The sequence below is a fragment of the Panthera uncia genome, chromosome C2 (assembly GCF_023721935.1).
Source record: "Panthera uncia isolate 11264 chromosome C2, Puncia_PCG_1.0, whole genome shotgun sequence".
NCBI classification, from domain to species: Eukaryota; Metazoa; Chordata; class Mammalia; order Carnivora; family Felidae; genus Panthera; species Panthera uncia.
This window is the reverse complement of record NC_064810.1, coordinates 8,968,288-9,040,047: the sequence shown is the minus strand read 5'-3', so window position 1 is coordinate 9,040,047 and position 71,760 is coordinate 8,968,288. Positions and strand designations below refer to the sequence as shown.

General features: G+C 44.3%; 2 protein-coding genes and 2 pseudogenes across 6 annotated transcripts; 2 read left to right on the top strand and 2 right to left on the bottom strand.

Moving 5' to 3' along the window:
* Nucleotides 1-21,465: 21,465 nt before the first annotated feature.
* On the bottom strand, nt 21,466-52,496 carry SETD4 (SET domain containing 4). Of its 4 annotated transcripts, none has more exons than XM_049627906.1 (11): nt 49,225-49,954; nt 47,196-47,291; nt 43,548-43,585; nt 41,136-41,224; nt 39,153-39,582; nt 36,941-37,115; nt 35,228-35,309; nt 34,259-34,339; nt 31,665-31,788; nt 30,911-31,041; nt 21,466-22,603 (listed from the first exon to the last, which is right to left on the bottom strand). In XM_049627906.1, the coding sequence occupies exons 1-11, from the start codon at nt 49,295-49,297 to the stop codon at nt 22,525-22,527; spliced, it is 1,398 nt and encodes a 465-aa protein (XP_049483863.1). In that variant the 5' UTR covers nt 49,298-49,954; the 3' UTR covers nt 21,466-22,524. The 4 variants fall into 4 exon arrangements, with proteins under 4 accessions (XP_049483863.1, XP_049483860.1, XP_049483859.1 ...); XM_049627903.1 differs by lacking the exon at nt 21,466-22,603 and adding an exon at nt 52,005-52,496 and having other exon boundaries at nt 30,782-31,041; nt 49,225-49,393; XM_049627902.1 differs by lacking the exon at nt 21,466-22,603 and having other exon boundaries at nt 30,782-31,041; nt 49,225-49,949.
* Nucleotides 24,741-25,196, bottom strand: LOC125922054 (60S ribosomal protein L35a-like; annotated as a pseudogene).
* Nucleotides 52,497-57,050: 4,554 nt separating the features above from the next.
* LOC125920757 (carbonyl reductase [NADPH] 1) lies at nt 57,051-60,643 on the top strand. 2 transcript variants are annotated; one of them, XM_049627907.1, is made up of 3 exons: nt 57,051-57,460; nt 58,030-58,137; nt 58,618-59,959. In XM_049627907.1, exons 1-3 carry the CDS (start codon nt 57,172-57,174, stop codon nt 59,103-59,105), a joined length of 885 nt encoding a protein of 294 aa, XP_049483864.1. In that variant the 5' UTR covers nt 57,051-57,171; the 3' UTR covers nt 59,106-59,959. The 2 variants fall into 2 exon arrangements, with proteins under 2 accessions (XP_049483864.1, XP_049483865.1); XM_049627908.1 differs by lacking the exon at nt 58,618-59,959 and adding an exon at nt 59,970-60,643 and having other exon boundaries at nt 57,072-57,460.
* Nucleotides 60,644-60,863: 220 nt separating this feature from the next.
* On the top strand, nt 60,864-70,049 carry LOC125921493 (carbonyl reductase [NADPH] 1-like; annotated as a pseudogene).
* Nucleotides 70,050-71,760: the final 1,711 nt, after the last annotated feature.

Here is a 71,760-nt window from a genome sequence, read left to right as displayed (position 1 = left end):
TCCTTGGAGCATTTTGTCTAAAATAACTTGTAAATTCTTTTTCTGCCACTTTCAGATATATGACATCTTTTTTAAAGCTTCTTGCCAGTTTTATAGTCCAGGGATGTCTTTCTCAAGGACCCGGGAGCCATTGTTTCAAAACGTAATCATCAAAGGAGATAGCAGCCTTATCTCCCAGTCTCTGGGGGAGGGCAGGAGCCCCATATGATGGCCTAATCACAGAGAAAACATTTGCGGACTCAGTAAATAAGCCAATGTGCTCTACACATCGCACCCATCAACCTCCTGCTAACATCCTCCACCAGCTCATCCCAGCCCTTAAAAACCCTCCTGCCCTTTCTTTCAGTAAATCTGACTTCAGACTCCAGTTCCTCTCCCCTTTTGTAACAGCCTTGAATAAGGCCATCCTTGACTGCTTAACTTTGTTTACTGCAATTTTTGCTTTGACAAGAGTTTATCATTCCAATAACTCTGCTCTTCATGGAGAAGCGGGAAAGCTCCTTTCCTCTTGGTTTCAACGAGGTACTTACTTCACAGCTAACAAAGGATCCCTAATTTCTTCATGGTAAAGTGCCTACGAGACATGGACTGTTAATTGCAGGCAAGCTGTTTGAGAAGTCCATGTACATGTGTTAATAAGGAGCTCTAAAGATATTCATTGTTATCATCATTCATTCAACAAACATTTACTCAGCATTGACCAGCAACTGTGCTTTGGTCCTGGGTACACACTGGGAAGCACGCAGACCCGGTCTCAGCCTGTAAGACACTTCAGTCCAGCATCAGTGTTACAAGGAAAGCATTCGTGGGTTTTTGTTTTGTTTTGTTTTGTTTTTTTCTCTTTTGCCTTTCTCTTTGCTCTGACCTTTGCAGACACCCTTCTGTCTGGGGGGAGAAAGAGGATTACAGAAGGCATGCAAAGAGACAGACCAATGCAAATCAGCACCTTCATACATTCAAAGTGACGTTCTAACATAATATTGATTTCTTATTTGATGCATTTGTTTTAAAAAGAAAATTAAAATAATGAAGAATAACTTTATTTTTTAAAAAAAAAAGTGATGTTTTTGTAGCAAGAGATGGCCCTTCAGCCTGGGGCTGTTGTCTTGAGAAAAGGTGTCCAGCTTTCTTATTTCCCCAGTAGCATATCAAGAGCCAGGCTTAGAGGACTAAGCCACGGGGTCTTTATACTGGAGGCCTGGACAGGACCTGCCCTGTTTGGGCCCTGGGTGAACTGTGGTGAGGAGAAGGGAGCCCAGAGGCATGAGGCAAGTGGAATAAGTGCCTTATTCCACTCTGGCTGCTATAAAAAACAATGCCATAGATTGGATGGCTTAGACAACAAACTTCTTTCTTTTAAGCTCAGGAGGCTCAGAGGTCTGAGATCAGGGAGGCAGCATCGTCGGGTTCTGGTAAGAACTCTCTTCCTGCTGTGTAGACATCTCTCTTCTTGGTGTGTCCTCACATAGCAGAGGGAGGCCAGGAGCTCTGGTCTCTTCCTCTTCTTACCAGAGCACTAAGCCAGGGGCGCCTGGGTGGCTCATTCGTTTAAGTGTGTGACTCTTGATCTCAACTCAGGTCTTTTTTTTTTTTTTTAATTTACCTCCAAGTTAGTTAGCATATAGTGCAATAAAGATTTCAGGAGTAGAATCCAATGATTCATCCCTTACATATAAAACCCAGTGCTCATCCCAACAAGTGCCCTGCTTAATGCTTCTTACCCATTTGGCCCATCCCTCCACCCACAATCCCTCCAGCAACCCTCAGATTGTTCTCTATATTTAAGAGTCTCTTATGTTTTGTCCCCCTCCATGTTTTTATATTATTTTTGCTTCCCTTCCCTTATGTTTATCTGTTTTGGATCTGAATTCCACATATGAGTAAAGTCATATGATATTTGTCTTTCTCTGACTAATTTTGCTTAGCATAATACCCTCTAGTTCCATCTGATAGGGAAAAATCTGTTATAAGATGGCCAACAGGACCGATAGGGAAATTCCAGTCGCCGACCCAAGACTTCCCTTCCGGGTTCTTCTTCCTACCCCACTTGCCGCGCGTTCCAAATTTCTACTAATGCAGAATGTGGAAGTAACAGACTATAAATTGTTTCCTCTGCTTATGCTCAGGACTCAGACCTCTGGATAGTGATCTCCTCTGAGCCCGCCAATGTGGTGAAATAAATCTCCTGCCTTCCAAGATCTCCGAGTGCTGCTTGGTTCTTCCGCTGGGTGATCCAGACCAGGTTCCGTAACACATCCATGTAGTTGCAAATGGCAAGATTTCATTCTTTTTGATTGCTGAGTAATACTCCATTATATATATACCACATCTTCTTTATCCATTTATTTGTTGATGGACATTTGGGGATCTCAGCTCAGGTCTTGGTCTCAGGGTCATGAGTTCAAGCCCCACATTGGGCTCCATGCTGGGTATAAAACCTACCTAAAAACAAAACAAAACAAAGCACTAATCCCATTTGGGGGGCTATACTTTCATGACTTCATCTAAACCTAACCACTTCTCAAAGGTCCCAAAACCATCACACTGGGGGTTAAGTTTTCAACATATGAATGGGGGCTGGTGGGAGACAGAAACATGCAGTCTGTAACTACAAGCCAACAGGTAAACTATTTTTCAAGTGAGGACATCCAGGACAGAGTTGTGGCCAGACTACATGTGGCTACGAAGGAACCAGCTTACAGGCTGCCCCCCCGTCTCAGTTCAGGGCCTGGACACATCCTGCAAAATCTGACAGCACACAAAAGCACGGTCATTCCAAAGGATGCCTTGAAGAGCAGTCATCCTGGGCCGCCCGGATTCCTGGCTTGGAGCCAGGTAGGGAATGAGGCTCAGACGTCTGCAGGTAGCAACAGTCAGCAAGGGAGAGCTAGCTGATGTGTCCCAGAGGTACTGCCCGGGACAGGCTGCAAGTTCACCAGCTACAGACAGAAGAACCAGCACATGGAGGAGAGAACTATAAACACAAAACCCCGCACTTCCACCCAAAGCCATTTTAGGAAGGGAAACAAGGGAGACTCCCGGACCATGTTGCTCTTTAGGCAATTGCCTAAAGAAGCTTTTTAAATTCAGTTGAGGCTTTTTAAATTAAATTGGATGAGACAAAATTTAAACTGGAGGGGACTGAAAGCCAGATCTTACCCAGTAACCTGTGGGGTGGGCTGGGGGGAAATTGGATCACACAGCCACAATGAAGGCTTTACATTTTCTCTGCAGTATCAGTTAAATTGATGACCCTGCACAATAGGCAGCCTTGGTCACTTGCAGAGGTACATTTCATCCTCATGACAGCTGGCACTCTGCTTGTCCTCACTTACAGATGAAGAGGAGGGGGCACAGGATGGATGACAAAAACTTTCCACGGTCCCAGAACTGGTAAGTGGTCTATCAGGACCCAAATTCAGGTGAGGCTCAGTCTAGAACCCACACTTGTAGCCCGTACCCTATACACCCCTAATCAGAAGACAGTTAAGCAGAAGGCCTGGGTAATCAGGATGCCCATTCAAGCAAAAAGAAGGTACCATATAAAGCTTTCATATCAAAACATCAAGCAAAAATGCCCTAGCAGCAAGCAAAGCTCCATGACTCCTAAGGGTCTTATACCCAGTGACACAATCTGCCCCCAGAACTAAAAAACAAAACAAAAAAAAAAAAAAAAAAGAAAAGAAAAAGCATAGCAGCAGCAGCAGCAATAATTAAAGATGAGATGAGAGCAATGAAGAGAAATGGAAGTTGGAAGAGATTCCCCGTGACAGCTTTATTTTTTAGGGAAAGAAAGACAAGAGACTGATTTTTCTTCCCACGACTCTGGATCAAACTGAGGTTTGATTAAAGAAATGACCTTGAACCAGAGCAGAGAATAATAAAAGATAATTTCCAGTAAGTATGCTAGCTCAAATTAATGACTTACTCTTTATTTTTAAACTGAATTCAGTAGAGATTTACATGCATTAGGTTACGATGATTAACATTTGAAATTTGACCTTGAAATAATCTTTACATTGTAAATTCTTAATGATCAAAACAATGTTCTCAGTGATTAAAACATATTAGTGATTAATTATTAAAGGAGAATAATTGCAAATACACATTCCTAAAATCTCAAGGCTTTTAAACCATTTGTACAAATGACTGGACATTTTTTAAATTTGCCAAGAAAAAAAAAACCTCCATCTGATTCGCATTGTCTTTTTTCTTTCTTTTTTTTCTTTTCTTTTCTTTTTTTTTTTGATTCACATTCTGAATCCAACAACAAGAGAAAAGGTACTTCTTGCAAACTAGAAATGCACACAACTGTGATCGCATCAAAGCCAAAGAGAGTAAAGAAAATTGTTCTGTATAAATCTGTAACATTAAGAAATAATCCCAAGAACTTCCTAAGGAAGGTTAATAAAAGACCAGTAGTTTTGATCATCATTTATCTTTTAAAAAACACTTTGAGGGGCACCTGGGTGGCTCAATCAGTTGAGTGTCTGACTTCGGCTCAGGTCACGATCTCACGGTTCATGGGTTCAAGCCCCAAGTCAGGCTCTTTGCTGGCAGCTCAGAGCCTGGAGCCTGCTTCAGATTCTGTGTCTCTCTCTTTCTCTGCCCCTCCCCTGCTCGTGCTCTATCTCTCTCAAAAATAAATTTCAAAAAACATTTTAAAATTCTTAAAAAATACTTTGTACTCAGTTTAATAACATACAGTCATGATCTTAATGCTATGTCTAATAACTATGACTGATGCCCAAGCTGATAACTGGACAAGTGAGCTACCTAGCAAATTAGATTTGCCCAGGGGCACCTGGGTGGCTCTGTTGGTTAAGCATCTGAATTTGGCTGAATTTGGCTCTCACGGGTTCATGAGTTCTTGTCCCATATCAGGCTCTCTGCTCTCAGCATAGAACCACTTCGGATCCTCTGTCCTCCTCTCTCCCTGCCCCTCTCCCCACCTTGCTCACTCTCTGTCTCTCTCAAAATAAATAAATAAACTGAAAAAAAAAAAAAAAAAACTAGATTTGCCTGAACAGTTTTTCCTGAGTAAGAAGGTTTCAAGAAATAACTGTATCTCACACCATAGGGAAATAATACTCAACCAGATTTTGGCCCCATGTATTTTAAGCCATCTTTCCTGATGCCATGGCTCTTCTTAACTAGGATGCTCTTAGGGTGCCTGAGTGGCTCAGTTGCTTAAGTGTCCGACTTCAGCTTAGGTCACGATCTCATGGTTCATGAGTTCAAGCCCCACGTAGGCCTCTGGGCTGACAGCTCAGAGCCTGGACCCCCCTTCAGATTCTGTCTCCCTCTGTCTGACCCTCCACTGCTTGCACTCTGTCTCTTGCATTGTCTCAAAAATAAATAAACATTTAAAAAAAATTTTTTTAAACATTAGGATGCTCTTGCGTGGAGATTTCCTCTTGACAAAAGGAGCCCCAGAGTGGGTACAAGCCAGGGCTGACTATGGCTGTCCCAGGGCCAGGATGAGGGCCTCTCAGGAACCCCTGCCTCCCAACAGCCGACCACACCTGGCCAACTCTTTGGGGGAAGATCCAAAAGCATTCCCTACACTCTCCCCAAATCTGTCCCTTGGCTTTGGGGTCCCATAAGTAGTGACGACCTTTAATAGAAAAAGAAAAAGGAAGAAAGGGAAATTTTCTGGGGCATTGACCTACATAATTTTCTCAGTGGTCAAACATTACTTTTCACAATCTATTCTATGTTGATCATTTACCTATTTTTTCCAACATAAAGGAGTGATATTTGAAATGTTACCTATAGTAACTTTCTATTGCTGTGTAAAAAATTACCACAAACTTAGTGGCTTAAAGTAACACAATTTTATTATTTCACAGTTTCTGTAGGCTAGGACTGGCACATTTTAACTGGGTCCTTTGCTCTGGGTTTAGACTAAATGTTTGTGCCCCCCCCCCCGACAAATTCAGATGCTGAAGCCCTAATCATTTATGTTCCAGGAACTTTGGGAAGTAATTAGCCTTAGATGAAGTCATGAGGGTGAGCCCCATGATGAGAAGAGTGTCTTATGAGAAAATGAAGAGACCAGATCACTCAATCTCCGCTATGTGAGCACACAGCAAGAACACAGCCATCTGCAGAGCAGGAAGAGGGCCCTCACCAGACGCAGAATCTGCCAGCATGCTGACCTTGGACTTCCAAGATCTCAGACAGTGAAAAATACATGTCCGTTGCTTAAGCTGCTCAGTCTATGGTATTTTTGTTATAGCAGCCAGAGCAGACTAAGACAGTCTCACAAGGCTGAAATCAACTTGGAAGCCAGGTACATCTTCACTTGCGGGCTCAGTGAGGGAAAGAACCGCTTCCAAGCAGCTTCAAGTTATGGGCAGAACTTGTTTCCTTGGGTCTATGTGACTGAGGTCACCATTTTCTTGTTAGCTGTCAGCTGGGGACCACTCTCAGCTACTAGAGGGTGCTCTCAAGCCCTTGCCACACGGCCCTCCCCAGAGGCCCCCTCACACTTCAAATCAATCTCTTCAGAAGGCACTCAGTCACTTTTAAGGGCTCATCTGATTAGGTCAGGCCCACTTTCAAAATCAACTGATTTGGAACCTTAATTATATCTGAGAAACTTCTTCATTTATGTCACATAACATAACCTAATCATTGTGCTCACAGTACCATCCACACTTGAGGAAGGAGAATTGCATAGGGTGTATATACCAGGAGTCCGAAATGGGGGGCCATCTCAGAATTCTATTGGCCTGGTTTCTCCGGGGAACACTGACTAACATACACAGTTATTCTGTGAGTTATATTTCAGGCTCCACTGGAGGTCTCTCCAAACCCAACGGGCCCTTTATTTTACACACTTTCATGCAAGAGGCAAAAATGGTAACCCCTTAAGGATTTTTTAATGTTCCTGACAGCCTAAAGGATCCCAGCAAAGTTTTATTCCATGTAACCTTGAGTCTGTACTTGGTTTGCTTTCCACAGAATCCAATGACTCTCTGGTCCCTTTGGTGCTTTTTTTCTGCAGGTGCAATTTGTGTTCTCTTAGCCTGATGATATAGGAAGTGGGAGACAATAAAGAAAACAGGGAGTGCTCTTGTTGAAGGGGGTACCGTAATCAGTATCAGATATTGTCAGCTGCATATAATTGAAAACCTAACAAAAAGGAGCTTAAAAAAAAATAAAGACAGTGTTACTTCACATAACAGAGATGTAGGTGGGGTGAGAGGGAGAGAAAGAGAGAGAATAGAGAAGGGAAAGAAGAAAGAGAAGAGAGAGACTCCAGGGTTGATTCAGTTGCTCATCAAGCACGTTCCCTCTTTCTTTCCTTCTTCTACTCCTTCTTTCCTACTTTCTACTTTCTACTGACATCCTGGGGGTATTGCCTTGGGATGACTGCCTTCCTAGTCGCAAAGAGGCTGCCATAGCCCCAGGCATCACACAGAGATGACATCAACAACATCTAGAAGCACAAAGGTACTATTCCTTCTCAGTTGCCTCTTTTTACATTACAAAAGAGAGCATGAGGAGACCTACGTTATGCTACAAAATACAATGAAAAACACCAATACTTCACAAACTCTTCCAAAGAAAAGTGGAGGAAACACTTCCAAACTTTTTTCATGGGGTGAGATTACCTAATCACCCTAATACCAAGACAAAGATATTATAAGAAAACTTAGACCAATATCCTCTATGAAGATAGACAGAAAAATCATCAACAACATATTAAGAAACCCAATCCAGCAACATTTAAAAAGGATTATGACCAAATGGGATTTATCCCAAGAATGCAAAGCTGGCTGATATGAAAATCACTTTATAAGGGGAAAACAGCCTTAGACAATTGGTAAACAAATAGATATGGCTGTGTTACAATAACACTTTATTTACACACTTCTGGGTATACACCCAAAGAAATTGAAAGCTGCAACTCAAACAGATATTTGTACATACATGTTCAGAGCAGCATTATTCACAATAGGCAAGAGATAGAAACATCCCACATGTCCATCAACTGATGAACCGATAACAAAATATGTTATATACATACAGGGGAATATTACTCAGCCACAAAAAAGAAGGAAATCCTGTCACATGCTACAAACTGCATAAACCTTAAGGACATTATGCTAACTGTAATAAGCAAGTCACAAAAGGACAAATACTACATGAGCCCACCCCTAGGAGGTAGCTAAAGGAGTCAAGCTCTTAGAAACAAAAAGTAGAATTGTAGTTCCCAGGGGGAGAGGGGAGAAGGAAAAGGGGAGGTGTCATTCAATGGGTATAGAGTTTCGGTTTCACAAGAGGAAAGAGTTCTACAGATCTGTTGTACGATGACGTGAATACTGAACTGCACATCTGAAAATGGTTAAGATGATTAAGTTTTATGTTATGTGTTTTTCTCACAATAAAAAAAAAAAGCAGTGATGCAAGTTGAATAAGTTCTGGAGACCTAATGTACAATGCTGTGGCTATAGTTAACAATATTATATTGTGCATCCAAAATTTGCTAAGAGGGCAGATCTTAAGTGTCCTCGCCACAAAGGGAAAAAAAGACATGGTAAATATGTGAGGTGATGGATATGTTAATTAGCTCAACTGTGGTGATTATTTCATAATGCACAGATGTGACAAAGCATCCAGTTGTACACCTTAAACATATGCAACGCTTAAGTCTCAATTAAACCTCAACAAAGAAGAGAAGGAGCAATGAAATGCCGATTCACACCACATCACGGATGAACCTCAGAAACATGACGCCAAGTTAAATAAACCAGACACAAAAGGACACACAGTGTATGACTGCACTGCTATGAAATATCTCAAATAGGCAAATTATAGAGACAAAAGGTACATTAGACACTACCAGGGGCAGGGGTGGGAGGGGAGTTACTGTTTCACGGATACAGAGCTTCCGTTTGGGGTGATGAAGTTTTGGAAACAGGCCGTGGTGATGGTTGCACAGCACTATACTCAATGCCACTAAATTGTACACTTAAAAATGGTTACAAGGACACGTGGGTGGCCCAGTGGGTTCAGCATCCAATTCTCGGTCTCAGCTCAGGTCATGATCTCACGGTTGGTGGGTTCGAGCTCCACATTGGGTTCTGTGCTGACACCACAGAGCCTGCTTGGCATTCTCTGTCTCCCTCTCCCTCTGCCCCTCAACCCCGCCTCTTAAATAAATAAATACACATTAAAAAAAATGATTAACTGGGGCGCCTGGGTGGCTCAGTCGGTTAAGCGTCCGACTTCAGCTCAGGTCACGAACCACAATTTTTTTAAGTTTGTATTTAGGAAAAAAACAAACTTCAGTTCCAAAAATAGGGACTGGCAGTTCGCTGGCCCCTGATCTAGAGTCTCTATAACACTGAGGGGACTGTTGATATATCTTTTTGCTCCAGAACTACCCCCCAGTGTAGGAGATATAAGGTGATACGTACTTGCCATGAACTCTGACGTCCTGTGTCCTTTCCTTACGAGGACGCACGTATACACGTCTGGAACGTGGAGGAAGGTGTCCTTCTATTAGGTTATGTGGCTTTAAAAAGCCTCCACACCCTGTCGCGGAGGCTGTACTGTGTCCCTGGAAGAGAAAACACAGAGGGACTGTCTGGGCAGAGTGCTCAGACCAGCTGTTCAGGACACCCGGGCACGGCTCACCCCAGCACTGTCACGCACGCACTTGTGCTCACGACCTCAGTTGGATCTGCCGGTTCGAATTTGCTGGCTCGATGACACCCTGCTTGGGAAAGCATGTCGCTTACAAACGGGACCAAGTGAGGGGGGCATTGTATGTTTGGCGGATGACTGCCGCCGTCCTTAGGCGTATTTTCAACCAGAAGCAGAAACAGCCTGGTAGGAGCAGACATGAAACGCGAGGCCTGAAGTCATAATTCAACGTAGAACAACATGCGGGCCAGCGCAGGTTTATTAGACAGCTAATAAAAATAAATCATGGATGTGTTTTTAAAATGACTCCCCATGTGTTGTGGTTATTTCTCAGGCATACTGTAAATTACCTGTGAAGTGCTACTTCCTACAGGGATTTTTTTTTTCTCTCTCTCTCTCTCAAATACAAAGGGGTTATAAGGCTAAAGAATGCAGACATGCATCACGTCTGCAGAAATCATAAAAAAAGATCAAATGTAATATTTTCTTTCAACATGGATGACTGCTTTGAGATTTTCCATTCAAGCAGCCTTGAACACAGCGTCCAGCGTTTGCCAATTACTCCTGACAAATACCATTTGGGCCTGAGTGATGTTGTAAGTGAAATAAAACAGTGGGAGGGAAAGACCAGAACATGATAAAAGGCATTTTTTTTTTTTTTGGTCTGCTGAGAACTTACTGTAAGTTATACATTCACGAGGGAAGGCCTGGCTTCCTGCCAGTGATAGACCCCATGTGATTTTGAGTTCTAAGGTGACTTTTGTTTGACAGTAAGAGGAAGGGAAGACAAAACTCAGTTTCCATGTCCCTTAAAAGGGAGTCGGCTCTGTTTTCCTCCTACACAAAGGAAAAACTGTATATAAACAAAAGAAGGGACACCAGGCGCTGTTCCTCATCATTCCACACAAATATAAGCTCATGTGTGAGAATAATGCCGTGAAATCAGCTGTCGGCACGTCGCCTGGCACCATCTGCGAGCTGGAGCATGTCAGGACCCATCGCAGGTAACCAAAGCCACGAGACAGGAAAGGCACAGCCGGGGTCCAGAGTGCGGTCGTCTGTCCCCCCCGCCACACACACACACCAGGAACCCCCGGATGGCCCACTTCCTCATTCTTTGAGATTCCAACCAAACTCAGCCCTACTCTTGATCACAGTGCTGCAGAGAATCGGGGAGCGGCCCACAGAAGTGACCGGAAAGAAGCTGCGTGGGGATGAAGCCCATGTGGCGTCAAGCGGACCAGGGCCGTGTGCAACGCAGTCTGCCCTCTTGGGCAAGGAAGGGACTTTGCCTCGTGACCCACTGAGCTGGGCTTTCTTCATCCTTCAGACAGAGAATACGGCATGGCAAAGATAGAATCAGTCCATGCATGGCACCCATCTGGTCCCGCGCTGGCCCCTAGAAGCTAGGCAGACCCCGGAAATAGGTAAACCAGGTAAACACACGGCCAGGCTAAAAGTCCCCGGACTCTCCCGGTCAAGGCCCACCGGTGTTACCCGTGTTAATGCCTCCGCAGTGGCTTGGTGATTTCGTAACAACACTGCTGCATTAGTATCTACTTTTTCCCTGTGAATGTGAACCTCAGAAACGTAACAACACTGCTGCATTAGTATCTACTTTTTCCCTGTGAATGTGAACCTCAGAAACGTGTGTCAGGGAGACTGGGGTTCCATGGCCAACTGCCCAGCAGCTCCCCAGCATGGGGGGCAGGTGAGAAACTGGCAGCCTCTGTCGGGCTACTCACCTGGCACTGCGGGGGCAACTGCGAACAACCATGCCCCACAGTAAAAGGGGCAAAACCATGATCATTGCTGCAATAAGCTGGCCTTGTGAGTCCTTGTGAGTCCTGCCCGAAGAGTCCGCAGCCCCGCCCCACTCTCTGTAGATGAGCCAGCTCCCAGGGCACCTCGCATCAAGGACCAGCATCCCCCATCTGTGCTAAACGGGTTGCTGATGGTCAGACTGGCCCAGGAGACTGGGAAGGCTCGACCAGACACAATCCCCGGGGCTAGCCGTACTCCTGAGTTACCGCTTTCCTAACTTTTGCAGACACACGCATCCTGTTACAGTGCAGACTCTGATGTGGAAGGTCCAGGGTGGGGCCTGAGACTCTGCATTTCCTTCTTCTTTCTTTCTTTCTTTCTTTCTTTCAATAGAATTTGTTGTCAAGTTAACTAGCATACAGCATATACATTGTGCTCTTGGCTTCAGGAATAGATTCCCATGACTCATCGCTCACATACAACACCCAGTGCTCATCCCAACAAGTGCCCTCCTCAATGCCCACCACCCACTTTTCTCTCCCCCTCCACCCCTCCCCCATCAGCCCTCAGTTTGTTGAGACTATGCATTTCTAACAAACCCCCAATACTGGTGGTCTGCGTATCAGCCTTTGAGGAGCAGGGTTCTAGGTGACCCCAATAAAAGATGCTGACAGCACTTAGCTTCCTGAGGGATGGTTTCTGGTGGCAGTGGCCTCCGCTATAGACCCCTGCCACTAGCAAAACATAAAAGAAAGAGGGTGGGCTCTAACAGTTGTCCACTGCCAGGACTCGGGCCTACTGGTACCAGAGACGCTGCCTTCTGAATAAAGAAACAGGAGATTTCATCTTTCACCCAATCTCTGCTGACGTTTGTGTCCACGTGAGCCATGATTCCCAACCTCGGCTGTGCTGCGGCTACCTGCTTGGAGTCTTGACCCACAACGGTCAGAAAGAGCTGGTTACCCCAACGTGAGTACTCTGGACCAAGATCTCTTTCCCAGACGGACAGCTGCCACCAGCAAGGCGACTCCAATCAGATAAAACGGTCATCTGCAGCTTTCTCTTGTCTCTCAATTAAGGGGGGAAAAAATCCAATATGGTAGTAAGGGGCCTTGTCCAGGCCTTGCCAGCACACTTTAGATGAAATGCCAAGGAGAAAACAAGCATCCAGTCAGGGCAAATCCAGAATGTGTATCAATAGTGAGAGGTGTAAAAGGAGAAGGGCAGTCAAAAGGAAAGAGGTGTGATAGGACCTCCCTGATCTGCAAGGTGAGTTAGTCTTGATCTAAGGACAGATGAATGCAGAAAGTCAGGCGGACCAAAGAAGTCATTTCAGGTGAGGCTGCCTGCGTGGCCACTCTGGGATGCTGTGCTAGGTCACTCAGTTCACATCGCCCGCGGTCTGATCCGGAAGCTGTCAGCCGCCTGTGGACAGGGAAACCCAAGGACATGCTGGTGTTTCCACTCTACCTTGAAGCTCTGTCTTCAGATCAAACGCACGCCTCTAACAACAGATGGGCCAGCTCTCCCATCAGTCAGAAGAAACAGCTCCTCTCTAGCTCTCCACAAAATTAGCCCCATTTTCTAATTCCAGAAACATCTGGCAGAAGTGGAGTCACAGGAATACACCCTTTTGTGTGGGTGGTCAGTTTAAACTCCTTAAAAGCTCCCTGTCCTCTGTTTGCCTGTGTGTCAGTCAGGACCTGAGTCTACCTGCTGTCGATGATGTTAGAAATGAAAACCTGCTATCTGCTGTGAGAAACTGTTTCTTTCTCAAAAGAAAGTGCTAAATATCAGCATTTATTTATGGCTTGTCTGAACGCAGGGACAGGGCAGTTTCTGCGTCTTATCAGACCCCTCCCCCATCCCAGCCCCTTCCTCTGAGCACAACACACCTGGCTAGGCCCCCTATCTGGCAGCTGTCACCTTGAACTAATGTTTATCTGCCTGTGTTTCTCACCCAAGGAGATCCAACACCCCACAGAGCATAGGAACCTCTGCATTTCATCCCAGTAGCAACACAGAGTTGTTTTTGCCTTGTCTGGATCCTACTAACATCTGAAAGAAAAAAAAAAAAAAAAGATACTCTGTTGCCTCAATTCGACAGAGCCTCCGTGACTGGGAGTCAGCATCCCCAGCCTGGCGGTCTTCTGGTGCCACCTAGTGTACGAAAATGGAAGTGTCTCAAGCTCAGAGCAAAGTCCCACAAAGATTCACAGATCCAGTGTGTATTTTTCAGGCTTCAGTCCAAACACTTGGGACTCTTACAGGTGTGACTTCTTTTTAAAAAGTGTTTCAAGAAAATAACTAAAATGCTCTGAACACCTGTTGTGATCTGGCCACTCACACTTAAGCACACTCACTGAACCAAATGTTAAAGCATTTGAGCTTTGGATGAATCTGCTCTCAATATGGATTGGCACCATTTAAAAGGTTATTTCAGCAGCATAAATGTGTGTAGTCATATAGCAATGGGCACTCTGTCTCCTGCCTCCCAAACTATTGTCATTGGAGGCATTAAAGCAATACCAGAGTATTCCAGCTAGGACAAGTTAAAGCAGCTTGTTCCTCCAGTGTAGAGGCTCAGAAAGGGAACTATGGCATATATTAGAGTCACCTGGGAGCTTTCAGTTCCCCGATATGTTGGCACATCTAAGACCAATTAAATCAGAGCCTCCAGGTGGGACCCGGGCTCAGCAGTTTTTAAAGCTCTGCCATGTGCAAGAGAGGTAATATCAGTCAGCAAGATGGAGAACCAGGGGATCCCAATTTCATCTCGCCCACAGAAACAACAAAAACTGTAAATAAACAATGACAGACCAATGAAAATAACTCAGGGAAAGCTCTGGACTACAACAAAAAAGCAGCAAAACTCCTGCAGAGCTTAAAACCCAAGGGTGGTCACATAGAACAGCACAGGAAGCATTTTGCCCACATCTCCCCCTCCTCAGGTCAAGAGCAGCTTGGTGCACGGGGATCCACTCAGAGGAAGCTCCTCACGGGGTAAATGAAAGCAGAAGAACCCCAGCAAGCCACACCACTGTGGATGTTTGCAGCCTTTACTACCATGGCCTCCCACGGTCTACACCATTGCTGCTCCCAGCTCATGGAGCTGTCCAGCCTCCCCACCACCAAGCCCCTCCTCACAGCTGGGGCTGTTGGTGCAGTAAGATGTGGGGTCCTGCCACTGCTGTGTCCAGCTCTTTGGGATCGAGACTTTGCCCCACCACCTACAAGATGGGTGCTACTACTGCCCTGAGCCCTGCCCTCAGCTCAGGTCGCAACTTTGTCCCATTACAGGGGCTGCTGTGAGCCCCACCCCCAGGTCCCAGGTCAAGGCTGGGAACCTTCATTGATTAGGCTGTGTGGCCACTGCTCTGACCCCCACCCTTCAGGTCCCAGGTGGCTGCTCTGAATCATTATTGCCAGGTCACACTACCTCTGCTCTGATCCCTGTCCCTGGGTTCCAGGTCAAAGCCCTGAACTGTCATTGGCAGGGGCACTGCTATGCCCTGAGTCCTGACATGCTCCCTGGATCCTAACATGTGGCTTTCAGAGGCCATCACTAGGGATGCGCTTCTGCTTTCCTGCAACCTTCCCTGAGGCCAAAGTTGGGACTTTGACCCACCACCATCCACGGGCTGTACTGCTACTGGCCTCTGCCCCCTGCCCCCCTGGGCCCAAGCTACCGCTGTACCTGCCATCCCAGGGCCTGTGCCACTGCTGCGTCACCCACCTGGCCAGAATCATTGCAAGACCCAGAGACCCAGACCCTGGTTTCACAGAGTTCCACGTACACCCACCTTAGACATCAGCGTCACTGCCACGGGCAAATGCATCTGTGCCTCAAGACCCAGGAACAGTGGTAGCTCCACATGGCTCTGATCCCAGGACTCTGAGTGCCAGCATGCCAGACTATATGCCAAGAGGGATCCCCCCTCTGCTAGAACTTTCTCCCATGGACAAAAATAGGAGAACCGAAGATCCTAGCAATCTTCACCTCTGAATATCCCAAAAGCCTTAGCTACCACTGTCATCCAGTCTTGGCCACAGAAGACCCCCCACAACTCTGCGCCTACACTGACCTCAAGCTGATGAAGTTGCGTGGATACTACGCTGCTGTGCCTTCCAAGAACCAAAGATGCTGCATCCCACCCAGCTGGCACCCTTGCAGCCACCTTTTGGTGAAAGTTTTGCCCCACCAAAGCCAATTCAAATGGCTGGAAGAGGTGAATGCACTCCCAAATGTGCAAACATCTACACAAAGTCATCAGAAGCATGAAAAAGCAAACATGACACCATGAAACGAACATGATTTTCCAGTAACCAGTTCCAAAGAAATGCAGATCTGTGAGTTACCTGAAAAAGAATTTACAATAATCATTTTCAGGAAGCTCTATGAGCTTCAAGAGAATACAGACAATTTAATGAACTCAGGAAAACAACACATGAACAAAATGAGAAGTTCAACAGAGATATAAATCACTGAAAAAAAGAACCTAACAGAGACTCTGAGTTGAAAGAATACAGTGAATGAAATAAAAAATGCAATAGAAATCTTCAACATTAGACTCAATCAGGCAGAAAAAAAGAATCTGGAAACTTGAGGACAGATCAAATTGAAATTACGTAGTCAGAGGAGAAAAAAGAAATTGGAATGAAAAAAAAGTGAGGAAAACCTATGTGAATTATGGAATACATCCAATGAAATAATATCTGCACTATGGGTGACCCAGAAGGAGAAGAGACAGAGAAAGGGACAGAAAATTTACCTAAAGAATGGCTGAACACCCCAAATCTGGGGAAAGTTTGGCCATCCAAGTACATCAAGCTCAAAGGTCCCCAAATAGATACAACCCAAAGAGATCTTCACCAAGACACAAAATCAAAGACAAAAAGAGAATTTTGAAAACAGCAAGAGACAAAAGATTAATCACATATACATACAAGGGAATCTCAATAAGTCTATCAGCAGATTTATCAGCAGAAGCCTTGCAGGCCAGGAGAGGAGATAATATATTCAAAGTGCTCAAGGAAAAAAACTGTCAACCAAAAATATTTTACCCAGCAAAGTTATCCTTGAGCAATGAAGGAGAAATAAAAACTTTCCCAAACAAACAAAAGTTGAGGGACTTTATCACCACCATACCTGCTAAACAAGAAATGCTAAAAGGAGTTTTGAGGCTGAAACAAAAAGACACTAATTAGTAACATGAAAACAGATGAAAATATAAATTCACTAGTAAAGGAAAACATATCATCAAATTCAAAATACTCTAATACTGCAAAAGTTGTGTGTAAATCACTTTGAACTCCAGCATACGGGTTAAGAAACAAAAATGATATGGGGCACCTGGGTGGCTCAGTCAGTTAAGCGTCCGACTTCAGCTCAGGTCATGATCTCAGAGTATGTGAGTTTGAGCCCCGTGTCAGGCTCTGTGCTGACAGCTCAGAGCCTGGAGCCTGCTTCAGTATCTGTGTCTCCCTCTCTCTCTGCCCCTCTCCTGCTCATGCTCTGTCTCTCTCTGTCTCAAAAATAAATAAAAACATTAAAAAGAATTAAAAGAAAAAAAAATGATTAAAAAAAAAAAACTATAGAGGGGCACCTGGGTGGCTCACTTGGTTGAGCGCCCAACTTCGGCTCAGGTCATGATCTCACAGTTCATGGGTTCAAGCCCCATGTCAGGCTCTGTGCTGACAGCTCAGAGCCTGGAGCCTGCTTCAGATTCTGTGTCTCCTTCTCTCTCTGCCTCTCCCTTACTCACTCTCTCTCTCTCTCCCTCTCTCTCAAGAATAAATAAACATTAAAAAAATTAAAAAAACCTATAGAAGCAATATTTTGTTAATGGATAGACAATATAAAAAGGGTAAATTGGTACACGAACAACATAAACTGTGAGTACAAGCAAGTAAATGTGTATAACATTTTTATGCAATTGAAGTTGTCAGTTCAAAATAGTTATAATTATAAAGTGTATTATGAAAGCTTCATGATTACCATAAAGCAAAAAAATCTATAATAGATACATGAATAAAAAAGAGAATGGAATCAAAGCATACCACTGTAAAAAAAATCATCAGCTCACAAAGAAACACAGCAAGAGAGGAAGAATGGAACAAAGTAACCACAAAACAATAGAAAGCAATTAACAAAATGGTGATAGTCTTTACCTATCAGTAATCACTCCAAATGTAAATGGTTTAAATTCTATAATTAAAGGCAAAGAATGAATAGACAAAAAATGGATTAAAAAAACAAAACCCAACTAAATGCTGTTCACAAGAAACTCATTTGTTCACAAGAAACTCACTTGCAGGCTTAAAGTAAATGGTGGAAAAAGATATTCTGTGCAAATGAAAATCAGAAGACAGTAGGGATAGCTATACTTACATCAGATAAAACAGACTTTAAGTCAAAAACTGTAACAGAGACAAGGAAAATCATTATATAATGCTAAAGGGGTTGATTCACCAAAAGGATATAATTACTGTAAACATCTATGTACTCAATACTGGAAAACTTAAATATATTAAATAATTATTAATAGATCTGAAAGCAAAAATAGACCGCAATGTAGTAATAGTAGGGAAATTCAATACCTTACTTTTAACAGTGGGTAGATCATCCAAAGAAAAAAAATCAGTAAGAAAATAACAGACTGGAATGACACTTTAAACCAAATACCTAATAGACATATATAGAACATTCCATCCAACTGCAGCAGAAAACACATTCTTCTCAAGCACAAATAAAACATTGTCCAGAATAAATCATATCTGAGGTCACAAAATAAGGATTAAGAAATTTAATAACATTGAAATCATATGAAATATCTTTTCCAACTGCAATGGTTTGAGACTGGAAATCAGTAACAAGAAGAAACCTGGAAAGTTTACAAATATGTGAAATTTCAACAACACACTTCTTAACAACCAATGGGTGAAAGAAATCAAAAAATATCTAGAGGCAAACATAAATGGAATCACAACACACCAAAACTTATGGGATGCATCCAACCCATAGACAACCTATCATTACACCTCAGGGAACCAGAAAAAGAAAAACAAATTAAGCCCAAAGTTAGCAGAAGGAAGGAAATAATAAAGATTAGAACAGAAATAGATGACATGAGAACTAGAGAAACAATAGAAAATATCAACAAAACTAAGGGTTGGCTTTTTGAAAAGATAAACAATTGACATTTAGGTAGACTAAGAAAAAAAAGAGAGACCTCAATAAAATTGTAAGTGAAAGAAAGACGTTATAACTGATACAACAGAAATTCTAAAGATCATAAGAGAAACTGTGATCAATTATATGCCAACAAATTACATAATTTATAAGAAATTGATAAATTCCTAGAAACGCACAACTTACCAAGACTGAATCATGAAGTCATAGAAAATTTGAACAGACCCATAACAAGCAAGGAGATTGAATTAGTAATCAAAAATCTCCCAACAAATAAAAGCCCAGGACCAGATGGCTTCACAGGTGAATTCTACCAAAATTTAATGAAAAATTAATACCAATCCGTTTCAAACTCTTCTAGAAAATTACAGAGGAAGGAACACTTCCAAACTCATTCTATGAAGCCAGCATGACTGTGATACTGAAGGATACCACAAGCAAAGAAAATTAAAGGCCAATATCCCTGATGAATGCAAAAATCCTCAACAAAATACTAGCAAATCAAATGCAAGAACACATTAAAATGATCACAGGGATTAAAATGATCAAGAGGGATTCATCCATGGGATGCAAAGATGGTTGAACATAAGCAAATCAATAAATGTGATACACCACATGAATAGAATGAAGGATAACAATCATATGATCATTTTAAAAGATGCAGAAAAAGCATCTGACAAAATTCAACATCGTTTCATAAAGAAAAAAATCTCTCAACAAATTAAGTATAGAGGAAGTGTTCCTCAGCATAATAGAAGTCATATATGACGAGCCCACAGCTATATTGTATACAGTGATGAAAAGTTAAAAATCTTTTCCTCTAAGATCAGGAATAGACAGGGATGCTTACTCTCACCATTTCCATTTAACGTAGTACTGGAAGTCCCAGCCATAGCATTTAGGCAAGAAAAAGAAGTAAAGGCATGAAATCAGAAAGGAAGATGTAAAATTATCTGTTTGCCGATGACATGAGCTTATATATAGAAAACCTAAAGACTCCACCAAAAATCTGTTAGGATGAATAAATAAGTTCAGTAAAGAAGCAGAATATAAAATCAACGTACAGAAATCCATTGTATTTCTATACATTAACAACAAACTACCTGAAAGATGAATTTAAAAAGCAATCCCACTTATAACAGCATCAAAAACAATAAAATACATAGGAATAAATTTAACCAAGGAGATGAAGGACCTGTATACTTAGAACTCTAAGACACTGATGAAAGATATTAAAGAAGATACAAATAAATAAAAAGATATCCCATGTTCATGGATTAGAAGACTTAATACTGTGAAGATGTTCATACTACCCAAATTATCTACAGATTCAATGCAATACTTATCAAAATCCTAATGGTATCATTCACAGAAACAGAAAAAAGTATACAAAAATTTGTATGGAACTACAAAAGGCCCTAAATAGCCAAGGAGATCCTGAAAAAAAAGAAGAAGGAAGAAGGAAGAAGGAAGAAGAAGAAGAAGAAGAGGAGGAGGGGGAGGAGGAGGGGGAGGAGGAGGGGGAGGAGGAGGAGGAGGGGGAGGAGGGGGAGGAGGAGAAGGAGGAGGAGGAGGAGAAGGAGGAGAAGGAGGAGAAGGAGGAGGAAGAGGAGGAGGAAAACAACAACAACAACAGCAACAACAACAACAACAAAGTTGGAGGTATTACACTTTCTGATTTCAAGCTATATTACAAGCTATAGTGTGGTACTGGCATAAAAAACCATCATATAAACCAGTGGAAGAGAATAGAGAGCCCAGACAAAAACCCACACATACATGGTCCACCAAATTTTGACAAGGGCACCAAGAACACACAATGGGGAAATGATATTCTCTTCAATAAATGGTGCTGGGAAAACCTGATATCCACATGCAAAAGAGTATAACTGGGCCCCTATCTTACACCACTCACAAAAATTAACTCAAAATAGATCAAAGATTTAAATGTAAGACCCGAAACCATAAAACTCCTAGAGGAAAACATAGCAGAAAAGATCCTTGACATAGGTCTTGGCAACAATTTCTTGGATAAAACATCAAAAGTACAGGCACAAAAACTAAAATAAACAAGTGAAACAGCATCAAACTAAAGAGTTTCTGCATAGCAAGGAAACAATCAATGAATTGAAAAGGCAAGCTACAGGATGGGTGAAAATATTTGCAAACCATATATATGATAAGGGGTTTATATCCAAAACATACAAAGAATTCATACAACAGCAAAAAAGCAGATAATACAATTTAAAAATGGGCATAGGACCTGAACAGACATTTCCCCCACACACACAAAAAAAAGACATACAAAAGGTATTTGAAAGGTGCTTAACATCACTAATCATCAGAAAAATGCAAATCAAAACCACAATGAGATATCATCTAATGGGATGGCTATCATCAAAAAGACGAAAGATATCAATGATGGTGAAGATGGGGAGAAGAAGGACACTTATATGCTGTTAGTGGTAATGTATATTGGTATGGCCATTATGGAAAACAGTATGATTCCTTAAAAAATTTTAAATTGAACTACCATACCATCCAGCAATCCCAGTCCTGGGTATATGTATCCAAAGGAATTGAAATCAGTATCTCAAAGAGGTATCTGCACACCCACCTTCATTACAGCATTATTCAAAATAACCAAGATGAGGAAACAAGGTAAAGTGTCCTTCAGCTGATGAATGGGTAAAGAAAATGGAATACTATTCAGCCACAGAAAGGAAGGAAATCCTGCCGTTTGCAACTGCATGGATCAACCTGGAAGGCATTTTGCTAAGTGAAATAAGCCAGACTGAGAAAGACAAATACTGTATGATATCATTTACATGTGGAATATTAAGGGGGGGGGGGCAGTTTCACAGAAACAGAGAATAGAACGGTGGTTGCAAGGGCCAGGGGAAAATGGGAGCGGCATACATCCAAAAGTACAATCTTTCAGATTAGGAACAGTAAGTGCAGAGGAACTAACATACAGCGTGTTGGCTAGTTAATGCTATGGTATTGTTTACTTGAAAGTCACGGAGAGCAGATCTTAAGCATTCCCACCACAGAAAGAAAACAAAGTTAACTGGTGACTATCAGCTGATGGATGTGTTCATTATCTTGCTCTTGGTGATTGTTCTGTAATGTGTACATATATCAAATCATCACGTGTACACTTTAAGTCTGTACAAATGTATTTGTTAATTATTCCTCAATAAAGTTTCTAAAAACGCTGCACATGTGGTTCCCAGGGACTTCAAACGGCTGCTGCGACCCTTACTGTCTGAGGCTTGGGAGGACCCGAGAAGCAAAGATCTATGCTGCCTGTGACAAACACACCCTTAGACTTGACCCTCCCCCCACTCCCCGGGTCAGTGACATCCTGAATTCCCTTTTATCTTGAGCACTTTGAAGTCTCCCTTTGTGACAAGGGCAAAGTGAGAACGGGAATTATTTACTGTCCTAATAATTGCTACATAGACCCTGCACAGTCTCGGTTTTTGCCTTATCTTCTGGCACTAGCAGAAGGCTTCTAAACGCCCATCACCACAGCTGCATAACCAGACAGGGACCCTTGAGATCAAAAGGAGGGCCCCACCCCCAGGACAGATTTTCTCTGAAATGGGAGAAGGCTGCCTTGCAGGATCACTCACCCCTTCTCGCCCCTCCGCCTTTTGTGGGATGTGGGAGTCACAGTGACAGGGAGGGAGCTGTAAAACTGAAAACCACAGGGAGAGGGCTTGGCCCACAGGGACCTCTGGGGAGGCCCTCTTTCTCCTCGCACCTGGGTGCTGCCTGGCTCCTTGTCGCCAGTCTGCCCAATGAGGTCGATGAAGTTGCCTACTAGAACATGCAAACAAGGGGCGCCTGGGTGGCTCAGTCAGTTAAGCATCCGATTCTTGGTTTGGGCTCAGGTCATGATCTCACAGTTCGTGGGTTTGAGCCCCTGCTTCGGATCCTCTGTCTCCTTCTCTCTCTACTCCTCCCCAGCTTGCACTCTCTCTAAAAAATAAATAAACATTAAAAAAAAATTTTTTTAAAGAACATGCAAACAAACCAAGACAAAACAAACCACTTTAAGTTTAAGGGGGTCTCTCCCCACCCTGCACTGGAGGCTGCCCATCTTTGGAGGCAGAAACAGGTGTAACTGACAAGTGACAGACTTGAATTCAGACTCCTGGGTTCTAATTCCAACTGTTTGATGTGACAGGTCACGTGACCCCTCTATGCCTCAGGTTCTTCATCTATAAAACATGTAACACCTGCCTCATAGAGCTATTGTGAAATTAGATGGGAAAATCCAATGAGAACAAGAAGGCTGGAGCAGGGTGGGGTCTCTGCTCCTGTTCCTTCTCCACCTCTTCCTGGGCTGGGCTACCCCTTCCCTTTCTCCTCCAACTGCCTCACTCCCCACTCTGATTCTTTTCTAGAAGAATATAGTTGGGGAGTCCGTTTGAGAGAATGTCTAGATCTTACACTATGGAAAGAAAATGCAGGACAGTGAAAGGTCTACCAGAATCAGAAAGAAAATCTGGATTCTGATGCTAAATCCAAGGTCCAGAGCGAGCTCCTCAACCTCTTGGGCTGCAACCACAAAATAAGGGGTCTGAGTGGATCAGCTCAAGGACCTCTTCTCACCCCAACCCTCAGACAGTGCATGTATTCAGAGGCCCAGCCTTGGATTCATGTGATCTGGGGTCTGCCTAACAATTCACATCAAGAGTCATGAAAGGACCGACTAAAACCTTGGAACCAGCACCTGAGAGTGGAGGCTGAGGGGGCACAGGCGTCTCCCATTGGAATCTCTACAGCCACGGTTCACAAACAGTGGGCACTCAAATCACCTGGGGGCTCACTGAAAATACATATTCTTGGACTTACCCCTAGAGATTCTGATTCTGTGGCTTTGGGATGTGCTTGTACAACCTGGCAGTTTCTGATGCCACAGTCAGGGCACCACATCCTGACAAGCATGCTCTTTGTTTTTGTTTTTATTTATTTAAATTCAAGTTAGTTAACATACAGTAGTCTCAGGAGTAGAACCCAGTGATTCATCACTTACATGGGACACCCAGTTCCCATCCCAACAAGTGCCCTCCTTAATTAATGCCCATCACCCCTTTAGCCCATCCCCCTACCCCCCCCCCCCCCCCAGCAATCCTCAGTTTGTTCTCTGTATTTAAGAGTCTCTTATGGTTTGCCTCCCTCTGTTTTTATCTCATTTTTCCTTCCCTTCCTCTACGTTCATCTGTCGTGTTTCCCAAATTCCACATGAGTGAAATCATATTTGTCTCTGACTTATTTCACTCAGCATAATACACTCTAGTTTCATCCACCTTGTTGCAAATGGCAAGATTTCATTCTTTTTGATTGTTGAGTAGTATTATTCCGGTGTATACATATATACCACACCTTCTTTACCCATTCATCAGTCGATAGACATTTGGGTTCTTTCCAAAGCACACCTCTATCCCTTGGATAAATACCTAGTAGTGCAATTGCTGGGTCGTAGGATAGTTCGATTTTTAATTTTTTCGATTTTAATTTCCATACTGTTTTTCAGAGTGGCTGCAACAGTTTACATTCCCAGCAGCAGCGCAAAAGGGTTCCTCTTTCTCCACATCCTCACCAACATCTGTTGTTGCCCGAGGTGTTCATTTTAGCCATTCTGAAAGGTGTGAGGTGGTATCTCATTGTGGTTTTGATTTGTATTTCCCTGATGAGTGGTATTGAGCACTTTCTCATGTGTCTATTAGTCATCTGGATGTCTTCTTTGGAAAAGTGTCTATTCGTGTCTTCTGCGCATCAAGCATGCTCTTAATAAAGGCTTCAACTATGTGTGATAGAAGGTAGCCCCACCCCCACCCCACATGGCTCTGCACTCACCTGCTGAATACCTTTGGCCATGTTACCTCCCTTCTCTGAACCTGTCTGCTCTTCTGTAAAGTGTGGTTAATAACACCTCCTCTCAGGGAATGAGTTGTCATTTTTGAAGACAGGTTCCCTGGGCCATGAGTCTGCTCTTCCATATCTATACTGAGGAGTCTCTTTGCGTATCAAAAGTAGATGCCAGGAGAGAGAGGAGTGATTGATTGATTGATTGATTGAATGATTGATTCATTCATTCATTCATTCATTCAAGAGAACAAATCTACACCTTTATTTACTTTTCAGTCAGTTTAAATCCTTGAGGGGTACAGCATCACACGGATGCTGTGGCCAATGGCTTTAGCAGGAAGGTTACTTCGGAATTTGGCACGAACCATGTCATTGTTTCCATGAGCGTGAGGTACCATTCCCCAGATTACTCTGGTTTTATTTGGTCTGCCACCAGGAGTGTTGTTGTTCTTTGCTTTGTACACATAAGCACCTCTCTTGCCTAGATAGAATCCAGTTTCATCTCGAGCATAAACACCTTTCAAGAAGGCATGTGTGATCCCTCTGGTTCCAGAGACTCCACTTATAGCCAGCAAAAAATGGCTTTGGACCACAGCCTTCCAGGAGCCCTGTTCCCAGAAGGCCTCCACAGGTTCCAAGACGGCAGAAAGAGAAAGGCCCAGGAGAGAGGGGATTTAAATAGGCAGGACTGTAGCATCTCAGCCCTCCAAATGCTCTTCCAAGGCTGGCTGATCCAGCCACACTCTAATTTTACAAAGTCCTAATCAGGTGAGAGCAGGTGCCTCCCTAAGCCTGGGTGCATCTTTCACAGACACGGTCTTTGCTGTATGAACCCTACAAGCGTGGCATCTAGAGGCCAACCGAGGTTTGAATCCTAGCTCTGCCACTCAGCAGCTGTGTGACCTCAGCAAAAACTTTACGTTTACATTTACAGAATCAGGAAAATATGAACTCAACCGGTTGTGGTAAGGATAAACAAGGTGATCGATGCAGCGCATGGGCAGAAGGTCTAATGCTATCAGACCATTACTGTCATTGTCAGATTGACAGACTCTGGACCTTCCTGGAAAAAGCATGAGCTGTGAGAAGAGGGGTAGAATCCTCACCAATTAGGCACTAACCTTATTTCTTTAAAAAAGAGCTTTATTGTCGTGTAACTCACAGGCTACAACACTGACCCATTTTAGATGTATGACACAATGGCCACCACCCAATCCCTCCAGCACCCTGGCCCACCCACGGCAGCCACTAATCTACTTCCCATTGCTCTAGATTTGCCCTTTCTGCACATTTCATATAAGTACAATTTTATTTCAAATATTTATTTGAGAAAGAGAGCATACACGCATGAGAGAGGGAGGGGAGGAGAGAGAGGGACAGAGGATCTGAAGCGGGCTCTGCACTGTCAGCACAGAGCCCGACATGAACTCACAAACCATGAGATCATGACCTGAGCCAAAGTGGTACGTTCAACCGACTGAGCCACCCAGGCACCCCTCATACAAATACAATTATATGTGGTCTTTTGTGACGGGGTTCTTTCATTTACCATGTTTTTAAGTCTCATCCATGTTGCAGCATGTATGTACTTTGTTCCCTTCTGTGCCTGAATGATATTTCATTTTATGGCAAAATCTCATTTTATTTATCCATTCATCTGCGGATAAACATTTGGGTTGGAGCTGTTATGTTGTTGTATAGCTGTGACAAACACTGCTATACAAAGTGCTATGAACATTCGTGTTCACGCTTTTGTGTGGACATGTGTTTTTAGTTCTTGGGAGAGAGGGGAGTTGCTAAGTCAGAAAGAGTCTCTGCTAAAACTTTTAGGAACTGCCACACTGGGTTTCCAAGCAGCCACACCGTCTTACTTTCCATCAGCTGAGCCACAGGGTTCCGATTTCCCCGCATCCTCAACACGTTATCTTTTTTATTACAGGTGTCCCAGTGGGTGTGAATGGTAACCTTGCATTTTTATTAAATTCTACTATGTTTTTGTGAGTTTTTACGAATGTACTCGCAGCCTAATGTTAAAACTACGGAATAGTTTATAGAAGGAAAGTAAATGAAATATCCCCTCAAGGAAAGGTTGTAACAGAACAAAGAGAGGGAGCTGCCCTCTGAAAGGTGAAACAGAACAGCCCCAGAGAGAGCACATGGCACTGAAGAATGTGGCACACGGGGAGGTTGTACGTGGCACACGGGGAGGTTGTACGTGGCACACGGGCAGGCTTATAGAAAAATGCTTCAGGCCTGCTTGTTCCCTCTTAATGTTCCATTCCCTTTAATTCACAAATGACTTTCTGGATCTGTAAAAAAAAAAAAAAAAAAAAAAAAAAACAGGCCCTTTTCCAACAGGGTGGCATTCCTGACAAAACTCTATATTCAAATGTCAGCTGACTGGGGCGCCTGGGTGACTCAGTCGGTTAAGCGTCCGACTTGGGCTCAGGTCATCATCTCGCGGTCGGTGAGTTCAAGCCCCGCGTCGGGCTCTGTGCTGACAGCTCAGAGCCTGGAGCCTGCTTCGGACCTCTGTCTCCCTCTCTCACTGACCCTCCCCCGTTCATGCTCGGTCTCTCTCTGTCTCAAAAATAAATAAACGTTAAAAAAATCTTGAAAAAACAAACAAAGAAACAAAGAAACGTCAGCTGACAAACCGATTTGTGTTTTATTATTCTTTGCTCCTCCAGATAAGACCTACTACCCAACATTAATCTATCACACAGAATGTGGCTGCTGTTTGCCAACTGAAGAGCTAAAATAAATTCCCTATTTCTGTGCCTTCATGGGCCCTCTCAGGACGTGTCTAGGTGGTTCAGTGAGAGCCATTTTCACAGAATTACAGCTCTGATTGCCTAGGTCATTACCAGTCTCCACCTTCAGGCAGAAGCACTTAAAGTGCGCCAGTCAGAGGAGTGCATCTGCTGTTTTTAGCTTGAAAGATAAGGACAAATAGTCCTTAACTTCGCAATGTGTGTCCCCTCAGGCCAAGTCGGCCAGTGGGAGGCTTACCACCCACAAACTCTGTAACCAGATACCGATGAGGAGAAGGTGTGTTAGTAAGTGACCTCAGGCATGCCCAAGGCAATAGTGAGGAGCAAACAGAAAAGGAGGAAGAAGAAAATGGGGGGGTGTGGGGGTGGGCGTGTAAACTAAAGAAGGAAGAAAATCATGCCACTGGGAAAGAGCCTGGCTTTGCCGGCCCTCACGATGATTTTGCGAGGACAAGCCAAAGGCAGCTGTGTGTCACAGTCAACAGTGGTTTACCCTGTGGGCCAGACTGCCCTACGAGGAGCCATAAGCTCCGCAGACTTTGCAAGAAGTCTGCGGCACACATATACCAAGCATGGTCTATAAATGGAAAAATCTTATTCTGCAGTTTTCCAAATACACATAGATCTGGTGTGGATGATGAAATACTTCTCATTTGTAAATGCGTGAGTAATGACTTTTCTCATTGTCTATTGTTTTTCTAATCACTGGACAACTAGAGCACAACAATGTTCATGTTAAAGGATGGCTTTGTTTTTGAAAGGTGTAAAAGCACCTTCATGTAGGAGTTCATACGTATGTGTGTGTAAATATATTAATATATATAGGTCCTAAATGTCCACTAATAGGGGACAGGAAAAATAAGTATGGTATAGCACAGGGGTCGGCAAACGATGGCCCAAGACCTGTCTTTGTAAATAGTCTTACTGGAACGCAGACATTCAACTTGTTTGCATATTGTCTATATGCTGTGCAATAGTCGGGACAAAGGCTGTATGGCTCAGAAAGCTTAAAATATTTACTATTTGCCCGGTCAATGTTTGCGGACTCCTGGTATAGCACATCCTGAAACACACTGCAGCGTGCAGGTGCATGCGAGTGAACAGGGAAGTAAGGGGGGGAGGGGGGCAGGGAATCCCAAGCAGGCTCCACACTGTCAGCACAGAATCCACCGCATAGCTTGATCCCACAAACCATGAGATCATGACCTAAGCCGAAATCCAGAGTCAGACACTTAACCAACTGAGCCACCCAGGTGCTCCCCACTGCAGCTACTTAAAAATAAAGTCAACACCAACTGCATATAAGAACAAGGAAAGACGTCCAGACACTGTCTCCTGAGGTGAGTGGGTCCCATTTGTTTGGGCTGCACTCAAGGACAGGAATTCCAGTGCTGGGGAAGAACAAGACCTGGGAGGGAAAACCGAACTCTGGGCACCGATGCCCGAGAGGGGCAGCCCCTACACCATCTGGCCCCAGTCCGTCCCCAACCTTGGAGAGGCCTGGCGGTCCCTCCACAGCTCCGGCCCCTGAAAGACTTCTCCACGTGTCCGTCCCCTGGGGCCAAGGACTGTTGAGGGCTGTGGAGGGAACATCCCCTCTTCCCTCCCTGGTTCTGAAAAGGATAAACAGGGAAAGAGTAAGGATGGAAGCTCACATATGACCATGGCTTTAGGTCAGTTTGCCCACACTGAGCCCCAGAATCCAGCAGACATCCCCGCTGAGGTAGAACTGTGCCAGAAGGCCCGGGCCTCCCGAATGGCATGTTGACGCCCACTGACGTGGAGGCAGCAGGCCCACGCGCATTAACTCCATCCCCACAGCAGGACACAGTAAATCCCGGACACGAACACACCCACGCTGTGGACCCTGACCCCTCCGAGGGCAGGGTGAGTGGGCATTTTCTCTGTAGCACACTAAGTGTGTAATCTTAGGCAATTTCTTCCCCTTTCTATTCATGACACAGGGTAACCGTGAGGCTTAAAACTCTGCATACCAAGGCCTGAGCACAGCACCTAGCATCTAGCAATGCTAACATTTAGTAAATGTTATTGTCTTATGTTCCGATGGCAGTCCAGTTTTTATAGTAAGGGCATATTTTGCTCCTGTGACCGATGATAGAACACCTGCTCCGACTCCCTCCCAGTGGTTCTGACTGTTGACTGACAGGCAGGAAACCGCTATGAAATGTGTAAATCCTGAGCCAAACTCTGAGTACTAAAAAAGTACTAATTAAGTACACACTTTATATACAAACCATAGTCAGAGGAAAGTCAATAGCCTAAAATGCTTTTATAATTATGAAAGAAAGAAAGAAAGAAAAAGAAAGAAAGAAAGAAAGAAAGAAAGAAAGAAAGACAGACTCTGAATTCAAAATGACCAACTGAGCACAAAAATTCATCTCCTATACCTCCCAAGCCCCCATGAAAATGATAGAAAAGCAGCAGAATAAAAGTGTTAAACACCAGGGTGCCTGGGTGGCTCAGTTGGTTAAGCATCTGACTTCAGCTCAGGTCGTGATCTCACAGTTTGTAAGTTCAAGCCCCGCATCGGGCTCTGTGCTGACAGCTCAGAACCTGGAGCCTGCTTTGGTTTCTGTGTCTCCCTCTCTCTCTGCCCCTCCCCCACTTGAACACACACACACACACACACACACACACACACACACTCTCTCTCTCTCTCTCTCTCTCTCTCTCTCTCTTTCAAAAATAAATATACATTTAAAAAAAAAAAGTTAAACACCTACCACAAAGAGACTGGGAAAGGAACATGTCTGACAAGAGACTTAAACACATTCTGGAAAACCACAGAGGGAGGTCTGCTGAGGCAGGCCCTACTCTCTCCTGTATTTAATGACTGAACTTCCATTCAATCAAACTCACAGAAGGTGCCCCGACTGTCCCTCCTATAGCCAGCTCCCTGGTTCCTGGTGAGCAAGGGCAAGAAAGCGAAAGGTGGCAGGCATCACCTGGGCCTCTACCCAACACGAGTCCCAGTCCCTGGCCCTTCTACATAGGGGGTCCACAATCTCCTTTTCAAATTGGAAATCAGAAGGGAAAATGCAAAGTGATTTGCTCAAGTTCAGTGCAGCTGGGGGCCACGCCCGGCTGGGACTGGGGCCTGCCCCACATCACCTACCCCATTCCCCACCCAAAGCCACCCACCACCAGCACATCTCTAAACCAAAGTATCAGAGCAGAATAAAAGCACAACTTCTTGCCCTTTTACAGCTGCTGAGTCAGCGGGGAAGTGGGACACCCAGGGAAAGGCCACACACAGAGCCCCTCAGGCCCCCTCTCTCCTTACAGAGCAGTGCTTTCCTCCTACTTCTTTCTACAAAACTGGGGTCTGTTTTGAGAATATTTTTTGAGGTGCTGTGAGGATGACACATCCATCATCACTTACACTCTAGAATCCACAGAGCCTGCCCTGCCCCCTGCAGATGTCCTGCATCGTCTGAGAAGCGGCCACCGCTCCATCCCACAAACAGAGAAAAGCAGAAGGAACAAGAGAAGTATACAATGGTTTAATAGAAACCACTCGGTGACTGTAAATGATTCTATACAAAATAAACCTTTAAAACTGGTGAAGAAGTCACACCCACCACAGGAGGTGATCAAACACATTAGGTGAGGTTACCTAAAAGGTGTTTGCAAACTGTTTAGAATCAGAGCAGAGGCCTGCAGAATCTTTAGCTCTTCTGTCCACAATGTTTCTACCAAAGTTAGTTGGTTTATCGAAGCCACTTCTTCATCTTTCATATGAGAAACCTGGAAAGCATTTTAAAATTATTTTTTTCTTGCAGTAAAATATACGTAAACATAAAATTGACCATTGTGACCACTTTTCAGTGTACACTTCAACGGTACTAGGTACCACACAATGTTATGTGAGCCTCGCCACCACCCACCCCACAAGTTTTCCATCATCTCTAATGGAAGTTCTGTACCCTATTAACACCAACTCCCCAGCCCCTGGTAACCTCTGCTCTACTTTCTGTAGACTCTGAATTTGCCCATTCTAGATAACTCATGTAAGTGGAATCACACAGTATGTGTCTTTTTGTATTCTAGTTTATTTCACCTAGCATAAGGTCTTGAAGATTCATTAAAATTATTTTTCAATCCCAGTGATGTTTCCATTAAAATGAGTTGATTTCTCATTTAATTGAAACATTTGCTAAATAAAAATATTTTTTAAAAAAAGAGTACTTGAAAATTTATCCAATATAAACACAATGCTAACGGTCAAAAAAACCCCAGAAATTACACCAGTGTTCATCTATGTAAGCATCAAACAATGCCCGAATAAGGTGTAACAGCAAGTACAAAATAGGTAACTTCTTAATCAAAACACTTCTTTAGCAGAAGAATGTGATATTCTAGAAGCATACCTTTTGAAGCACTGCATTGGTCTCCTCTATGAAATAATGGCATATTTTCTGGGCTATGTCCAAACTTGTCTTCTCATTTGTATCTGAAATGATTTCTCCAAGAAGTACTTTTTTCCAGCATGTACTAGAACCAAATTGTTCAGTAACATAATGTCAGCAGGCTCTCAAAAAGTAAAGAAGGCTTTTACACCTCAACACAACACACAAACTCTTCTCCTGTTTTTCTAGAAGCATAACAAAACTCACTAACCTCCCTAACCTCCCCCCACAGATTCCCTAACCTCCCCCCACATGCAGCTCCTGTGTAGAAGCAGACAAGGTATAGAAGCAAGAAGGAGGAACAAGCGAGAGTAAGAATCAAGATAACTGCCGCTCTTTTGAGGGCAGGCACTTAACTGTGTTGTCATCGCAATCCTGTGTCTGGCACGTAGGTAAGTGGAGTCATGTCCACCAGCCACGGAAACAGAGCAGATGACAGAACAGGAAGGTGAGTTCCAGCCAAAAGGACTAAGGACTGAGGAAACAGGTAGAAGAATTTTCCTTCTCTTCAAGTGACTTTCCTAAACTATGGTAAACTGGACAGAACATGTTTCACAAAGTAAAATGTTCTCAAGATGGAAGGAGCAATCTACGATGAAGCCTTCCTGTACACACAGGTCATTCCCATTTTATAATCCAAATATATGTAGGAAATGGGGTTGAAGGGGCAAGTGGGGCCAACTTTCTGCAGGCAGAGGAATGTAAGTGCTTCAGGCTAAGCAAGAGGGAGCCACAGCAAGATCTGAACCAGAAAGTGGCAGAGCCAAAACTACATGCTAGAAAGCAGCACTAAGCAGAGAGGAAGAGAGTGGAGGAAGAGATTCTGGATGCAGAGAATCTGAAGTGGAATGGCTTAGGAAGGGAAAAGTAAGGTGACAAGTGTCACATCGGAGTTGAAGTATACACAAGTCACTTAGAAGTTCAGAACAGCTGGCAACCCACACAGGGAATAAAGTCTTAAAGGTCTTGAGCTTTAGAGATTACAACTGAAACCTCAGGAGTAGCTAAGTTTTCAAGGAAGGTAGGAAGGATGGATGGATGGATGGATGGATGGATGGATGGAAGGAAGGAAGGAAGGAAGGAAGGAAGGAAGGAAGATATGGTATATGCTATTCCATATATTCACTAGATGCTAGGCACAGTGTTTCATATAAAACAATCATCTAATTGAATCTTCACAATTACTTAGCAAAGAAAGCATTATTATCCCCACATTAGACACAAAGAAACTGAGAACTGGGAACAGTAAAGAACCCACCCTAAGTGACAAAGCTCAGGAGAGGTAGAAACAGCATGCAAACACAGAGCCGGCAGAATCCCGGCCTTGGACTTCTTCTGCCACACCACTCCAGACCATTAGGAGTAAGTCAAAGGGAGGAAAAGCGGTCCAAGGGTGACCTTTGGGAAACAGCCTGTTGTTTTATTTAATTTGAGGTATGTGCCTAAGGACTTATACCTTTTTCCAAGAAGGACTTAAAGACCCTTAACATGAGCACACAGGAGATGAAACAGGTGAGATGAATGGACAGGAAAACAGGACAAAGGAATATTAAGGAAGAAGGAGAAGATACAACCAGGATACACTGCATGCCTTAAAATGCTACACATTTGAAGGAACCACAGACTTGCCTCTGAGTTTTCTAGCAAACAATAAAGAGAAAGAAATGTATCAGACACAGAATCCACAATGACTGTAAAATAAAAACACCCCATCTGCTGAGAATGAACACAACTCTTTCTGCTGTTGAGACCGGGGAGTAAGTTTTCTCCCTGCGTCCCTGCAGAAAAAGAGGTAAGCCATATCTTAACAGCTGCCATGGAATAAGCACCAGCTACTTCGAGGCACAATGCTAAGGGTTATCTCTACGCATCAATTCATTTAGTCCTCCCAACTGCTCAAGGAACGGGTCACCGTCTTCAGCAAGTCCTCTCTTCAAGTGCTTTCTCTCACCTGAGCTTTTGCCAAGTAGTGGACCCGGGCTGAAGGAGCTGCCTGGACCAGGCAACACGCAGCCATATAGGCGGACAGTCCTTTCCATGCTGGGGGAGGGACTGGCAGCCTGAAGGTAATGTTAAGGAGCCTAACCAGGACATGTGTCTACACGGGGGGTCCTCTACCTGCCTCCCCCACGGAAAGGCCTCTCCTTTAGCAGGGGTCTGGATCTGCCCCCGGGGAGGATACAGCTCCCCAAGAAGCGATTTGTCCCCAGGGAAAAACTCGGTACTCAAGAGGCTTCCCCCTGAACAGTGACGATGCATTTTTTAAAAAATATTTCCTCTAAATAATGCAGGTCACCAGGGAAAAATACCTAAGAACAAAAAGTTCTCAGGGCCACGTACTCTGATTATGACTCTAAAACCAGAATTCCAGAAATGGCAAAAACTTAGAAGTGAAACACTCACCACACGGGCAAGTTCCATAAAGAATAAGCCACCCAGTACACAATGGCATATCTTCCTCCTCCCAGGCTGACTGTTTGAACTTAAGCTAAAAGAAGCCCCTGGGTTATGTCCAGGTTTAAGTACCACTCATGACCGACACACGTGAAACTTACAATTCTTCAGCTTCCAGACATAACAACTTAAGCGCTGTGAGTAACCTCCAAGATGGTCCATCCCATCCAAATGTCAAATTTCTAAAGCATAAGAACAAACAATTTCACACCTGTCATTTCAGTACTTCATGGCACCGTGGCAATGGCTGAAGAGCCAAACATTTTCTGAAGGGGCTGAACATTATGTAACATTTTGTATGGCATCTTGGTCACAATAGTAAAAGAGAAAACTAAGTCCTCAAATACGTAAGAAGAAAGCCAGAGTCAAAACAAAACAAAACAAACAAAAAAACCCCACAAAACTCTTTCTTCAAAAAAAAAAAAAAAAAGGTAAAAAACAACCCTCCAACAGATTGTGATAAGGAGCTGAGCCTGGCCAGAGCAAGAGGTCACATGCCACAGGCCCCAGAGATGAAAGGTGAAGAATGCGCATCACCCCGGGCATCAGACAAATGGCAACCACCACAGCCAGACTGCTCTCACACTGCTACTGGATCATTTCAAACTTGGTTTCACTTACAGAAGAAAATCTGAAAGGAGAAACTCGAACCCTGTGTGTCCCACTTGGCGTGGAATCACCTAGCCGCCCCCGCCAGCCCTGCTCCCTGAATGCCTGCAGCACGCCGCAGGGTGACTGAGGGCCAGCGAGGCCTGCGGCAGCCCGATGCCATCCCAGCTGACCACGTGCTGAAGGCACATCGGTCTCCCAACGGATATAAACAGGGCTTTCTTTTGGTTCGATCATTTAATACTTCAAATTTGTATCTTATATTCCCAAATAATCTTCTTGAAAAGTATCTTACACTCTTGTGTGCCCGCATCAAACACGATTTAGTACACATAGTAAATGCTCAGCGAATACCTACCTGTCAACTGGAACAAGTCAGGAGGTATCTCAGACCTACAGAAACCCTACCCTCCATTTTCTCATCAAAGTTTCCTGAAGGAATAATTTTAAGAAACACTCACTCTATAAAGTCATGATCCTTTAAAATGGAAATCTTCTTGTTCATCTGTTTATCTGTTGATGGAAGATATTTAACAAGTATATCTATATAAAATAAAAAGATCAGAATGAAATTTAGGGTGTCATTCGACAGACATGCGCGCCTTCTAAAGTTCTTCTACCTTCTCAACAATCAAGACGTGTGTGAACAGTTTTACCTAATTCACATCGAAAAGCTCCAGTGGAGTCCAAGTCAATGAATCTTTATTTGGCCCCTGAAAAGCTACAAGAATTCCAGGGCAAGGGACCAAACATCCACAGTCTCAACGCACGTTCCCACTAAGCCCATGAACCCACAAAACCAGGTCGTTAGGCAGGATGCTGGGAAGTTACACTGACCAGAAACGCAGGAGCTGTACAAACATGAGGAATTGTTTGGAACATAAAGGTTTCAAGAGCCAGAATTCAAAATTGGATATTTGTGATTGTGATCATAAGCAATAACATGCAAAAATTAAAGTTTTTTGGGATAACAGGGTAATGCCTGATTTTTCTGTTTTTAAAATTTCTCTTTTGGGGTGTCTGGGTGGCTCAGTCAGTTAAGCGTCAGACTTCAGCGCAGGTCACGACCTCGTGGTCTGTGAGTTCAAGCCCCGTATTGGGCTCTGTACTGACAGCTCGGAGCCTGGAGCCTGGAGCCTGCTTTGGATTCTGTGTCTCCCTCTCTCTCTGCCCCTCCCCAGCTTGCTCGCTCTCTCTCTCTCTCAAAAATAAACATTAAAAACATTTTTAATTTTCCCTTCATATTTGTATGCTTTTATTTTTTAATGTAAAAATAACTAAATGTAAACTTTGTTCAAAACTGACAAATTAATATTTCATGGTCATCATTAAAGCTATTCTGATAACAGGAGGTTAATCTCAAAGCTAGTTTTCTAAGAGACCCAGCAAGGCCCAGTTTTTGCTTTTTTATTTCTATTTTGAGAAATAATATTATTATTCTGCCTACAGGATGGAGTTGTTTCACCTTGAACAAAAGTTTCCATTTCCATCAGAACTTGTTTTAAAACTATCCCAAATTATGCATTCAGTAAACCTCTGGCCATATTTCTTCATAGCCTAGAAAACTATTTCTCTGCTGCATCAAGAGAAGGGAAGAAATCAATTTTCTATGTACTGTTATTAATATTACATTTGGAATTTCCACAGCATAAATTTAATAGCTCAATTATTTCTTTTAAATAGTAATACCAATGATGGCTAATTAGTAGGCCGCAAAAAATAGAAATGAAATCAAGATTTCATCATGACATTAAACACCCCAAAATAAGGACTATGTAAAAGATTTATTCCTGTGATTACCACAGTGCCTCACGCAGTAGGTGCCTAAATAAATTTTTATGTTTTGCTCTCCAATCTATCCTGTATTTAGTGACAGTGACAATGTCTCAGTACAAACATTTCTATTTCTTCTCAACTTTTCAATATTATATTCATTTCCTCAGCGGTTTTCCTTTTCTTCTGTTCTACTGTCCGACTTAACCCAACACAACTTTTCTCAGTTCTTCCTATCCTCGATATTGATGAGGCTTTGTTGTTTCACTGGCCCTAAGGGAAGATAAATGGTATGTATGTTAAGGTTCTGCCATTTTTACTAAAACTTAAAAAAACTATATCCCAAGATGGGGAGGAAAAAAGAGTTATATCATCTTAGTAAGAACAAAGTTGATTCCAACCTTCGGAGACGTAAACACAAGCGTGAGGATTATGGATGGAAACGAATCCATACTCCAGGAGCAGTCGCTGATTATCATGAGGGCCATAGCAGATGAACACCTCTTCATGCTTCCTACAGCTTGAAGCTGTTCTAATTTCATAACAGCGAGTTTCCTCATTAAATGCCGCTTCTACCTAGAAAGGAAAATTGTTCAAGTTTTTTTAAAGCCAAGCATACAACTAAAAATATTAAGTTATTGTATTAATTTACGGCAGATGCAGCTTTCAAACACTCATCACTGAATCTAACCACCCGTCGAAAAAGCCACACCTGCACCGGGGCCTCTTGTTTGCCTCCACGTCACCCCTCCGTAAGAGAGGGGGTCCTGCCCGAGGATTCTCGGGATGGCTGCACACATGACACCTGACAATGGACAGGTAAGACTGACAGCCGTTTACCAGTCACATATACAGCAATAAGGACACACCAGCCACACAGGGCTAACCGGGGGCTATACTCAGGAGCAGTGTGACCAGCAGGGGCCATGGGGAGCAGGATCTGGAGTAACGAGAGGTGACCCCCTGGCTCTCATGGGAAGATGTGATTGCTTGCTTGAATAGTTTCAAGGACTGGAGGGAAGGTGAAACCCGTTAGGTTGAGGCCAGGTGGGGTGCTCTAGTCTAGCTGATGGGGCCACCGCGGGGGGTGGGGAAATCAGCCTAGCCTCTGGGGGGCCCCGTGAGACCCAAAGACATCAAGGCAGCACATGAATTTCAGGTTTTACAATTCACAGCCTTTGAGCAGTAGGATATCGGTTGACACAATCACGTGGATTCTGTGACAATTCTGTTAGTTAATAGATGAGAAAGGAAAAGATGACCTACCTGCTCTCCACAATAAGGAGTGGGTACAGGCACGGAGGCCTCCATACTAAGCAGTAAATCCCAGTGAAGGCAAGGACCAGCACAGGCTGAAATTGCCAGCTTGCAGCACAACAGATGAGGGCTATGGTCTCGAGTTATGGGCCAAAAGCCAGCTGCAACTCTTTAGACCAAGGACCCGCCATCTTTTTTCCATAGAGGGCCAGAGGGCAAATATTTCAGGCTTTGCCAGAGCCCTGGGGCCACATGCCCACAGGCCGTAGTTTGTGATGCCCCTACACTTGGCTGTGAAATCACTAGTTTAGAGCACAAATGCACTAACAGCCCAATACAAATAAAGTCACGCCAGTGAGGACTCAGTCCCTGTGTCCAGCATCCTACTATACCGCATGCCCCCAACATTATTTCACTGACATCAATCACAGACACACCCATCTAGCCTCCACCTCCTCTCTTAATACCGCCAGAAACGCATTATTTCTACAAAAGAACAAGCAGACAGGCAAGGAGACTGCCTCGGCCTAAGAAAGCATAGTACAGGCCTCCCTGTGCTCTCCTCTCACTGGCATGTGGGCTAACCAGATGCCATCGATCTTCTCCGTATGGGGTAGAGTATGAAGAGAACAGCATGGGCAAGGGCCCAGCCAGTGTATCTCACGTGTACCCTGAGCAGGTTGCAGGTAAGCTGACACGTGGCTACCTCTGCCCTCGAAGCCAGGCACTTAACCCCAGCAAGCCTACAAACATCATCATCTCCGTTATGTGCCACAGGGGGAAAGGGCTGGGGACGAGATCTAGGACTACCTCCCAAAGAGGGTTTCTTTAATATTTCCCCAACTCCATTTCCCCACAGATATCCACCCATTCAGTAAAGGTTTATCGAATGCCCACTAGGTGCCCGGCCCCGCAACGAGCACTGTGGTTAAGGGCAGAACAAGGCATAGTCCCCGTCCTCACACAGCTCACGGAGGGGGTCGTAAGTCAGTCAGTGATCGTGGCAAAGGTCAACGCTGACAGCAATGCCACCACATGCGAGAGGGAACAGGGCAGCAATCTGGACCTCAGCCCCCACGCTGGCAGGAGAAGGAGGACGCTGCACCAAAGGTGAGCGTGGGGGGCTGCTGGTTAAGGTCATCCAGGGGACATAGCACTGAGCGCTGTGGGGGAAAACACAGCAAAAAAAAAAAAGGGATGCCACAAAGGGAAAACGGGGCTGGGAGAAAGGACAGAAAATTAGCTGGTGGCAGGCAGGTTTACCTAACGCCAACAACACCTCTCTCTATGGTTTCAAAGTCACAGGTTCTACACGTCAGAGTCCGTCCAGAACGTGCGCCCTCGTCAACTGCTCACCTGCACACGGGGGCTGTGGTTCAGCAGATCCAGGTACGGGGCGAGCGCACAGGTGTCTGGCTCCACGGAAAAGTCGCGCCTCCGCCTGTGCTTCACATACACGGCCCTGGTGTTGACCGTGCACCAGGCCCACAGGAGGGCACGGTAGCTAAAGATGCTCCCGACGGCCTCGGAAAACAGAGGCTGCAGGGAAGAGAAGAAGCCTCTGGAGGAAGAAAAGAACTCTCGCACACGGGCTCTCTGCTCTTCGGCCTTTGCTCTCAAAGGTTGGGGAAAAAGCTTCACCACTTCTGGCTCCAAACAAACGGGGCAGGTGTAGGCCTTTGGTAAAATCTGTAGGTAAGGTTTCCAGACGGACTGGTCCCCAGCATGCTTTTCTGAAACCAGAAAGGTACACAGAGCCAGCAGAGGAGATGGAGGAGGCCGCCATCTGTTAAAATGAGAAGCCAAACATAATTTAAATTATTAAATTATTAAATTATTAAAAGGCAGATTAAAAGAATTACTTTTATTCAAAATATGGAATGAGCTAGAGACACAGATATCCCAGTGGTGTTTTCTGCTCCCAGAGGAACTGTAGCCAAACGGACTACACTCGGAGTTTATTTGACGCACCCAACAGGGGGTCTCTTGCCTCCTCAAACTTTCCTCTCCAGATTGCACCCTGATGTAAGTGCCCCAAAGAAGTACACTGATAAGCGACAACTGACTCACTAACCCAAAGTTCCAGCTTTGTTTTTAGGGATTCCTTTTTGTAAAAAGCTTCTTTGCTTCCAACTTGGTTCTCCAGTTTTAAAGCTTTTACTCCATTTCACTTAAGTCACTTGGCTAAGGGCATCAAACGTGGTAGGGAAAAAATGGGTGGAAAGAATCTAGACCTGCCCCATCCAATACAGTAACCACTGAGTACTTATAGCTATTTCAGTTTTAGTTTTTTTAATTAAATGTAGCATTTAAAATTCCTCAATCATGGAAGCCACATATCAAGCACTCAGTAGCCATATGTGGGTAATGGCCACCATACTAGACCAGGCAGAGTGAAACACCCATTTCTATCACTGCAAAGCTCTACCACAGGATACTAACCCAGACAGAAATTCAAGAAACTCATCATATATTTGCTAACGTTTTAATTCCTAAATTTACCCACTCTATTACCAATTATACCTTGCAGTATGCAGTATTTTTATTTGTTACCAATAAAAAGATCTCATGTTGCATGAATGTATTTAGAAAAGTTTTCATTAATCTCACAGTCCAGATTCTACACTGCCAATTATCCTACTCAAAATTTCAGAATGATACAGAAAATGTTAATACAAAGAGTATCCTTGCTTCTACTCAGGTCAATAAAGATACATTTGCCCTCAGAAAAACATGTTGAGGAGATTTAAAGTCCAGAATTTACCCTGGATTAAGAAGCAACATAATCTTTCAACCCTCATAATTTAGAAACCCCTTCTGCTAAGGATCTTGCTCACTCTGTCCTCATAAAAGTCCCCCAAAACAAAGGCCCCCTATAACAAAAGCCAGAAAACAGTTCTCAGCTCCTTTTTTGGCCTTCTCTCTTCTCTGCTAAACAAAACTAACTCATAATGTCAACAGCGCTTCATAGTTGAAAGAGAATTCAACCATGTACAGTAAGGGTAAAAATAAGAGTAACATTTGTCAAGACCTACTACGATGGAGGAGAACAGGCTACGAGGAGTCAAGGTACTCAGAATGATTTACATCTATTCTTCCATTTTATCTTCATTTTCTGTAAGTAATAGATCAGGATTCAAACCCACATCCAATGCAGCCTATTAAAAACCTTAAAAACACAGTTTAAAATGAATCAGGAACAAACTTCAGAGAACAAACATGTATCAGGTGTACGAAGGAGTGGTCCTAACGAACTAGGCCTTAATTGACATATTTGCCGACACTGTGGACTTGAGAGGATAAGCACTTGAGCAGACAATCATGTGTGCGGTCACTTACTTAGCGATGTACGCCCCTAAGTAGCTTCTAATCACTGTGTCCGTGGTGAGCAGGCAACTCTCAGGCAACGAAACAATCACCTGTCCCTCCTTACCAAAAAGAAAGTAAAGTTTAGAACACCCACGCTTTGAGAAGGACCTGTGAGTACAAGTTCTGTGAAGTCCTTGAGTCCATGATCGCCTCCTAAGAACCCAGCAAAACCCAACCACGGACACCAGAACCCACCGGCGGTCTGGCTCCCACGTCCCTGGGTCAGCAGATGCAGGCGAGACTGCTCCGATGGCAGGAACCGCAACCCCAACAACAATCAAAGGTGACTCATTTGACTGACATCCACTAGCAGTCAGCCTTTCACCAGCGCACATGGAAACACTTTGACAACTCACATCGCATTGTTCCTTCACTTTCTTACACCAGGGAACAGTGCTAGCTGTGGGAAACGACAGAAACCATTCCATCTGGCAAAATGCGTGCATCCAGTGACTGCTCCCAGCAGTGGCCTACTCTCCATACCACCTGTGCCAACTAGATAAAGAAAAGGCAGCCCGCCCGCACAAGGATCGCATTTTACTACCCGCAAAAGTGTAGTTTGCATTTCCTCCCACTGAGACAGGAATACAGAAAGAAAAATTAAGATGTCAAGTAACAGACACCAGGAAGAAATAAAGCATTAAGAAGGCTGATGTTAATTAAGATCCTGGCTTTCATTATAACTGGCATCTAAGTTGGTTAAAAGTCTCAGCCAAAAATCTTCTGGGTTCAATTTCTGGTTTCAATATATGTAAATCAAGATCAAGTTGGACGGTCCCTAGAGTCCCCTCCTACTCCAACAGCCCACAATTTCAAAAAGCCACTTAATAAAATGCTCTGTATCTTGACTGGAATAAATCTCATCATCAACACTTAACAAACTAGACACTTAAAATCCGTGCATTTCACTATGTATAAAATACATCCCTAATATTCAAAATGTTTAACGGAAAGCCATATTTGAAAGCAGATGTGAAGCAACTGCCAATCATCATTTCAGAATCTAAACAAAGATGACCTATATTTACTGCTTTATACGTGAGGCGTATTTCTCCTCCAAAAATAGAGCACAGTCAATTATATGTTCTCTCAAAAAATACAAATACTGTGAGCTGCCTAAGTGGCTCAGTCAGTTAAGCATCCGACTCTTGACTTTGGCTCAGGTCATGGTCCCAGGGTTATGAGATCAAGTCCCAAGTAGGGTTCCATCCTGGGCATGGAACCTGCTTAGGATTCTCTCTCTCCCTCTCTCTCTGCCCCTCCCCCACTTGTTCTGTCTCTCAAAAAAATAAATAAAAATACTGTACAACAATGTGACTGTACTTAATATTATTGAACCGTACACTTAAAAATGGCTAAAATGGTAAATTTTGTCATATATATTTTACCACAATGTAAAACTTTTAAGTTAAAAAAAATAGAAGTACCATAGTAGAGTTATACATTAAATGGTACCACTCTTTAGGCTAAACATGTGTACACAGCTGGATTTTATAAGTAAGGAACTAAAAATAAATTAAGGGATTAACTTCTAGCCTTACAGAAAATCGTGCATTGGATGTCCTTTAAATAGAACAGAAAGAACTAAAATGGACCTGGGGGATCACCTATGTCATCTACCTTGTTTTCCAGGTGAGGAAACAAGCTGGGGGGCTAGGGGTTGGGGGCCTTGAGCTGCAGGCCACCCTGCACCCTGGGACCGGCTCCGAGGCTCTGCCCTCTGCTTCCTCAGGCGGCACTCATATACCACACACAACCTCTCAGGTAAGTGTGGCTTCCTCCCCTGGCACATTTAAAATATGACCTGCTTTATACAATTTGCTGTGGCAGAGATGGCTAGCTGCCAACCTAACGTGCCTTCTCCCCTCCTGCCATTAATGCAATCGTATCTGGAGGTGCCAGGGAAAGGACACGTCTCTCATCCCTCGAAGCCAGCCGGGGCTGTGCACCCGGTCACTGTGGATGCAATGGGGCTGGAATTTCCTTAAAAGAAGGAAGCCTGCCCTTCCTCACCCCCTGGCACCATGCTGCTGCTCAAGCTCCAAGAGCTAGACCTGAGGGTGCAGGGCTTCCTCTAGGATGTGCACAGAGAGCTGGAAGGAGCCTGGGCCTCTAATGGCCTGGGACCACCACACGTGCCCAGGTCTGCCTATCCAGGCTTGCTTACTTGAGAGCAAAATAAACTTCTACTTTGTTTAAGCACTGTTACTTTGGGTTTGTCTCTTATATGCAGCAAACTTAATCCTGACACAATTATATTCAAACCTATTATTAGGTAAAAAATGGCTGTGTGTCTGAAATATCTTTAATTCACTTGATCTAAACCACAAAAACAAAGCAGCAAAATCTATACTAGGCGTCAAGGAAAAGAGAAATTCTTACCTGCAAGGATGTTTTGCTCATCAGCCCTCTTCCTGTACCTAAGACACAAAAAGAAAAAAAAGGGTAATCCTATGATATCTTCAAGATCTCAGGGATATCATTTTGAATAAGAAAAATGCAACTGAACTTCAAAATTACACAGCTGAAGCTGGGCACCTCGCATCCTTCAGCTCCCAGGGGAGAGAGAGGATCAAGGAGCTGTTCTGGGAAATGTCCTGACCTCCTTTTGCATTTATAATCCTTGAAGAGCAGAGTCAAGACCTAAAGATAATCGACTTTACACACATCTGCTGAGGTGTCTCTTACAGGACCCTCTGAGCTGGACCCTCTCTCCGGGGACCTACCAGCCATGCTGGGGGCCCGCTCTTGATGCCCACCCAAGCTGAGAGGCTGGACCCTCAACCACTTTTACCCACTACCAGCACCAGCTTTCCAGCGATGATGTTGAGACCTCTTTGACTGGCTGGCCAGTAAAACCCACTCAGGTCCCACAAAGACTGCAGACGACACCCTCCCCTCCCCAACCACGAAAGCCATTAGACTCTCCTTGACCAGGTGAGCTCAGCAGGCGCAATCCAGGACCAGCTCCTCCCTGTGAACCAAGGCCTTGGCCAGAGCAGTCACAGCAAGTAATCTCACCAGCTGCACTGTCAACACCACCAACACCCAGAAATTAACCCTTCCAAGCCAAAGGCTGCCTTCCGGTAACAGTCAGACAGCAGCTTTTCTGGCAGGCCTAGGTACACTGTGACCTATAATTATTATGAGGTCCAGAACGTTCATCTTTTCAAATTCATACTTCCTCATCTTTTTCTCTCCACTCGGAGGGACTATAATTCAGCAAAGGTCAATCCCTGCAGGACTACTAGGAGCTCCTACTTCATGGATGGATCTTCTTCCTCAAGTCCTGGATCAGGGGTCTGCCAAGTCTGATTTGACGAGTCATAACTCATCTCCCCGCCCAGAAGCATACTGTCTGTTCAGTATTTGGTTTTAAGAACTTATTTAAATATCTTCTGTATGTCCCACAGCAGAGTTAATCACCCCTGTGGGCCAGAACCCTTCCTGGAACCAATTACTAATGGGAGGATTTTTTTTTTCTACAAGGTCATCCTTTAAAAGACCCGCATACTAATCTAAGTGGAAATTTCTCTTCAAATATATATACGAACAGAATCTGGCATATGAAATAAATCTGGGAGATACTTCGCCTGTATTTCTACAACATAGTGTTCAATATCAGAAAACAAATCACAGAAACCTGCACTTACTAAGGCAAGGTAGGAGGTGGCCATTAGGATCTTATAAAAGTAAAGCTTATTACAGACTTCCCAGCACCTTAAAATTTCTGCAATCATAAATCTAACTGGGAGACCCAGATTGGCCAGTGCTTTTGGTGGCAAAAGGAAATAGTAGGGTCAGTACTCAAATCAGGTGAGAGTCTAAAGACTGAATCCTGCTTGCAACTTAGGAGTCTTGCCTTGCCCCTCCACAAACCAAGATTAAGTCCCCAGAATTTTGTACACCTGGACAGACTCCCACAAATGTTCCCTCCCATCAGATTAAGAGCTAAAAATATATAAAGCATTTAGAGAAGATATGTTGAAATCCCAACCCACAATGTGAGGATGTCAGGAAGTGTGGCCTTCGATAAGTGATTAGGTCATAAGGATGGAGTCCTCGTGAATGGGACTTGGTGCCTATGGCAGCAGTAGGAAGAGACCAGAAAGCTTGTCTAGCTCCCTGCTCTCCAACACGTGAGGGCCCAACACGAAGATGGCAATTTGTAAACCTGGAATCAGTCCTCACCAGACACTCAATCTGCCCATGCCATGATCTTGGACTTCCCAGCCCCAAAACTGTGAGAACGAAATTGTTGTTTAAGCTACCCAGTCTATGGTAATTTGCTACAGCAGCCCAAACTGACTAAGACAGAAGGTTCTTTGCCCCTAGAAATGTAAGTAGTGGGCTCTGATCATTACCAAACCGTTTTGCTTTAGCTTCTCTGTGACCACGAACCTGGAGGTGGGCCCAGAGACAGTTGTTCCCACTAAAAACGGTAACTCTTTACCGCTCTAAATTATAGATAGATTACTTATTTTCAGGCATCCCATTTAAGCATATGCCAATCCCTGCCTGCTAATTTCAATCCTATCCTTCTTAAGGCAAAGAGACATCTGAGGCATAGACAGGCCAAAGGCACAAGTCCATGCCTGACACTATGTCTTCTTGATCATCTTGTGAAGAACTCCATCCAGTCAAATCTAAGAACATGGCTTTTACTATTTTTTATGCTTGACACACAAAAACAGAAAGTTCAACATTCCGTTAGAGCCTGACAAAAAAGGTTTACTGTCTTAAATAGGAGTAGTCCTAACAGATAATGGCAAGTATTTTAGCCCAAAGTCACCATGTGTAACTGACGCATAGGGAATAACTACACACATCACCTCATTCAACCAGGCCCACACGTGGTCAATTATTTATCTTGGTGATGTATAGGGAAGTTAATCTGCTCAAAGTTAAATTATGTAATGGCTACTTAATCACCTCAGTGGCCAAAAGGAGCACTCAAGAGGCATACGGTTTAATTTTCTGTAAGATAAGTGTGCTGTACCTGCCCTGACGGCACAGCAGTCTCTATGCTACACCAGACCCAGAATCCTTCCGAAAAGCATCTTGGTCCTCTCCGCGGATACCTCAAGCCCACTTCTGGATGGAATTGGTGGTATGCAGGCACACACCCAGAACAAGCTGCCAACTTCTATGAGAGAATGTTCCAGAAGAAAATGCTAATCCAAACTCCACATCAAGCTCCTGAACTTCAGAAAATTATGTTAATTGGCCTCTGCTTAGGTGACTGTTAAAGCTACGGCCACACAGAAGGCACACAGAGGGCTCCTCCTCTAACACTTGGGGAGCACAGCCACAAGCCAGCTGAGGCCTTCCTAAGGACTCCTCTCCTCGAGCCGCACCACCAGAGAATGAGCACCTCCACTGGTTGTTTGGAACCTCCTTCTCTTAGAAAACTGTTTTGACTCACCTGAGCTATGGAATAATCCCATCAGCCTGCATGGCTTGAAAAATCCCATGAAACTACCATAAGCATGATGATAAGGACACCAGGTACATTACATAAATGTCTTCCCTATGAAGACCCAGCAAAGACATTTCCTTCAGGTCTCTTCCAGGAATACCTGCACTTCTGCCATGTAAACAATTTAATTTTCTTTACAGAACACAAAGACTCAGGTGTTGATCATATAAAGTGTCTGGCCACTGGAAAGACAAGTCAAATTTGTGGCTCACCTCCCAGGTGTACAATAAGATTTTAGAATCAGGGCTTTTATATATTATTCTTATCCCTGCCTTCACCTTATTTTTCTATGCTCATTTTCCTTTTATAATTTTTGATATTATTTCACCACTTGGGAACTTCTCCCCATAAGCCACTTCAACTTATTTTTAAAAGAAGGCGAAGGATAAATAAATATGACAGCTACAAAGTAGGAAGCCTGACACACAACAGAAGATGTGCTCCCAGACAGAATACAGACCACCTTTAAGAACTACACGTGTTTTCCTATCACCTGGGCCCACACGTCTCTCATGTGAAAAAAGTCATGAGACTTGAATAACAGCCCTTACCTGGAAAACAAGCAGGTATTAAGTTTGTATCTTCAAACTTTCTATCTTTCAGCCACTTCTTAAGCTCTATAAATTCAGGCTTGTAGCTCTCATTCACTAATCAAGAGAGAAAAGAAAAAATGGAGTATAAGATCAATATGTAATCAGATCACCATTTAAGAAGTAATGGTCTCACACAGTCCTATTATAAAAGAGAATAAATTTTAAAATATGACTAAATAATGTGAACTAGAAAAGAAAAACCATGATCACCTCAAAGATTCAGGAAAAACATTTGATAAAATCTAACATTCATTCCTGTAAATAATGCCAACAATAGCTTTCTCTTGGGTATTGACCCAAGAGAAGAGAAATCATGTGTCCATGCAAAAGCAAAGACTGTACACAAATGTTCATTAACAGCTTTATTTTTAACAGGCAAAAAAAAAAAAAAAAAAAAATGAAAACAATCCAAATGTACATCAAGAAGACAAACAAATCATGGAATGTATTCAGCAATAAAAAACTATAAATATTGATAGACACAATTATCTCAAAATAACTATGCTAAGTAAAAGAAGCCAAATACTATATATTATTATACGACATACTATATGGTTATATGAAAATATAAAACGCAAATAAATCAATAGTGACAGAAAGCAGATCAGTGGTGGCCTGGATGGCGGCTGTTGTTAAAGAGGGGCAAAAGGAAAGGATTACAAGGGGAAACGAGGAAACTTCTTGAGATGGATGGATATGTTCATGATCTTGATATGCGGCATTCACTATATGTCAATTATACCTCAATAAAACTTTTCTAAAAACACCATCCAAAATATAAGGCTTCCAAAATATGTTACCATAAACTAGAGAATAGATTTTACAGTAAGAGCATTTAATCAGTGAGCATTTAATGAGCAACTACTATATACAGAGCACTATGTTAGAAACAGTGGGGAATGTTCAACATGTTCTTCAACCTCAAAAGTTGACATCTTAGTTGGGAAATAAGACCTCCATGAGAAACAACTAAAAAACCAGTAAGTAGGTCTTTAAGAATAACACCCAATAAGCATCTTAGCAAATGGTGACATTAGTAAAAAGTGAAAATGGCATTGCCAAAAAAATAAGACCTCAGCTCAGTCTTAAAGGCTGGAGAAAAGCTGAATAAGCAAGGAGAAGGAAAACAGCTGTTCTAGACTGAAGAAGGATTCAGAGGAACGACAGAGGCAGACATATGTGGGGTGTGTCCAGGGAGCGGCGAGTGGAGAACATACTTCTGGTACATGCAATAGCAGGGTGAAGCCCCCTCGTAAGGAAGGTAATGTTAGGCAGGAGGAGTTCATCTATCATGCAAAACGGAACGAGGATCCCCGGAAGCTTTTAAACCAAAAAGGCAACATGAGAACAGTCCCTTAGGAAAGTTAGACTGAGAGTAACAAATGGAAAAATAAGCAGGGAAGAAAAACAAGGGTGTAGATAACCCAGCAAAGAACAAGCTGAAATCATCTTTCAGTAGTAGAAGGGAGAGGGGGAAGCTACCTGACAAAAACTAGACAAGATGTAGTAGGACGCTAGCGAGAGAGAGAGCAAAGAAAGAAATTGGAAAAGATTGCCTAAGATGGTGCTGACAGGCTTGGGATCAAGTAGGAAAAGTTTTATTAATTTTTATCAAAAATAACAACTGCATTTGTTGGCCAAGCAGTTCCACATACAATGTCTTGCTCAGACTCAGTTATGCTGAATCTGGAATGATGAATTTACATCCAAACGCTGATATTCTACAGGTAGCTATAGGTCAAGAGAAAGGTCAGGACTGGAAACAGAAACCTGGAGTCATTCCCAGAGAAGACACAGGTGAAGCAATGAGAAATACACTGACATTCCCACAAGAGTTTAAAAGAACATAATGGTATTCCTAAAAAGAGTATTAATTCTCTTTGAACACTGCCCATGGGCCTCTGAGAAAACCTACATGTGTCTGTTAATACCAATCAACAAAAGATTCCTTTTCTTCATCACTGGCACCAAAAGATCAAAACTGTACCTCCTCTTGATACAGAACTTCTGAAGAGTTTCCGTCTTCTGATCCGGCTTGTTCTTCCTCTTCCCATCTTCATATCAAAACTGCAGTTTCTGTTCAGGTGCCCAATCTAATATAAAAGCTTTTTCTTTGCCTTTCTTTCCAGTTGTATGATAAGCACTGTTCTTTGTACCTACAAGGATTTGAATACACAAGCTTATGTTATTTGCTAAACCATTTCTCTAGTGTTTCTGTACACAAACCGTTTATACTGTAAGCTAAATCATCATTCCTTATGCAGTAAGGGATTGCCCATTATAGTGCTCCCTCTGAAACAGTTTTATATTAAGGTCCTACTAAATGCTGACTAATCATCAAAATCCTCAACTATTTCACCACTGTGTGCTTTGGTGACTTACGGATCTCAATTCAAATCAGCATTTACTAAGCACCAACCTAACATACTTGGAAAAAACAACGGCCATAAAGCTTCTATAAGCTAAGTCTTAGAGGAAAAAAGAAAACATTCTGGGATGCCTGGGTGGCTCACTTGGTTGAGTCTGACCCTTGATTTCAGCTTAGGTCATAATCTCACAATTCATGAGCCCCGCTGCGCTGACAGCAAAGAGCCTCCTTGGGACTCTCTCCCCCTCTCTCTCTACTCCTTCCCCACTCGCACACACATGCTCCCTCTCTCTAAGCAGTTTGTTTTTCTTTAAATGCTCTTTCAATGTGAAGTAATTTGTTCTTAGAACTAGGATCCTGAAATCAATAGAAGTAAAGGGGAGTTTGCAACAAATTACAGAGGAAATGACTACCAAGAAGGCAGACAAAACAAGGAAATGATCGTGAAATCTACACTGACTATTGGAATATTACTCAGCACTCAAAAAGAATGAAATCTTGGGGCACCTGGTGGCTCAGCTGGTTAAGCATCCGACCTCAGCTCAGGTCATGATCTCAGTTTGTGGGTTCTAGCCCCACATCAGGCTGTGCTGACAGCTCAGAGTCTGGAGCCTGCTTTGGATTCTGTGTCTCCATTATTCTCCGCCTCTCCCCTGCTCACACTCTGTCTCTGTCTCTCTCGCTCTCTCAAAAATAAATAAATGTTAAAAAAAATTTTTAAACAATGAAATCTTGCCAATTGCAACAATGATTTCCATATGTGGAATTTTTTTATTTATTTTTGAGAAAGGGGGAGAGGGGCAGAGAGAGAGAGGAAGACACGGAATCCCAAGCAGGGTCCAGGCTCTGAGCTGTCAGCACAGACCCGACCCAAGGCTCAAACTCAAGAACCCTGAGATCATGACCTAAGGTGAAGTGTGATGCTTAACCAACTGAGCCAGTTAGGTGCCCCAACATATGTGGAATTTAAGAAAGCAGATGGGGACACCTGGGTGGCTCAGTTAAGAGTCTAACTTCAGCTCAGGTCATGATCTCCTGGCTCATGGGTTCGATCCCCGCATCAGGCTATGTACTGACAGCTCAGACACTGGAACCTGCTTCGGAGTCTGTGTCTCCCTCTCTCTCTGCCCCTCCGCTGCTTGCATTCTGTCTCTCTCTCTCTATGTCTCTCAAAAATAAATAAACATTTAAAAAAAATTTTTTTAATAAAAAGAAACAAAGCCGTAAACATCAGGGGAGGGAGGGAAAAACACAGGATAATAACAGAGAGGGAAACAAACCATAAGAGATTCTCAAAGACAGAGAACAAACTGAGGGTTGGTGGAGGGGAGGTGGACAGCGGGATGAGCTAAATGGGTGATAAGCATTAAGGAGGGAACTTGCTGGGTGTTACTGTATCATTAAATTATTAATCATTAAATTCTCCTGAAACCAGTACACTATATGTTAATTAACGTGAATTTAAATTTTAAAAAATGGTATTGTCCTGCTAAAAAATGACCACTGCAGTTTCTACATGGTACTTCTTTGGAAGCATAAAAAATGAAATCCATTAAGCACACCAGCATGATACAGACAATGGAGTGGAGTATTATGCAGCCATTAATAAGAGGAAGGTATGCACTGTGTTCAAGATACATTAAGCGAAAAACATAAAGTTGCGGAACATTCAATGATCCCATTGGGGTTGGCTTTTGACGCATCCTGTATGTTTATAAAACAAGAGGATTTAAGGAAGGTTATTCAAAAGACGTGCCCGGGCAGGGGGCCTTTACTATTCCTTTGGCAGCCTCCTGTCCTCTGCCTTACATGTGTCTCAACACATAAGTGACACAACAGGACTATTCCTTAGGGGCGGGCATATGTATGCAGCGTAACCACAGGACTGCTTTTAAACTCTTCGACTCGTAAACACCGGACGGAAACGAGGAAGAAGTCCTGGCGCCATGGCGACCCCACCCCCGCGGGGGGAAGGCTCACTGATCTACCCCAAGTCCCGAGGCCAACCGCGGCCCGTCCCCTCCGGTGCCCAGCGCTCCGCCCGCACCCGGACGCCGGGTGACAGCGCGACGAACGCCACGGGCCTCGCTCCCACAGGCACGGACTCGCACGGGAGGCCGGGTCTCGGCCCCGGCGGTACGAACTCCCGGCCGCAGGCTCCCGCGCACCCCCAGCGCGACTCGACCGCGGTTTAAGCGGCTACACCCGCTGAAGGACGTCCAGGTGACGGGGGCGACGGCCGTCGCAGCGTAACGCCAGGCCTGGTGGGGGTCTGCGAGCTGAGCTCTTCTCTTCACCCCGAACAGTGAAAACATACGGAGAGCTCCAGCGCTCCCCGACCCCGGGACCGGGACCCCGGGTTCACCGCTTTCCGTCTCCCCGTCGTCCTTCCGGCTCACCTCGCGGCGGCGGCGCCGGGCACACCGCACGAGGAAACCAAAATCAGCGCCCCAGGGAAACGTGAGTTAAGGCAAGAGCCCAGCGTCACACGCAGAAGTCGAGCTGCCACGCCCGCTTCGAGTCCTGACCAACCCAAGTCCTCAGGCGACCCGCGGTGCTGTAGCCCCCGCCTCCTGCCGTGCGACTGCGCCTGCGCCTTCGTGTGCGCGTGCGCCCAGGTTCCCGGAAACGTCACGGCCGTCCCCCCCCCCCCCCCCCCCGCCGCCGCCGCGCCGGGGTCAGGGGTAAGAAAACCCAGCGGTCCCCGGGCAGGGAAGCTGAGCTCCATACAGCTGGCCTGCGGAGTCCTTCCTTCCCTGATAGAGGGGACGAACCTCCTCCGGCGTGCGTCCCGACCCGGCCCCTAAAGCCGCCAGGCCCCGCCTGGTCCCTCCATCCACCGACTCGGGCCGAGGTAGCGTCCTAGCAGACAGCGTCAGGCCCTACCTGCCAACCTTTGCCTTGACCCCGCCCCGCCCTTCCCTTCCCCGGCCGACCCGGCCTCGCCCCTTTACTCGGTTAGTCCCGCCCCACTTCACGTTCTTTAGCGTAGCTCTCCCGGTACCGTCTTTACCGAAGTTCAAATCCTTCCTGGATATGGAGCTCAATTTCTGCCTCCTTCCCCGCCTTGATTGCCATCTATGCTTAGTGACTTGCTTGCAGAGAGTACATTGGGGAAAGGGGAGAATATTAACTACAGTGGAGAAACCTGGCTGATACTCCCTGGTCACGTGATGAGGATTCATGGTAATCATGTTGATGTTGGGTTCGCCATATGTAAGAAGGGTATTTCATCTCTGGTATTCCTCCCGAAACCTCATAACCCCAGTTCTTCCTTGCGGAAAATACCAGACAAACCCAAAAACACCCGACCATGTACATTGACAAAAGCTGTCAAGTTCGTGTAAAACAAGTGAACTCTGAGAATCTCTCATTACGCGGAGAAAATTAAGGAGCCATGACGGTAACATGTAATGCGGTATTCTGGAGGGCATCCCGGAAAAGCATCACAATCTCACACAAATGCATTCAAGACAGGAAGAAAAGGACCACATGAAAGAAGGATTTTCCTTTCATGAGGGAGGAAAAAAATGCCTACAACCTTTTTCTAGATGGGAATTGACAAAGATGCTCCCCTTCAGCAAACTCAAGCCAGGCTGCTCTGAGGCTGCTTCTCAACCAGACCTCAACCCTGGCCTATGAAAAGTACAAACTCAGAACAACTGGTTTCATCCACTACCCGCCCCCTACACACACAAATTAAAAGACTTAGCATTATATTTTCAAAAAGCAAACACTAACATAGTTTCTAATAGCTCACAGCCACATCCTTAAGGTGACCCTAGCCCTCTATACCTGCCAAAAGAATATCTGTTTGTTCTAACCAACAATTGATAATGGGCCCTTCAGCACCCTTTATTAGAGGATTTACTAAAAAGGATTCACAATTTGAGTCCTTCCTCTGTCCATTTGAGGTATAAATCTATCTCTTACACCTCAGTAGTGTCTTAAGGATTTGAAATGTTATCATCAGAAAAGATAGGGCCTCTGTCTCCCAGTCTCTGTGTAGCCCACACAGCTGGCCTAATGGCATTTACACTGACACACTCTTGGTAATTCTTCATTTCCCTGACTCTACTCAAGCCCCTCCATTCCCCCTCTCTGTGCCCTTATTCTCCCTTTAAAACACTCAGCCACCTCTGTACAAATCCAAGTTAAGTTCATTTCACACTGGGCCCAATTTCCTGTTTCAATAGTATATTCCTGATTAAAATCTGTCCTTACCACCTTAACCAGTATCCAGCGTTGTTTATCTTTGATAAAATTAAGTACATTGCTTAGATTTTCATATCTCCTAAGCAGCTCAGTCACAATTTGATTCCGGGAATTAAAATTCATGCACCACCCTTTTAAGAAGGCTTATTGAACAAGCTTAGAATGTAAGAAGAAAAGCCAGTGTCAGAGTTCTGTGAGGGTAAATAATCATGGGCAAGGGAAGACCCTAAGAGCTTCATAACTTGTCATTTAACAATACTGTTTTCCTACATCTTTTATGTTAGTAGACACCATAGAACTGGGTACTTTAGGACAGAACAACTGTTTTGAACCAGTGGGTAGTAAAGATGTGGGTTTATTCCACAAGTTAAAAGACATGATAAAAATTCTTTCTCCATATAGCAGCCAGGATGACCTCAGACTTGACTCACAACTAACGAGTATCTTCCATGCTAAACATCAGCAGTACTAACAGAGATCTGGGGCCTTCATCTTTACTCTTTTGTTTTCTTTCTCAAGTTGTTCAGAGGCCACACAAGGTGCTATGTATGGAAAGTGGTGGTGACCTCGCAAATACACAACCAGGATCGAGACCCAAATGTGACGGGGCAAAAAAAGAAAAAAATCATCAAAACAGAAATTAATTCACTGGCTTTAAATTAGCATGCTTTTCAAAAAAATAAAGTTTCAAAACATTTCCCATACTTAAATCTGTCCTTTCCTTTGTGATGCTTCCCCTGTTCTTATGCTTACAAAGTCCTTTTCCCACAAATTTTAGTTATATTTCCTTACACTTGTCTTATGGTTACATTTATAAAACTATAAATTTAAGAAGTGAGAAGGCACTTTTTTGTCTTGTTAGAAATTAACCAGTGTACATTATGCAATCATTTTTGGGATAGTTCTTTCTTACCCCCATAATTGTTAATACCACTTTCATCATAAGCTAAATTCATATTTCCGTGTGATATTTTATGCATTGCATTTTCTTGAGCATCCTGCGTCATTGGCCATCAAGTCTTGTGTTCGTACAAGTACCAAAAGGATAAACAAATCAGCCAGAAAATATGATTCGTGGTCCTCTTGTTTTGCCTTTTGAAACAGCAGGCCTCTCACCATGCCCAAAGTTCCCTGCACACTATGTACTATCTCTGTGGCTTAATTTGGTGAATTTAATTCATCCCACTTCCTTTTCACACTGGCTCACCCCAAGTATAGAAGAAAGTAGGGAGTGGTGTGGAGGGAGGCCAGCAAATGGCAGACCAAGTATACACTTTGATAAAGGAGAAAATCCAAAACAAAGCACTTAGTTATCTTGAGTGAAAAAAAAAAAAAATCCCCAAAGGTTACACTGCACAACTCCATCTCTATAACATTTTTGAAACAATAAAATTTTTAAATGAAGAACAGATTACTGCTTCCCAAGGAATTGAGTGGAGGCGGGGGTGGGCAACAGAGAGATGTTTGGCTATAAAAAAGCAACAATGGGGATCTTTGTGCTGATGGAAATGTTTTCAACATCTCTAGTGGTGGACAGACAAACCCAAGCATGTGATAAAATTGTATAGATCCAAATACACAAATAAGTACAAGTAAAACTGAGGAAATCCGAATATGATTGATGGATTGTTTTCATGTGACTATCCTTATTATGATATCCTACTATATTGTTGCAAAATTTTACCATAGATGAAAACTGTGTAAAGCGTAAGGAATCTCTGTATCTTTTTTTACTGCTATATGCAAATCTGCAATTATCTCAATAAAAATTGGGGTCAAAAAGAAGCAAAGGGGTTTCCCAAATTGTTTGTTTTTTGCAACTAATTGGAAACCCACCTTGAATTGCAACATAATTGGAAACTATCTAAAGCACTGCTTGTAAATTTCTGTTGTAATGGAGATACTATAGATCTGCACTATCCAAAACAGCGGCCACTAATACATGTGACTAGTAGCGCTTGAAATATGGCTAATGTAACTAAGCACCGAATTTTAAGTTGTATTATTTCGATTAAATTTACATTTAAATAGCCACTCATGGCTATCATACCAGGCAGTGCAGAAATGAGATTTGGTTTCATAGTCCCCTTTTCCTCTGTTGTAAATAAGAAATAAGAGGGGCGCCTGGGTGGCTCAGTCGGTTGAGCGTCCGACTTCCGCTCAGGTCACGATCTCACGGTTTGTGAGTTCGAGCCCCGCATCGGGCTCTGCGCTGACAGCTCAGAGCCTGGAGCCTGCTTCTGCTTCTGTGTCTCCCTCTCTCTCTGCCCCTAACCCACTCGTCTTCTGTCTCTGTCTCTCTCAAAAAATAAATAAACATTTTAAAAAATTTTTAAGAAAAAAGAAAATTCATTTCCCACCATTGACCTAATTTATGAACTTCTTAGGATCCATTTCCTCACTTTAAAATGGGGAGGGACGCCTGGGTGGCTCAGTTGGTTAAGTGGCCTACCTCAGCTCAGGTCATGATCTCCGGATTCACAGGTTCAAGTCCCGCATGAGGCTCTGTGCTGACAGCTCAGAGCCTGGAGCCTGCTTCCGATTCTGTGTCTCCCTCTCTCTCTGCTGCTCCCCCGCTCACTCCCTCTCTCTCTCAAAAATTAATAAACATTAAAAATAATAATAAAAAATAAAATGGGGAAAATAAGATGCACCCTGACAAGTTATTTTGAATGTAAGAAAGGGCTTCAAACCCCTCCTTCCACCTGTACACTGCAGAACCTGCATACAAGTAACCTGATGACCCTGCAAGTGTCGAGGGAGGTAACCCTGTGACGATTTAGTGACTGTTCCCCACTCTAACGTGAAAACCAACCAAGGACAAACCGGTAGATTTGCTTTCACATACTTAGGGAAGAAAACAACACACACTTGATCTCCTAGCTTATTCCACAACTATAGTTCCAAACACTTCAAGAGCTTTTTTTTCCTAACCCGGAAAAACAAACAAAAAAGTCTCTACAAATGCCCTATTTGTTGAATTACACAAGTCAATGGTTGAATAGTTGAGAGGATACAAAGAAAAACCCTTGGAGAACCAGGGATACAGGCTCAGTTTAGACTCAATGAGGGACATGGCCAAATAGAATGATTCTCTCCGCTGCCTGGCGGGCAGCTACCTAACCAGCCTCTGCCACCCACCTGCCCTTCCCATTCTCCACCACCCCTGGGAGGTTCCCGGGAAGCCACGCCCTAAGGGGGAGGTGCGTCCCGCCCGCGCGCTCCTAGCGCCCTCTAACCCCGCGCAGGCGCGCCGAACTTTGTGCGTAAACTCCAGAGGCACCGAGCGCAGCGAACGCCTTCTGAAGGTCCGCTCCCCGCGCAAGTACTTCGTGCACCCCACGCGCAACCATGTCGTCACACACCCGCGTGGCTCTGGTAACCGGGGCCAACAAGGGTATCGGCTTCGCCATCGTGCGCGACCTGTGCCGGCAGTTTTCGGGGGACGTGGTGCTCACGGCGCGGGACCAGGCGCGGGGACAGGCGGCAGTGCAGCGGCTCCAGGCCGAAGGACTGATCCCCCGCTTCCACCTGCTGGACATCGACGACCTGCAGAGCATCCGCGCCCTGCGCGACTTCCTGCGCAAGGAGTACGGGGGCCTGGACGTGCTGGTCAACAACGCGGGCATCGCCTTCAAGAGTAAGGGGATGGGGGCACGCAGGGGAGGTGGACACCACGGAGCACCTCCAGCCAGGGTGGGCTGCATCTGTTGGGGAAATCGCTGCGGTGGGGCTCTCAGCGCCTGTGGCGTCCCAAATGGCTCCGTAGGGCTGAAGGAGGGATGGGGGACAGGGGTGGGGCCGGAGCCAAGTCCCAGGGGAATCACAGCGCTTTTCATCCAGAGTGACCTTTGTGTTTCCTAAGACTCCTCGGATTCTTTCCAGGTTGTCACAGGGTTTCTCTGGGATTGGGCTTTAGGGCAGTTGGGTGGATTTTTAATGCACTTTGAAATAAACAAGAAAATGGCACAAATTGGTGAACACAGATCCCGTGTGTGCCCCCTTCACCCACCCTCCCCAAGATGGTGCCATCTTACAACATTCTCCAACCTTATCAAATGAGGACGTTGTCATTGGCACAACACTATGAACTAGAGGCCAGTTTTACAAAAAATTCACCACATTTCACATGCACTTTTCCTTCATATGCCATTCTGTGGAATTTTACCACATGGCTGCTATTAACGCTGATCTCTTTCTCCCTGAAAGCCAATGATCCGACACCGTTTCATATTCAAGCGGAAGTGACGATGAAAACAAACTTCTTTGGTACCCGAGACGTGTGCACAGAACTGCTGCCTCTAATGAAACCCCAAGGTAGGTGTGACAAGGGACCCAGGCAGTGGTGTTTCTGGAATGATCTTGCCGCTGCCTCTGTGACTTCATCTACGGGCCCTGCTCCCTCTCCCTGCTCAGCCACCCCGGCCTCCCTGCTGTGTCCCCACCTGGACAGGTGCCCTTCCCCTCAGGACTCTGTACACACGTGTCCAGCACTCAGCAGTGCCCTCTGTCCCACTGGCCTTTCACAACTGGCTTCTTCTTCTCCTTTATATCTTCATTCCAAACTCTCCTCCCAGAGGCCTTTTTCTGGCTCTGTGTCCTCACGGGTGCACTTCCCTGGGGATTTCTTCCTGGACCCTTCCTTCTCCCTCTCCCTCCCTCTGAGTGATCTTATTCAGACTAGTGGACTCTTCCCTATCCAAACTTGTTCGGGCCCCCTAAACTCTGTCACCTGCCTAGAACATTCCCAGAGCCCCAGACACACATAGTTCTCCTCCTGCCTCTCTTTCTCCTCAGGACGCCCTGCCCAGGCCAGGTGCAGATCCCTCCCCATCGCCTCCAGAAGGCCTGCACACTCACATGTGCCACAGATGGCCACAGGCCAGTGGTCTATCTCCAGGCAGATGAGGCAGCTCTACTGTCCCTCAGGCCTGCTGTCACCTGGAGAGGCCCCCACACCACTGCCTCCGTCCAGGCCTGCTCAGGCTGCCTATATGCACATTTTTTTCCATAAGCATACGTACAGTACTATAAATATATTTTCTTTTATTTACGATTTTCTTAACCTGTTCTCTACCTTACTTTATTGTAAGAATACATCATGTATGTTAATCGACTGTTTATGTCATGGATACGCCTTCAGTCAAAATCAAACTATCAGTAAACTTTTGGGGAAATCAGAAGTTAATGTAGATTTTTTACTGCATGGGGATTCAGCAATTCCTAATCCCTGGGTTGTCAAGGTTCAACTGTATTTGGATCAGGAAGCACAAAACCAGAAGTAGTTAGCAATGCTCCATTGACAGGTGCTCAGGGAAGGACTATTATACAGAAAAACCCAGAATTAAGGGAAGAAAATTATTGATTGAATGTAACTTCAAGCTTAGTTGGTTGTTTGTGATCGGTCGTCCTTAGGTTTCAGTTTTGTAAGTTTGAGGCATTTACAGGCATTGATTTTGGTTTGCTACATATGCCACCAGGGTATTAGAGCCACTGCAAAGTAATGGCCTCCTTGTTTAATTAATTTAACAGTATAGAAATTAGCTGACAGTCAGGTAAATCTAGTTTTTCATCAGGCTTGTCATTTTCCATCAGTATTACATCCTGAGCAGACGGTCACTCAGTCTTCCGGTACATTTGCTCATCACTCTCCATAGCATCATATGATTCATTTATAAATGGTAGTTGAATCTTACTAAGAAGTCCAATGTGACACCATGTCACAGTGCAGTAGCACATCTAACAGAAAAACAAGAATCAAGAGATGCTGGCACATTGCTAGAGTCCCACTTGGTCACTCACAGTTGGTTCGGTCCATATCACATGAGCAAATCTGCCACAGAGATGTCACTCAGGTTCTCAGGCCTACATTCATCCTTGTCAGCGTGTTCTTATAGGAGCCATTTCCGATTTCCTGTGGAGCATCTGCTCGGCGCCCTCCCCACCAGAGCATTTCTCAGGCATCATCGGAGACATTATGGCTATAACAAGTTTAGGACCGTCCTGTCCTTGACTCATGCAGGCAGTCTTCATTAATGCTCACAGCAAACTCATGACACTTCAGTGGAAATTTTCTAGTACCAAATCTTAGCGAAACTGGAATTCATCTTTCTTTGCCCTTCTCCATAACATTTTGTGTTGTATTTTAGGCAGAGTGGTCAATGTGTCTAGCATAGTGAGCCTCAGATCGCTTAAAAACTGCAGCCCAGGACTGCAGCAGAAGTTCAGAAGTGAAACCATCACAGAGGAGGAGCTGGTGGGGCTCATGAACAAGTTCGTGGAAGACACAAAGAACGGGGTGCACAGGAAGGAGGGCTGGCCTGATACTGCATATGGAGTGACAAAAATTGGTGTCACGGTCCTGTCCAGAATCCATGCCAGGAAACTGAGTGAGCAGAGGAGAGGGGACAAGATCCTCCTGAATGCCTGCTGCCCTGGGTGGGTGAGAACAGACATGGCCGGACCCAGAGCCACTAAGAGCCCAGAAGAAGGAGCAGAGACCCCCGTCTACTTGGCCCTTTTGCCCTCAGATGCTGAGGGACCTCACGGGGAGTTTGTTATGGAGAAGAAAGTCGAACAATGGTGAACCGAATTCATGGTTCCATCTATGGGGCCCTCTGTGAAACCCCCTCCCTTGCCCAAAAGAACTCTTTCCCTGTCAATACTATCCCTATCCAAAACAAAACAGAGTGTAAAATATCCCTACTTGTATTTGAGTAGTTTGCTAATTCTGTGAAAGATTTTTTATTTTAGCTGTGAAAAGGCAGAGAAAAATGAAATCACTGAAATAACACCAGAAATGAATAAATGGTTCTTTATAAAATGCCTGTTTGTACAGACTGTATATGCTAAGCCAGCAGAAAAATCTAATACACCTGAGTAGATGAGGAGAAGTTACAGTCTAGTTCAAGAGTAAGCAAACAGTATAGAAAGAGACAGATAGTAATACTTTTAGCTTTGCAGGCCACACAGTCCCTATAGGATCTACTCGGATCTGCTGTTGTAGCTGAAAGAACCCAGAGCCAACACGTGAGCCAACGAGCATGGTTGGATGTGCCAGGGAGCATTTTTCACCAGCCTCTAGTATAACATGGGCAACACATCTGCTGTGATCTCTTAAAATATCGGATTCCTTGGGAAAAACAATCGCCACGTGCGAAATAGGAGTGGGAACACAAGATCCATCCATACGGCGATCCGAGACAAGGGGAGGAACTGAGTAAGATTGAGTGTAGATCATGACTCCCAAGTGACTCGCCCCAGGACACCAAAGTGACAGAAGAGTCTTCCCGCCCAAACCAAGCCTGGCTCCTGTGGGCCTGAATGAACACCCACCACCTACCTGCCTCCCTTCACAGGGACATCCCTGTTCTAAAGATGCTTCTACTTACTGATTACGTTTCTTTTTACATATATATATGAAATTTATCGTCGAGTTGGTTTCCATACAACACCCAGTGCTCATCCCAACAGGCGCCCTCCTCAATGCCCATCACCCGCCCTCCCCGCCCTCCCACTCCCCCCCCATCAACCCTCAGTTCTCAGATTTTAAGAGTCTCTTACTTTTCACTCTTCACCAGGGATTTTCAGGCTTACCCAAATGAAAGGTGACAGACCCAGAAAAGAAGGGTAGGGTCCGTGTTTTAAAAGTTTTTCACTTCAAAGGGGTGAATAATTTCCTCCCTGTGAGCTTGTATTTCTAATCTGACCATGAGGAAACTCAATGTGTAGAGCAGCACAATAGAATCTCAATTGCTCCTTTGGCAATCCATCGCAAACATCTTTTTTTTGATACCATGAAAATAACACCGTATATATAACATTTATTTACTGTGACCTCGGAAGAACATAAAAAATAGGCAATTTAGGCAAATGGGATTATATAACCATTAAACATTCTAAGCAATGCCTCAGCCCTCAGTGACCTTCATAAACATTCCCTCCCTCTCAGGGCCCACTGGCAGTCACACTGAGGGAGAAGCCCAAAAGTTAGGACAAGACCTAATTCTCTACTTCTCCCTCTTGAATTTCTCTTTAAAAAGCACGGGGATCTTGTCCCCAAGGGCAGTTCTGTGTAAGCAACTAAACTGAATTTTGCAAAGAAAGCAACCTTATCCATTCTGCAGAGAAAGAAGGACACATGCTCAAGACAATATCCGTGCTCCTTTTTTTCTGCTGGGGTTTTCCCAAAATAATTTTCATTCACCTACCATGAATCTCAACCCCATATAAATCCATGACCAACCACCTTTATTTTGGGGAGCACAGCATTCCAACCAGAACCAATGCCGGGCCTAGAGGGAGGGATCCTAAGAGGACACAGGCCTGGTTGGGCTCACAGTGCAGCCCCAGGGGAGACAGATTTGGTATAGAGAGCCTTCTGGTACCTTCGCTCTAACTTTCTTGAAAGGACGAAGGCGGGGCCTAGTGTTCTAGGAGTCAGCACTGAATCCCAGCACACAGTTCTGGGTCCAGGCCAACGCACCACTGGCCCTCTGTGTGGCCCACAACACCATCCGTCCCACACACAGGGCCTCCCTAGCACTCCACACGGTCATGCCATCACACATCCCACGTGCCACTGGTGACTGGGGCCAACAAGGGCATTGGCCTCGCCATCGCACGCGACCTGTGCCGGCAGTTCTCCAGGGACGTGGTGCTCACGGCACGGGATGAGGCGCGGGGACGGGCGGCCGTGCAGCAGCTCCAGGGCGAGGGCCTGAGTCCGTGCCTGCTGGACGTCGATGACCTGCAGAGCATCCGCGCCCTGCGTGACTTCTGCGCAAGGAGTACAGAGGCCTGGATGTGCTGGTGAACAACGCGGGCATTGCCCTTGCTAGTAAGGACATGGGAAGGCCAGGAGACCTCCCTTAGGGGACCAGCCAGGGTGAGTTTGGAGCTGGTGTCTGAACCGCTGCTGTGGGGCCATAGCTCCGAGGGGATCAAGAACACCCACCCTAGGGAAGAAGATAGACTGGAGGCAGAAGGAGAGAGGACCCTCCAGGAACTGCAAGCCTTTTCAGCCAAAGGACCTTGGCATTGCCATAGATCAGGCTCTCAGGGACTTCACCTGGGTTTTTGCATGCTTCTCTCTTTGAGAATCTCCATGAGTCTTTTGTTTGTTTATTTGTATATTTTGAGAGAGAGAGAGAGAGAGAGAGCAGGGAGGGGAAGAGAGAGGGAGAGAGAGAATCCCAAGTAGGCTCCACACTGTCAGCACAGAGCCCAATGTGGGGCTTGAACTCAAACTGCAATATCATGATCTGAGCAAAGTCAGACGCTTAACCGACTAAGGCACACGAGTGCCCCTCCATGAATTTTGACTAATTTTGAAATAACACAACAAATCCCACAGGGTCATATGCAGAGATGCCTTGTGCACCCTTACCTTAGCTTTTTGCAATGGTGCCAAATTACAAAGCTAAATAGCATCACTGCGTGAGATAATTCCCTTTGGAACAAAGTGTACACTAACCTACACACTTGAAAATTGACCAGATTGCACATACAGCAAAAAATGTTACTGTCACTGCATGGAATCTTCTTAGAAGGCTACTACTTACTAACCTACTCTCTTTCTCCCATACCAGCTAATGACCCCGCCCCTTTACATATTCAAGCAGAAGTGACGATGAAAACAAACTTTTTGGTACCCGAGACGTGTGCACAGAACTGCTGCCCCTAATGAGACCCCAAGGTAGGTGTGACGACTTACAGCAGTACTGTTTCTGGAATGATCTGGCCCTGCCTCTCTGACCGCATCTACAGGCCCTGCTCCCTCTCCCTGCTCAGCCACCCCGGCCTCCCTGCTGTGTCCCCACCTGGACAGGTGCCCTTCCCCTCAGGACTCTGTACACACGTGTCCAGCACTCAGCAGTGCCCTCTGTCCCACTGGCCTTTCACAACTGGCTTCTTCTTCTCCTTTATATCTTCATTCCAAACTCTCCTCCCAGAGGCCTTTTTCTGGCTCTGTGTCCTCACGGGTGCACTTCCCTGGGGATTTCTTCCTGGACCCTTCCTTCTCCCTCTCCCTCCCTCTGAGTGATCTTATTCAGGCTAGTGGACTCGTCCCTATCCAAACTTGTTAGGGCCCCCCAAACTCTGTCACCTGCCTAGAACATTCCCAGAGCCCCAGACACACATAGTTCTCCTCCTGCTTCTCCCTGTCCTCAGGATGTCCTCCTTTCCCTCCTCAAATCCCAGCCCTCCAACCTCCCCCCGCCCCACACCTCTACCTAAAACTCTAACACACATCTAGATAACACTTGTGCTTTCCCAATATCATCCTGGTCACAGACCCCACCATCCACCCTCCATGACAAATGAGGTCACCATGCCCACCTCCTGATTATCACTGACCAGGTCCTAACAGTTGCCCTATGGATTTGCCCCCAACCTTCTCCATCCCAACTCTCCAACAGAGACTCAGCTGTCATTTCTGGCCAATTGTAACCTTCCAAAGAGACGCTACTTCTTCAGTCTTTTCCTTTGTGGTTATTCCCTGTACTTTCTGGGTGCTCATTTACTCCCAAAAGTCCAGGACCAAAGCTCAATCCTGAGCATAGCTTCCAGGGATCTCTGTCGTCAGGCCTGCCAAAGTCCATCAGTTCCCCTCACCTTGTTCAATGTTTGCACAAAACAAACTGCTATAATTCCCTGGTTGTAAACCACTTTAATATTTACCTCCACATTAATATGATGGGAGAACCACCACTCGTTTAGTACACTGAGTAAGTGAGGTGACACTTTTAGAAAGATCAGGGTGTCTGGCCTGAGTGAGCACATGCGTATACAGTTTACTGTCAGTTCTGCCCCCACTGCCTCTTCATTCCTGGAAATTTCTACTACTTCTCCTTCTACCACTGGTTTCACCGGCACCCAAAGGGCGGCTCTCAAATGTCCCCTGACTCCTTTACTCACCATAAGGTTGATGTGGGACGAGTTCCTTGTGCCAGCATCACACTTCCTACACGTATCCCTTAGAAGGCAAAACTCACTTCTGGCCGATTGTTTTCTCACCTACAGAACAGTGTGGGTGCCTGCTGTGTATTTGGTCATGGACCAGAATGAGAAATGAGTGTTCTCCTGCATTTGCTGAGGCAGGCTCTAATCAAACAATTGATCCTGACTCAGAAAAATTAGACTCAGGGACCTAGAAATGCAAGCTATACTCTCAGTGTAAGAGCAGGGTTTTCTTGACTTTGAAAATAGGAGAGTTCTTCCATTGTTTGGGGGGATGGCAGCCACAGCAGTTCATGTTACCATAACTTTACACCCTTTAGCAAGACTATCTGGGAGAAATCCTAGCTAGCATAACCAAAAGCAAATACTTTCCCACCTCCCACCTACTTTGGAAACCAGGATAGAAAGAACAATCTTGAATGACGTCCACCAGATCTCTCTAGTTCAGAACCTATTCAAAAATGCAATGTCTGCTTCCAATGTCTGCTTTGGGTTTTGGCATGAAAGGACAAACCAAAAGAATCGTGAACCTAAGGTCACAATAGTATATGTTCATTCTTCTTACTTTTTAATCCTTTCTTCAAAAAGAGTTTTACTGAAATAATTTAGCCACAAAAACAAAATACTAAGAATCTACAACACCCAGGTGCCCACCACCAGTCTTAACCAGGCAATCAGTATCAAGGTCATGTAAACCCTTTCCCACATTCTATATCATTTCCCTCCCCTGCCCCGCAAATTCCTATTCCTGAATGAGAAGGATACTCTCTTTAAAAGGATAAGCTGTTGTTCCTCTTTATTGTCTTTATCTATGGTTTTATTTCAAAAAGATATTAAGATATAAACATCTCTAAGGAATTGAGCAAACTGGAAATCTGAACATTGTTGTTCATCAGATATTAGCTTAAAGTACTAGGTGGAAATACAGTCTTGTTAACGCTGCACTTATCAAGGAAACCTTAAAAAAGGTGTTCTCAACCTTCATTTGAAAAGGTACTGCTTTGCAATATCCTTAGTCTGAAACGCCACTAGTGGAATTTGCTTGGAAAATTACAATAGTAAACGTAACTCACTCACACACACCCTCTGACATATTGGTTCTAGAAAGGATAGGTGGCTGGGCATTCTAGATGTGATGTACTGGGCATCTTATATATGGTGCCCATTAATAACATGGAGGAATAATGAATCTCAAGGTCACGAGCACAGCTGGTTGCAGACTGAGGTCATGGGACATCCAAACTAGTGGTTCTTCCCACTACTCAAGGTCCTCAAATCATTTTTACTTGATCCCCCTCTCCAAATGAAGCCTTACCTGGTAAGTTTAGAGAAACAACATAAGGACTCTGCTTGATTGGGCCTATGTCTTCCTCGTCTCAGGGCCCCAGGTACCTCAGGGAAAACCACAGGAGGCACATTTAAAACCCTGAGGTGTTTTGTGAAAACCCCCTATCAGTCCAGAGACTTAACAACTGGTCCTCTTGGTATTAGAAAACATGAATCTTCCAGGGAATGTGATGAATGTGAAATCATCAAAGGTCACAAGAACCAGCTTGAACTTACAGACTCTGAATAGCCTTGAGAATCAAGTAATGCACTTGAAATTTGTGACTCCCAATGAGATGATGTCTAAAATACCCTGCGTTGTGTAGATCACTGTGGCTCTGCTTGAGGACAGTGAGGTTTGGAGAGTAGGAGATAGTGAGAGATTTCCTAACAATAGATCCCTGGTCACATACAGAGTAATGGTCTGGATAAACTGTAAGCCCAACACACACCCCGGCCCCACCAGCACAAGAGTCCTTTCTTACCTGGGTAATGTGCTTTTCGTAGTGACTGTGACAGGGCAACTGTCACACTACCTCACGCACAGTGTCACATACTTAGAGTCACACATACAGTCTCTGTCTCACGCACACTCCCATTCACATACATATCACACACTGACGTGAACTCACACACCCTTAGCACAAGGACGCTGGGATGGTCCATACACTTCTTAGCATATAGGCTGCGTGCATTCCGAAATGACACTGAAAGCCATGAGTCCACGCTGACGACAAAAATGTTTGGATCAGAGTCTTTGCTGTATAAACTCCACAAGTGCTTCCCATTCCTTCTCATGTGATTCCTGTCCTGAGCTGTCAGACCAGAAGCATCTACCAACTCTCCCAGTTCTAGGCAAAGCCCCCTGACAGCCACCCTGCCCGCTTGGGGATGTGTTCAGTGCATGGGACAGGCCTGAGGAAGAGGGTTTGGTTGCAGCATCTACTACCAGGAATTTACCTACAAAACCTTTTACTCCCCATCACGCTTACAGGTAAGCATTTTCACAGCTGATACTAGACTTCCTGAGATAGAAAATAGAGAATAGGAAAGAGGTCATCACTTCATTACAAACAGCCTACAGAACGTTAGTAGAGTTTTCCATTTACTATCTATACTAAAGGTACTTAAGAAACTGGCTCCGCACCCTAGGGAGTAAATGTAGCAGTCTTTCTACTATAGCAGTTACCCAATGTTGGTTCCTCTACTTCTGTCTTATTTCACACACTTCTGTTTTTGAAACTTCAAATCGTTAATATATGTTACTTTTGTTGTGAAAGAGGCAAATGATTTTTGAAAATGAAATAAACTAGTGAGAAGTAATAAAATCGGAGAGCTGCTTACTAAAACATCTAACTTTTCTAAAAATATTGTTTAATGTTTATTTATTTTTGAGAGAGAGAGAGAGAGAGAGAGAGAGCTGTCAGCATAGAGCCAACGCAGGGCTCGAACTCACAAACCACAAGATCATGACCTGAACCAAGATCAAGGGTCAGACATTTAACTGACTGAGTCACCCAGGTGCCCCTAAGTTCCATTAATCTTAGCTTAGTATGTTGTAGATGGAAGGAAGTATGGAGTAACTGACTCCTTTCTCAAAGGTATTCATCTTAGAAACCTGTTACATTAATAAGACAGTTTCTGCAATTCATTTTAATTGTCTCTAAACACCACCAATGAGAATCACAGGGTCATGCATTATCTCTTACACTGAACTTGTATGGCACTGACATTCCTTAGTGGGATGGAGCTCAGAGTTAAGTGACCATGACTGTCTTTCCCGGATATTTACATAAAATAGGGATAGTTTCCTAATTTATTGAAGCTCTTACTGTTCGTAAATTCTCATAATCTTTCTATTAGGCTAAAGATACTCATGTAGATGGAAAAATAGTAAACTATTTATACATGTCAATGTAAGTTCACTTTTATGAATAATAAATATATTTTTGAAAAAGAATTAGTGAGAACTGTGAGATTGCTTTACACTTCTAACCACTTTACTGAGATACAATTCACATATCATACACTTTACCCGTTTCAGGTATGCAATTCAGTGGAATTTAGTATATGGACAGACTTGTGGAACAATCACTTCTTTAAGATTAGCATACTGTCATCACCCCAAGGAGAACCTGTGCCCTTAGCACCAGCCCTCTTTTCCCACAATCCCACTGCCTGAAGCACCTCTAATCTATTATCTGTCTGATCATCTACTTCTCTGGACATCCCATATATAGAGAATCATATAATGAGTAGTCTTTTGTGACTGGCCACTTTCTTTTGGGTAATGTTATCAAGATTCATCCATGTTATAGCATTTCTTTTTTATACTATCTTTTTAACATGTGACTGTTCCATTGCCCCTTCCCATAACTATATTGCCTGGTGTTTTCTCACTGCTCCCAAGTTGATGAAATTCCAACATAGAGAAAATACCACACACCTTAGCCCACTGAGGTGATTTCTTTTTACCTGGTTTTATCAGAGGGACAGCCCACAAAACACATGCAGTCTGTTCTTCTTCAAAAGGTCATCACTAAAATGATCAGATGTTTGTTGGTTAGTAGACACTTGTTCATAGAGCACTGGCCATGGGACCATAAGATGTTAAGATGGTTCCAAAGGGGACCTGTGAAGAAAAGTGGCTCTCTACTCATGATTGCAGTGAGCACCGACTTACCTTCTGATAGCACGTTCCTGTAGAAGTCACTTTCTTTTCTTTATGGGACATCTGGGCACTGCACACCCCATTAGATCATTTCTCTGACATCCTCTGAGACATTATGAGTCTTGCAAGGTTCAATATTGGATTGTGTCCTTCATTTATATAGGAAGACTACATTCACACTCCTAGCAAACTGGTAACTGTCTCCCAAATAGGCAAATCTAAGGGATTTTGGTATTCATCATTCTTACACATGCGATTCTACATGACCATTTGTGTTGTATTTTAGGCAGAGTGGCCACTGTGTCTAGTATAATGAGCTTCATAGTTCTTAACAACTGCAGCTCAGAACTTCAGCAGAAGTTCAGAAGTGAGACTATCACAGAGGAGGAGCTGGTGGGGCTCATGAACAAGTTTCTGGAAGACACAAAGAGCGGGGTACACAGGAAGGAAGGCTGCCCTGATATGAAAGTACTCACATATGGAGTGTCAAAGATGGGTATCACTGTCCTGTCCAGAATCCATGCCAGGAAACTGAGTGAGCAGAGGAGGGGAAACAGGATCCTTCTGAATGCCTGCTGCCCTAGGTGGGTGAGAACAGACATGGGTAGACCTACAGCCATTAAAAGCCCAGAAGAAGGAGCAGAGACCCCCATCTACTTGGCCCTTTTGCCCTCAGATGCTAAGGGGCCTGACGGGGAGTTTGTAATGGAGAAGAACATTGAACAATGGGGACTCCCCCCCGCCCCAGTTCCCTCCATGGGTCCCATTATGATACTTCCATGATATGAACAAAAGGACTACACTGTTAACAATGTTCATATCAGAGGAAGTAGAAGGAGGAGGAGGAGGAAAAGGAGGAGGAGGAAGAACCACTGTCCATATTGAGTACTTAAATTGAATTGGTTACTAATTCTGGGAAGTCTTTTGTGATTTCTTCTGTGATATATGAGAAGAAAAAGTGGAATTAATGCCAACCAACAATGAATGAATATCATAGATGAATAAACAATTATAAGTAAATGTCCATGTGTGCAGATTGTTTCTTGCCAACCAGCCCCAAAGTCTAACAGACCCTAAGTTAGGTCAAGAGCAGGAACAGTTTCACTCAGGTGTTGGTAAACATTAGTGGAAGAGCCACATAATGAATATTTTTGCCTTTGCAAGCCTGTGGTCTCTAATCAAATCTGCTTTTGTAGCTTGAAAGTCACCAGAGACAATATATAAACCCATGAATAGGGCTAGATTTCCCTAACTAGCATACTTTATCAGCCTCTACTACAAAATAGACATCGTTGTGGTCTCTTTAAATAGCAAACTCATTGGGGAAAAAAAAACACAATTGCAAGGTGTGAAATGGGAGTGAGCACTAGAGGCATATCCATGAGACAACCTGAGACAAGGAGGAAAAGTGAATAAGGATTGGTATCAATGGATATGAAAGAATTACTGTCAACACTCAAGGTGAATGCGCTATTCATGTAAGGAGAAACGGTCAAGTCTGTAACATTAACATGGTCCAGCAAAATCTCTACAGAAGGTGAAGGATAGTAACACACTCATCACTACTGAGGCTAGTTTGGAGGATACATGGGTGTCTACAGTCCTATTCTTTCCACTTCTCTCTTTGAAAGCTTTCAAAACAAACATCTGGAAATGAAAAGATCCTGGCTCTGCCACCTACGGGTTGACCTTGAGCAAAATCCTGCATGTTGCTGTATGTCAGTCTCCTCAAGTGTACAATTCGGGGGAAGTCTTAGGATTTCCATGAAGAGTAAAGGAACTAATACAGGTGAACAGGCTGAAAACAAGGGCGGTGCAAAGTGCCCTCCATAGGCGTCCCCGGACTGGGACCTGACACATCCAGGGCCCTGAGGGGAGCTTCTTACTGCCACACACCCAGCCTGGCTCCCTAGGGGCCTCTGTGAATGCCCACCACCTCCCACCCCTCACAGAAGCATCCAGATTGTTCAGACTCCCTCCTCTCATGATTATTTTTTAGTCTTCACCAGGGGTTTTTAGGCTGACAGAAATGAGAACAGATAGGCCCTGCAAAGCAAAGGCACGGTTTTGTTTTTTTCCTTTAAGTTTATTTATTTGGAGAGAGAACATGAGCAGGGGAGGGCAGATAGAAGGGGGAGAGAGAGAATCCCAAGCAGGCTCCTTACTATCATCACAGATTCTGAGGCACAGCACGATCTCACAAGTCATGAGACCAATACCTGAGCCAAAATCAAGAGTTGGACGCTCAACTGACTGAGCCACCAAGGCGCCCCATGGGGTAAGGTTTCTATTTGGAAAGAGGTTTCCTGTGGGGCACCTAGGAGGCTCAGTCATTAGAGCATGGGACTCTTGATCTCAAGGTTGGTAGTTGGAACCCCACGTTTGGTATAGACATTACTTAAAAACAGCCTTTTGGGGCGCCTGGGTGGCGCAGTCGGTTAAGCGTCCGACTTCAGCCAGGTCACGATCTCGCGGTCCGTGAGTTCGAGCCCCGCGTCAGGCTCTGGGCTGATGGCTCGGAGCCTGGAGCCTGTTTCCGATTCTGTGTCTCCCTCTCTCTCTGCCCCTCCCCCGTTCATGCTCTGTCTCTCTCTGTCCCAAAAATAAATAAAAAATGTTGAAAAAAAAATTTTAAAAAAATAAAAAAAAAACAGCCTTTTAAGGAATAAAATGAAATAAAAAATATAAGTGAGGTTTCCTTTAACGTTTTCTCTTCAACAAGGCTGTTAATTTCCTCCCTGTTAGCTTGTGTTTCTAAAATGAACCTTGAGGAGTATCACTATCAAGGACAAGACATGTCACGTCTACTGCTAGTTTAGAAATATATCCCAGCATCACAGGTCTGTGTTCCTCAATACTTTAAAAATAACACCTAATTACATATAATACTTATTAACTGTGACCTTAAAGAAAACAAAAAAGCAAGCACTACAGGCAAACGGGATTGTGTAACCATTAAATTAAACATTGCAATCATTGCC

Bases quoted from the DNA above. Each gene is read 5' to 3' on its own strand.
- SETD4 (XM_049627906.1), bottom strand. From the start codon at position 49,297: ATGAAGATGGGAAGAGGAAGAACAAGCCGGATCAGAAGACGGAAACTC. The intron at 37,116-39,152 runs GTGAGCAGTTGA...TTTCCTTTCTAG, and splicing joins ACCACAGCCCCCGTGTGCAG to GTAGAAGCGGCATTTAATGA. The intron at 35,310-36,940 runs GTTGGAATCAAC...TATTTTATATAG, and splicing joins TTGTGTTTACGTCTCCGAAG to ATATACTTGTTAAATATCTT.
- LOC125920757 (XM_049627907.1), top strand. From the start codon at position 57,172: ATGTCGTCACACACCCGCGTGGCTCTGGTAACCGGGGCCAACAAGGGT. The intron at 57,461-58,029 runs GTAAGGGGATGG...TCTCCCTGAAAG, and splicing joins CGCGGGCATCGCCTTCAAGA to CCAATGATCCGACACCGTTT. The intron at 58,138-58,617 runs GTAGGTGTGACA...CTTTCTCCTCAG, and splicing joins GCCTCTAATGAAACCCCAAG to GACGCCCTGCCCAGGCCAGG.